General features: G+C 36.6%; 4 protein-coding genes and 1 pseudogene across 11 annotated transcripts in view; 3 read left to right on the top strand and 2 right to left on the bottom strand.

Annotated features, from left to right (window-relative positions):
• Nucleotides 1-931, bottom strand: part of LOC143576495 (zinc finger BED domain-containing protein RICESLEEPER 1-like) — a 2,909-nt pseudogene extending 1,978 nt beyond the window's left edge. Inside the window, exon 1 of the transcript XR_013142964.1 lies at nt 1-931. This exon is cut by the window's left edge and continues 405 nt beyond it. The product of XR_013142964.1 is annotated as a zinc finger BED domain-containing protein RICESLEEPER 1-like (transcript).
• A 1,057-nt stretch (nt 932-1,988) lies between these two features.
• On the top strand, nt 1,989-7,329 carry LOC143576486 (replication protein A 70 kDa DNA-binding subunit A-like). Of its 2 annotated transcripts, XM_077060564.1 has the most exons (3): nt 1,989-2,315; nt 4,957-7,027; nt 7,106-7,329. In XM_077060564.1, exons 1-2 carry the CDS (start codon nt 2,041-2,043, stop codon nt 7,016-7,018), a joined length of 2,337 nt encoding a protein of 778 aa, XP_076916679.1. In that variant the 5' UTR covers nt 1,989-2,040; the 3' UTR covers nt 7,019-7,027; nt 7,106-7,329. The 2 variants fall into 2 exon arrangements, with proteins under 2 accessions (XP_076916679.1, XP_076916678.1); XM_077060563.1 differs by having other exon boundaries at nt 4,957-7,329.
• A 2,440-nt stretch (nt 7,330-9,769) lies between these two features.
• Nucleotides 9,770-14,198, top strand: LOC143576484 (single myb histone 4-like). 6 transcript variants are annotated; one of them, XM_077060560.1, is made up of 6 exons: nt 9,770-9,801; nt 10,804-10,920; nt 12,092-12,156; nt 12,298-12,382; nt 12,629-12,712; nt 13,425-14,197. In XM_077060560.1, exons 4-6 carry the CDS (start codon nt 12,308-12,310, stop codon nt 13,947-13,949), a joined length of 684 nt encoding a protein of 227 aa, XP_076916675.1. In that variant the 5' UTR covers nt 9,770-9,801; nt 10,804-10,920; nt 12,092-12,156; nt 12,298-12,307; the 3' UTR covers nt 13,950-14,197. The 6 variants fall into 6 exon arrangements, with proteins under 6 accessions (XP_076916675.1, XP_076916676.1, XP_076916674.1 ...); XM_077060558.1 differs by lacking the exons at nt 9,770-9,801; nt 10,804-10,920 and adding an exon at nt 11,219-11,578 and having other exon boundaries at nt 13,425-13,764; nt 13,848-14,196; XM_077060561.1 differs by lacking the exon at nt 9,770-9,801 and having other exon boundaries at nt 10,578-10,920; nt 12,298-12,392; nt 12,693-12,712; nt 13,425-14,198.
• A 21,921-nt stretch (nt 14,199-36,119) lies between these two features.
• Nucleotides 36,120-51,516, top strand: LOC143576483 (putative methyltransferase PMT21). Its single transcript, XM_077060555.1, has 8 exons — nt 36,120-36,190; nt 36,767-37,064; nt 37,157-37,305; nt 49,351-49,546; nt 49,624-49,834; nt 50,182-50,857; nt 50,929-51,006; nt 51,095-51,516. The coding sequence occupies exons 2-8, from the start codon at nt 36,795-36,797 to the stop codon at nt 51,309-51,311; spliced, it is 1,797 nt and encodes a 598-aa protein (XP_076916670.1). The 5' UTR covers nt 36,120-36,190; nt 36,767-36,794; the 3' UTR covers nt 51,312-51,516.
• Nucleotides 51,517-51,805: 289 nt separating this feature from the next.
• LOC143576490 (receptor-like cytosolic serine/threonine-protein kinase RBK2) lies at nt 51,806-55,066 on the bottom strand. Its single transcript, XM_077060568.1, has 8 exons — nt 54,958-55,066; nt 54,019-54,417; nt 53,692-53,943; nt 53,464-53,618; nt 53,316-53,395; nt 53,104-53,239; nt 52,877-53,026; nt 51,806-52,106 (listed from the first exon to the last, which is right to left on the bottom strand). Exons 1-8 carry the CDS (start codon nt 55,064-55,066, stop codon nt 51,933-51,935), a joined length of 1,455 nt encoding a protein of 484 aa, XP_076916683.1. The 3' UTR covers nt 51,806-51,932.
• Between the last annotated feature and the right edge of the window lie 17,023 nt (nt 55,067-72,089).

The raw sequence follows: 72,089 nt of genomic DNA, 5'->3' as shown, positions 1-72,089 counted from the left end.
TTTAAATTTTCTAACAACATTCGAGCTACCACATCATTAGTCTTAGCATTGTCAACAGTCAACGTAGTCACCTTCATCTCAATATTCCAATCTTTTAAACACTTATATAAGCAATCATAGATATTTACTCCGGTATATGGCGGAGGCACATCTACAAAACTCAATATGTGTTTGTGAAGATCAAAATCCGAGTCTACAAATTGGCATGTAACTACCATGTAATGTATATTTTGAAGAGATGTCCACATGTCAGTTGTGATACTCACACGCTTGACATTTTTCAACATTTTTTGAATTCTTTTCTTTCCAAGATCGTAACTAGAAATACAATCTTGTCGAGCTGCTGCACGTGAGATCTTTTCAAATTATGGATTAGCTTCCTTCATCAACACGTTAAACAACTCATACTCGACAAAATTAAACGGTAGTTCATGCACCATAATTCATATGAGATGCTATCTCCCGTATCTTAGCATTGCTAAACTTCCAGTTTTGGACCATTGATGAAGAACCCGATGCATTTCCAGAAGATACATTTAACTTTAGTTGTCTTTAGCAGCAGCAGCTTTAAATTTCGGGCAATAATTATCCATGTGCCTAATTAATGGTGTGGTGGAACTATCCTTAGGCTCCTTTATTTTCTCATTACAATGCAAACATATAACGAGTTTAGTTCCATCAGCATCTGTTATTTTACGAAAATGATCCCAAGCACGTGATGTCAACTTTCTTTTCCGTTTAGTGTGATGCACTTCATCTTTATCATTATTTTCTTCCTCTTCTACCACATTATTTTCTTCAGTTTCATTCACATTCACTTCTTCATCATTAACTATTATAACATCATCGCTACTAGGCTCCTTTTCCGACATTGGAGTATCCGCACTTGCTTGAAATTCTGTATCATTCGAACCAGGTTTAGACATCACTCAAGTCTCGATTGATATCCTAAAACAAAAAAGAAAACTTACAAATTCAGATAGTTTTTTATATACAAAACTATATTGTATTCAATGGCTAATTACAACTAATATAAACACTCATGTACTAAACAAACAGAATTGGTAAATAAACAGAGATGAAAGGATATTCTTAATAATATTAGCTACAGCTATAGCTATTATTAAGAAACATATTAAGTTAATATGTTTCTTAATATGAATCCTTAATATGATTTTCTTAATATGAATCCTTAAAATATATTTACTATGAAAGAGTATTCTTAATATGTTTCTTAATATGCTTTTCTTAATATGTTTCTTAATATGAATCCTACATATTATAAAGGCTACATATCCAAATCTTTAAAAAAAATTGTGAGATACATGTAGAAAACTTACTTTACAGTGAAAGGGTTGCGAGAGCAGAGCCGGATATGGAGATCAGAGCCGGAGATGGTGGCGATGGTGGCGATCTGGAGAATCAGAGATGAGTGCCGATGGTGGAGATCTGGAGAATAAGAGATGACATGAGCGGCGCTAGGTTTACTTGTGCGAGAAAATGAGATTAACCTATTATTTAGGGTTATTTAATGGTTATTATTCTTTTTTTTTCTTTAAGGGTTGTGTAGAGTTTGAAGTTTGGAACGTCAGTGAATTCCAAGTTTAATATAACTTATAAAATTCAAATATTAATAATAAACGAATATAAACGAACACTTAAACGAACGTTCACGAACATAAATGAACGAACGAAACATGTGTTCATGTTCGTTCGTTTAATTAAACGAACACAATTCTTTGTTCATGTTCATTCGTTTATTAAATAAACGAACATAAACGAACTTCCCGCCGAACGGTTCACGAACAGTTCACCGAACGTTCAGTTCGTTTACAGGCCTAGACTTCGGTAACACGCTCTCTCCTACTACACGTGTCACTTTCACAAGGGTCATTTTTTACAAACTTTAATATCACAAGTACGGTAAGTGTAACATCCTTCCGAATAATAATAATAATAATAAGTTGGCGCTCACAAAAAGAAAACAAAACTAGTCTTTCCCTCTGTTTCTCTTTCTAGGGTTTCAGAAACCGCAAAATCATGACGGTGAAATTAACGGAAGGTGCAATAGCGTTGATATCTAACGATAAATGGGTAGAAGCGTACGGTAAACCGGTGGTTCAGGTGTTGAATGTACGGAATGCACAAAAGCAGCAGCAAAGTGAGAGGTACCGTGTTAGTTTATCCGACGGCTTGTTCTTTCAGAATGCGATGCTTGGTACTCATCTCAATCATTTGGTCACATCTCAACACTTACAGAACGGTTCTGTTGTTCAATTGAATGACTTTAGCGTCAATTTCATCTCAGGTCGCGTGTAAGTTTTCTTTTATTATTATTATTATTATGCTAGTTTTATATTAGGGCAAATTGGTAAATGAATTTTTTTTTAAGAAGAAATCAGTGTTTATAGACCACTAAAAAGGATTTCATTTATTAATTACGAAACAAGAAGCCAATGCTGCAAAAATCTCCGACTAGTTGCGAATCGGAGCTCTGGCGATCAGTAATTGGGGTGTGGTGTGCAAGAAAAGGAAAAAAACCTATCCGAAATAAAAACCGATGATTTGGTTTTATCTTTTCATGAAAACCAAACTTACCGTTCGATTTTGGTTTTGAATGAAATAAAAACTGAAAAAACCGAACCACACCGATTTATAATTTTTTATGTATTTATTTTTTTATTTTAAATAATTAATTAGAATTTAATAAATATGTAACTCGAATTTTTGACCAAATGTATAATTATCAGTTACTTAACATAACAATTAACAAAATTATTTATACTTATATTCATTATTTTTCCCCAACTTTTTCTTTTCGGCCTAAAATTTTCAAGGTCAAATAGAAAAAACCGAAACCAAAACGAAAACCAAAACCCAAAAAACCGAAACCGAACGCTCTTGAAAATCAAAAACCGAAGTTTTGGTTTTTGGTTTGGTTTTAGCTTAAAACCGCACTGCACCACGCACACCCCTAGTTTTATAATAGGGCACATTGGTAAATGCATCTTTTATTTATTTTTAGAAGAAATCAGTATTTATAGGCCACTAAAAGGGATCTAAGCAGTTAATGCGGAAAAATATCGGATATCACCGATACTGAGATATCGGTTATCGCAGTGAGATATCGGTAATTTTAATATCATGAAAAATTCATATATATATATAGCACTTTAACACTGATAATTGAGTATAGTCTCCTACCAATAACAAATTAACCTTTTGCAAATTGCAAAACACTAACAATCGTAGCAAGTAAGAACTGAGTAAGACTTAAAACACTAACATTGAACACTAAAAGTTGATAATTAAGACTTAAAACACTAATATCAGGAATATCGGTGATATATCGGTCAAATATTAGTCCAATATCGGCAGAATATCGGTCAATATCATTGATATTATCGGTACTGATATTTTGAACCAATATTTTGATTTATATATCGCCAGAGGACCGCTAACCGATATAGCACTGATATATCGGTGATATCGACTGCATAGAAAGGGATTTCATTTATTAATTACGAAACAAGAAGCCAATGCTGCAAAAATCGCCGACTAGTTGCAAATCGGAGTCCCGGCAACCTGGGCCGGCCCTAATGATTTAAATGTCAATTAAAAGGAGGGCTAGCGTTGTTCATGAACCGAGCCGAATCGAACACATGCTTGCTCATACTTGGTTTGGTTTGAAAGCAAGCCGAACCGAGCGGATTGAATTTGAATAAACCAGTGATATTTTTATGTGTGAACTTGGTTTGGTTTGAAACCGAGCGGCTTGGTTTTGCTTGATTTCGTACAAGTTTTCGATTTTTAATTTCTTAAACTCCAAAATATCATTAATTCAAGACTTTCAACTCTAAAATGTTTAAACTTCCTACTCTAAAATGTCTAGAACTCAAAGCTAACAAGAAAACATATATAAAACGAGACGCTATGATTTAAATTTGAATTTTGAAGTCAATACAAAAGAGAGAAATTTTAAAAACTTAAAAACATAGTTTTTTTATATATACATACATAAGAATATATATAAAAATAATTCGAGCAAAACGAACCGAGCGAGGCTTTGCTCATGCTTGGCTTGCTTTCAAACTGAACCGAACTGAGCGAGGTTTTGCTCGTGCTTGGCTTGCTTTCAAACCGAACCGAATAGCTCATTTTTAAACCGAGCCAAAATTGAACGAGCATTTTTTGAGCGAGTGTTGAGCGGTTTGAACAGCCCTACCTTAGGCTAAAACAAGTTATTTGATTTTTTTTTGAAAATTTAGTTTGGGCTCAATGGATTACAAATTTACGGATAAAATAAGGTTTGGGCTCAATATATTTATGATCAATATATTTAAGATGATTAAGATCTTACTATTTTTGTTAAAAAAAGAAAAGTAAAAATGTATATAAAAAGAAATTTTTGACCCAGAAAATTACTGGCCTCGGCTGGTTACTCTAAGGCCGACCCTGCTGGCAATTCAATTTTGGCTAATTGTTAAGTAAAAATCGCTAATTGGTCAAAGTAGGTCAAAACCGGACGTAATCGGCTCTAATTCCTGTTATTTTTGGTGATTTCTGTCCTGAATGGGTGAGGAGGGGTTAAAAGCTGTATACTCTCAGAATTCTACATATAAAAATGTGTATATATAAAAAAACTGAAAATTACATAAAAATTTCAATCCAATTAGTCACTAGTTGGTACCCCCACCCGCAAACTAGCGCCTAGCGAGTTTTGCAATACTGCAAAAGGGCCAGTTGTATAATTTAATTGAGAGTCAGGACTATGACTTTGAAATGTGAATTAAGTATATGAAATTGCAACAGAATATTGTTGACTTGCTGTAGTAAATAATTTTGACGACATGTCTGTTAATTTTACTGTCAACGTACTTAGAAATCAGAACATATAGCTATTGGTGATGCACACATGTCTGTTCAACTTGACACCTCTTTAATTACTTTTTGCAGGATTATTATAGTTCTTAATGTTGATGTGATCCGGCGATTCTGTGATGTTATTGGTGATGCAAAACCATACTCATCTTCTCCTGGCGGTGAGCCTTCTACATTAAGGCCTGCAGCACCTATGCAGTCCGTCAATCGGCCACCAACATCCATGCATAGTCCCCACAACAACTTCACGGGCTCTGTTCAACGACCTAATTTTGATGTGAATCCCCCAAGTTACCCTCCTAATCGTGGCGTGAATTCCCCAAATTACCCTCCTAATTATGGTGTGAATTCCCCTAATTATGGTGTTTCACGCCCACCTGTAAACGGTTACATGCGTCCAGTTCAACACACATATAATCAACCTCCTCCAATGTATACAAACAGGGGACCCACTGCAAAAAACGAGGCACCACCTAGGATTATCCCGATTGCTGGTTTGAACCCATATCAAGGTATGTGGACCATAAAAGCCCGTGTGACTGCAAAAGGAGAACTTAGACATTATAATAATGTTAAAGGAGATGGTAAAGTTTTTTCTTTTGACCTTCTTGACGCTGATGGTGATGAAATAAGAACAACATGCTTCAACGCTGTAGCTGACCAGTTTTATAACCAAATTGAAGTTGGTAAAGTTTATTTCATTTCAAAAGGTAACATTAAACCTGCTCAAAAAGCTTATAACCATCTGAATAACGAACAAGAAATTACACTGGATTATTCATCAACAATACAGCCTTGTTTAGAAGATGACAGATCAATTCCACAACAACAGTTTCATTTCCGTCCAATTGCTGAAATTGAAAACTTGGGTAACAATACTATTATAGACATCATCGGTGTGGTTTATAGTATTAAACCTTCATCGTCCATAATGAAAAAAAACAATACCGAGACTCTCAAGCAAACCCTATGTTTGAAGGACACGTCTGGAAGAAGTGTTGAGGTAACTTTATGGGGTAACTTTTGTAACAAAGAAGGCCAGACACTTCAAAACATGTGTGATTCTGGAACATTCCCTGTTTTGGCTATAAAGGCTGCTCGTGTTGGTGAGTTCAATGGTAAAAACGTAGGAACAATATCTACAAGCCAGCTGTTCATAGAGCCTGATTTCCCCGAGGGCCGTGAACTCAAAACATGGTATGACAATGTTGGAAAAAACACACCGTCTATTTCTCTATCCAGTGATAATATAGCTCGAACTGATGTAAGGAAAACTATTTCCCAAATCAAAGATGAAAAACTCGGGACCAATGAGAAGCCAGATTGGATCACCGTCAGTGCAACTCTATCTTATATAAAACCTGAACCCTTTTGTTACACAGCGTGCCCAATCATGTTGGGTGACAGAAAATGCAGTAAAAAGGTTACACAAAACAGTGATGACAAGTGGCAGTGTGACAGGTGTGATCTGGCTGTCGACCAATGTGATTACAGATATATTCTTCAAATGCAGTTAGAAGACCACACTGGTATAACATGGGCAACCGCATTTCAAGAAGCTGGTGAGGAGATAATTGGAATCTCTGCTAAAGAGTTGCATTGCATAAGAAATGAAGAGCAAGACGAAGACAGATTTATGGAAATTTTAAGGAATGCTCTTCGTAATAAGTATAATTTCAAGTTAAAGGTGAAAGTAGAGACCTACAATGATGAGCAGTGTGTGAAGTCAACCGTGGTCAACGTTGAAAAGATAAAATTTTCATCAGACACCAGCTTTCTTCTAGATTTGCTTAAAAAGGAGAATCCAAAGATTGAAATCCCTGTTGGTGCAACAGTGCCTTCGAACAGTTTCATGGGGAGTGTTGTTGGTCAACAAGCCCGTTTACCAATAAGTCAAACGGGTCAGTACAGGAATCAATATGGTGGTTATGGACATGGTGTTACTTGCAACAGCTGTGGTGGTGTGGGCCATAGCTCTATGAACTGTCCAAGTGCTGTAGATAGTTCGGGTGGGCGGTTTAACAGTATGGCTTCTGCAGGTGGAAACCGTTCCAATGTTTCTACAGGCTATGGTGGTGGGAATGTGGGACCGGGAAGATACGGGGGCGCGTCTGGCCAATATGTTGGTGGTTATTGACTTTTAGAGGTGTAAACTCAAACCTTTTTATTATACAATACACACACTAATGATGTAAATAGTGAACCTTTTTTCTTCTATTTGCAGGTTGGTTGTTAATTCTTGACTATGCAGAATCTTGTAGTAATAAAATGCCAGCTGCCTCAGTTTTGGGTTCAACTTTAATCTTTTTGTTTGGTTTAGGGTAGAATGGTACAGTTGGTTACTTGAATATGTGTATTTTGAAGTTATGGTTTTTCTTTTCTTTTTATAACTGATGTAAATTATAGTCTCTGTTTAGTATTTAATTTCTTTGTTTTGGTTACAGTAGTTATGTGGTGAGTTTTGACTGTTTGAGATGGTTATTGTGGTTGTGGGAATAGAAGTGGTGCTCATGAAGTATTTGTATTACTTTTATCTGTGAACTGTTTTTCATATCAAGTTTGATATAAAAAATATCAACACTCTTATACTCTTACTTGCTTCCTGTTTTTTTTTTAAACACCTCTTTTTTATTCACGTATAAACAAAAACCAAGCTACATCTAGATAACGGGTAAGTGAGCAACAAGCTGCGCTGTTATCCCCCTTTTGAATCGCAAATCATATTCTACTAAATATCAATCATTGGTTCCTCGAGCTCTGCAAGTCACTGTGGACCGTCTCCTGCACCCGCTCCAAGAAATAGACGAGGAGATGATAGCAAGAAGTGAATGCTTTGTGTTCATTTAGCTCATTAAAGATTAAAGAGTAGTGTTTAGATCGAAACACAATGTCATGCATTCATTTAAGAGTAGCGTTTACATCGAGATAGAAGGCAAACAAACATTAAACTATTAAATAAAATAAAGAAAAAATAATGTTTACAATGAAGTAGAAGAAGACAAACAAATATGAAATTACATAAAAAAGAAGTGTTAATAGTACTAATTTTCCAAGTGAACTTCAATCACATATATAACAAAACTGTTATTTTAAATACGGTAACTTTTGTTTTTTTGTTTTCTAGGTTAAGTGATTAAATGATATGAGCAACCAATGTTTTTAAACCTGGATCAGATCGACCGGTCGGATCAGAAACGAATGCCCATATGACCCGCTGGTTGAACCGTTGCTGGAGATGTTATTCTTTTGTGATTTATGTTTTTCAATTCACGATTTTAGCAAGAGAGAGAGAGAGAGTATAGTCAGAAAGGAAGAGGAAAAAAAGAATAAGTAGAAGAAATGATGAAGATATAATCATCCGTCAGACTATCTTTATTACATTTTTACTTTGTAGGATATCTTTTTTATTATACTAACTATTAGAGCATTCATATCGTCTTCCAAGGTCTGAAAGACACTGGGCAGACAAGTTGGAGGTAGACTCCACCAGTGTGGAGAGACAATTTTTGTGTGATGAGTATGTACCTGCAAACTTGTAGCAAGCAAGCAAGAGTAGTGAGCCCAATCCCACATTCATTCCTTTTTTTTAAAATAGTATCTTACCTTTTCAACCGGTTTTATAAAGTAAACAGATAATAATGAGTTATTTTTTATTTAAAATTACACTAGTCATTTGTATTTTTTTTGTTTAAAATTATTAAATAATATAATAAATTCTATAAATTAACACACCCAACAAGAGTGAGATGCATAGTGTAAAACTAACTGATTGTCGACAATGCAATATTCTTTTAATGAAAAATGCCACATCTTTAGATGAATTTCATTAGTAAATGGATGAAATGTGTTTAATCAAGAAAGTAATATTCTAATGATGGACCGCTCGAACATGGATCCGCTTGTATTCTATTTACTATTTAATTTTAAGTTGATGTATGCTTTATTTCTATGTTTTTTTAATACTTTATTTATAGTTTTCTATTGTATTTATTTTTAAATACATATTCGTATATATAAATGTATACAAAATATAAAAATTAAATTTGTTATAAACGTTATTTGATTAAATATAAAATTAATGTAGGAAAATGTGATGATGTGGTGACTCGTGAAAGTTTGTTGTTGTGAAAAAAAGTTTGTGTTTTTTTTATGAAAGGAAAATTGGTTTTTATTGGTCTCAGCTATCGTCTTTTGGTCATTGTCGGTCCCAACTAACGAATTGGCTGCTGGCGGTCCCAAATTTTAACGTATTTGTTCCTAACAGTCGGCGACTAACAAAATTCTAACGTCGTTAGTTTCAGGTTGCCGGAAAAAACGTTTTTGGCCGGAAAACACACATTTTTTTTCCCAAAAACTCAACATTTTTTCCCCAAACATCATGGTAACTTTGTAACGTACCTTTAGGAATCTTTTTATAGTAAAAACCCCAATTATTGAGGTCGCCAGAACACTAGAATCATCGTCAAAATCAGTTGATGGTGCTTAAGTGATGGTGGTTGGTTGGCGGTGAGTCAATTAGTGGTGGTGGTGTTCAGGTGATGTTTTCCGGCAAAAAGTCGACTTTCCCGGCCAAAAACGTTTTTCCGGTGACCTGAAACGAACGACATTAGGATTCTGTTAGTCGCGGACCGTTAGAAACAAATACATTAAAAGTTGGGACTATCAGTAACCAATTCGTTAGTTGGAATCGTCAATGACCAAAAGACAATAGTTGGAACCAATAAAAGCCAATTTCATAGCGTAAAAGTAAAAAATATGACGTGGCTATTTGTTGATAACGGAGTAAAGTAAGTGTTTGATGTCGGGTCCGGTTTGGTGAAGATTGTGAAGGAGTCCGACGAGAGAAGAGAGCCAAAATGATTCACCACCATCAAATAATAATCAAACTCGGCGGCAAAGGAACAAGTGATCTTCAAGCAGGTGTGTATATATATTTATTCTATTTGTACTAGTAACCGTTTCCTTTAATATTGACGGAGAATCAACCAACGATGATATCTCAAACTCAAAACCCTAGCCAATCAAACCATAAGAAGAAGATAATTATTACAATTGCTATCATTCTATATGAGAACTGCCTGCAATAATATATAATTATGATTGATATTATTCTGATGCACTGCTGTTGTTTTTGGATCTTTTATTCAAGATATTATTATTATTATTATTTCACCTGATTCTATATGATCTTTGTGATTCGTAAGCGTTTTGAATTAAAGCGAGGTGAAGAGTGTTGGCCAAATTCTAAATCTAAGCTCGCAAATTACTCTTTTAGCCACCGCCAAAACTTGACGTATAGCTACTTGTCTTATGTCTTTATCTTACAGTTACAGGTAGACTTGTGATTTTTACTTGTACAAGTTTCGTTCAACAGAGAATATTTTTATTTCACTGCTATTTGAAATTCTGCTCTAAGAGCTGTCGGACATAAATCACTTGATGCCACTTTGAATGAATTCTGTACTAGATGATGATATCGTATAACTCATTTGTATTTAAGTGGTTAACAATCAAGATATTTAAGCGACGCTACCATATGCGTTCACCAAGTAGTTAAGTATGTTAATAATGAAACATGGGGAAATTATAACATATACTGTCTGGTTTGTTGATTGGGATGGATTTGGATAGATAGGCCTGTGAAAGCTTAAAATTTTATTCTTGTTATTGTTGTAATTGATAATATAATACAAAATAAGTAAAGAGTTTGGTGAAATAGGAAATATAATTGCACACTAAACAATGTGATAGGGTAGCTTTCTAAATTGAATTTATTGTGCAAAAAAGGGATGTAGTATCTGTATTTAATTAAAATATATCTTATACATTCGGAAGCACTAATCAGTAATAGTTGAGTACCTATAATTCACTCAGATGAATTGTTTCTAAAGCTGGCACACATTTCTTTTGTATGTTCGACAGAAACAACTAAAATTGTCAGAACAAGAGCAATTTGAGACGGTTGTTGGGTGGAAAAAAGGGAAAAGATGGTTAATGGATTTGAGGATATGATGGTGATTCGTAGCTGCCTTGGAAGAGGTGATTTTTTCATTTGATCAATTTCTATTGTAGTGATTTAGCGATCTGGATTGAGTCCGGATTTTAGGATCCAAAAATGATCAATGTCGACCCTTGAATGTGGTTGTTTTGATCCATTACATGTCAAGCCCTTGGATTGTTATTGATCCATTACATTTATTATGTATGTTAGACTAATACAGTTAAAATTGTTATAAGAAAAGAAATTCATCACGGTTGATCCGTAGCTGCCTTGGAAGCAGTTGTTTTTTTGTTTGATCTGTTTCATACTATTGGAGTGTTGATCTGACGGTTCATACTATTGGAGTGTTGATCTAACGGTTGGAATGAATTGGATTTTATGGTCCAATTGGTACACGTCAAGCCCTTGGATTATAACTGATCAGACGGCTGGAATGAGTTATAGCTCTCTGGTGAGGGCATATATAAAGGATGGAAAAACATCAGTCGAAAGAAGAAACCCTAATCCTAAACACCAGACGAAAGAACAAAGCCGAATCCTAGTGAAATGGCAAAACCAAAGCAGCTATGGACATCCAATGAAGTAAAAGCCTTAACCGATGGCGTTAAGCGTCACGGGGAAGGCAAATGGAAAGTGATTCTTAATGATCCACTTTTTCGGACTTCACTCAGTAATCGATCCAATGTCGATCTCAAGGTTTTTTTATCCTTTCGCCAAGCTTTTTGTGACTTCTTCAAATTTTGTTTTGAATCCGTTACTCGCAACCATTGTATACCTTTAATCGTGAATCAGATCGGATCGCTTTCAGTGTTTTTATCAAATGTGTTTACACATTAATGTCGATAACGATTTTGCAGGCAAACGTTTCAATTTGTGATTATTCCTTTTCTGAAACCTATATTGATTTCATGATACAGAGTATACAAATCCGGATCTACATACAAACCTTCACAATTAATGTTTTAGTTATTGCTTACTTGAGCTTTGTCTAAAGAGGGCTTAAAATTTAATAGTAATGACTCAATTGCAAGTTACGCCTTCTATGAGCTTCTCAATCTATAGATTTTGTATGGTTTATTGGAAGTTAATCCTAATTAGTTCATATGTGAAAGTTGAACTGTTTAAGGACTAAATCGTAAGAAGTATAAAAAACAGGTTTAGTTTACTAGTCATGTCTATCGGTTAAATTTTTTATCATTCTATGTGCAGGACAAATGGAGAAACTTGAGTGGAAGTAAGCATGTAGGGTCATCTGAGAAGAGAAAAGCCCCAGCGTATGTTCCTTTTAACTCCTTTACTTGTATGTTTGTGTCAGCTGCTCTCATGATACTGTTCTGAGGTTATCAATTTCTGTGGCATTATATTGTTTTACTTAATTGGTAATACCTTTTTCTGTATTAATGCTCTTTGACCAGGTACGAAAAGATGATTTATGAGGCTCTTTTAGCTTTTAGAGATCCCAATGGAACTGATCTTTACAGCATAGATAGATATCTTCAGGTCAGAATATGTGTTTTTAGTTTCTATATGTTTCAATTGATAGTTTGTCAAATGCATCAAACTGTTATACTGCAGTAAGATCTATTGCATAATTCGCAAATCTTTTATATGTTAAGTGGCTAGCTATCTTGTTTGTGTTACTACATGCCACAGTTTAAGCAGTTGATTGCCATCTGGATTACAGTATAAGATATTTCATAGATCAAAGAAATTAATGGATTTTGTTGATTTTTACACATGTTGCAGTGGAAGTACAATGTATCTGAGAAATTTAGAAGATCTTTAACTGAAAATCTCAAAAGACTTACAGTGACGGGAGAGCTTGAGAAGGTTGGTAACTCTTATTATAAGTTTGGTTATATCACCATTACTTTTACCATCTATTTTAGCATGTGCAGCTTCTAGTATTTAATTACTTTTATCATAGTGCTATGACTTATAGAAACTACTTTTTTGCAACTTTTTTTTGTTATTTGACCTTCTTAAATTGGTTTCTTGGTTAGATATTTTGTGCAGTGGGTCAATTAGAATTATAGTTTGTTCATAAACGGGTCAATATTTATAATATGAAGTTTAATTGAAAAGGAAATGGGTCATGTGGTTTATCATTCACCTAAAGCATACTCTTAAGTATTTACAACCTCCCAAATCGCTTTATTAAAAACTCTTTGTTTTAGCAAATAGCTTCTGAAAGTCTCTGTTTTGGTCCCTAAAACTTATAATTTATATTATAAACCAAATTTCTGAAAGAGGAGCCTTATAGTTATTTTACATCAGTTAATCACGACATTCGGACTTGCTGTTAAAGATTGATGACTTAAAGTGTACAAAAGGTTCTAGCGACGTAAATCATTTTGTTCTTTTGGAGTTGTAGTGAAAGATGAATGCTACTTATATCGTTTTGTTATTTTTGAAATCATGTTTTATATGTAACTACGTACGAAACTTAAAAAGAAAGGAACCTTGTTTGCACAACCTCAAGGTTCTATCTCACTCGTTGCCAACCTGGCTGACCCATTGTTTACATCCGTTTAACGTGCAGGTTAATGAACGTTACAGGGTTAAACGTCGTGAAACATCCCAGAAAGGGGATCATGCGGGACCCCAAAACCGCATAGAACTCCAACAACCGCTGGAAGCCCAAAACATCAACCAAAGACGGGTCCTGGACTTCGATCTGAATGAATTCCCAGAAGAACCGGTGGAACCAGTTCCAATAGAAAGAGTAGAAGATGCACCAAGTGCTGCTGCCGCTCAGATACCCACAGCTGAACCCTTAGAATCCCGAGCGATTAAAGGTTATGAAGATAAGAACATGCTTGCTGGCCTTGTTGATGAAAGCGTGTCGATGTTGAGGCGGGCTGAAGACCTCTATGACCAATGTAAGCCACCTTACATTACCTTTAATTATAAGTTTCTAAAATTTTCTTGTTTGAAATATGACCGTATCTGTTTGATGTCACAGGCAGAAGAAATGGGAAGGCTATGCTGCCTCCTTAAAAGTGCTACTGTCTGCATGGTCGCTTCAAGCGGTGACCGTGACCATGACCTGGTAGGTTTAGGATAGATGTCAAATGTTAGTGGTTATGTTGTTTACTGTCTTTACTCTTTATCCTCCAAGTAGATGCATGTATTGTTGTTATTTTTAACTCCTTTGGATTGATTATGCCAATCCGGAACTTTAGTTTATGTTGAACCTATCTGGTGAATTTAAAGTGAGAATGTTGTTTCTAAATTGTATTGTTTCTTTACTTAAAACACTATAACTTAGTGGTGTTAACAGTCCGTTTCGGCCGGGTTTTAGCGAAAATTATGGTTTGAACCATTAACTACGGTTTTGAAGAATGACAAACTAAACCAGCCGTTTCGAAAGTATGGTTTAGTGGTAAGTTTCTTTTTCGAAATTTGTAGTTTTTATTCAAATGATTAAAATGATAGTTGTGGTTCATGGGTATATATATAATACATATGCATAACTATATATTTCAAAAAATAAAAGAAAATATAAATAGTGGAAGCCAAACGGCTGGTTCAAAGTCCCCCCCTCCCCCCTAAAACTAAACCGTAAACAAACTATTTGGATCTTAAACCTGTTGACTTGCTACGGCTTGGATGATTCAATCGGTTTCATGGTTTATGAACATCCCTACTGCAACAAAGTGAAAACCGGATCGGATTTGGTTAACAAAGTCAAAACCAGGTTGAGCCCGAAATGCTTCGCATCCAAACCAGTTTGAAATGGAAATAATCAGAAGGTTAGGAACCTGATCGGATTGGAACCAGATCACATGAAACCGGTTTCTTTTTTTCTTTGTGTTGTCCTAGCGATGACCAAAAACGCCCCAAGATTCACTAGACGGTCAAATCAGTTGACCTGTTTCAAACAAAATTATTTTTGAGGATGCAAATTAATTGATTCCAGTTTATCAGTATTGCCTAGGGGTGTAAGCCTACCAAAGTCAAGTATGAGCACAACCTTGCTTGTTCAAAGTACTACTTCGATAGCTCTAGCTTGGCTTTTTTTAACCGCAACAACTCTTATGTTGGTTGATGAGAATTTAACACCAATAAAAGATTGTGTTTGACCACATTTGGATATCATTACTAGAGAGCGTTTTTTGAGTTTTGAGAGATTGGAGAGTCTTGAGTTCTGAGATTAAATTAACACGAACAATACCTTATACACAAACAAATGAGGGCAAGAGGGTTGCTTAAGCAAATAAACTAATGTTTAGAGATAAGAAAACGTCTAGTTTTTCAAACTGGATCGTAAAAGGTTTTAATGGATCCCAAACCGGTATATACAGGCAAATAATATCCTAAACCATAATTGTTAGAAAATTGTGTTTTATGTGTTGTCCCCTTATGACAATAAACACGTCTAAGAATCACCGACGGTCAAACCAGTTGACGCGTTTCAAACAAAAACAAATTGACGATCTAAGTTCATTGATATATGTTTATCAATAGCGTCTAGAGGTATAAGCGAACCAATGTCAAGTATGAGCTTAAGGTTGGCTTATTCTTAGTAATATTTCTATTGCTTGAGCCTGACTTGTTTGAGCGGTATTTCTAAAACTAGAGCTCGAGCTTGGTTTTAGAGCTCTATTATTAAAGATCGAGTATGATAGTGAATATATTTCCAATCTCGCTTTAAGATCAACTTATTTAGCGAACTGATTTCGTTTTGTTGCCATCTTTAATCGATGTTTTATTCATAAATGAAATTTTTTTTAAATAAACATACCGGTTAGAAAAGGCTAACCCACATCATAAAAGTTGAATCGAAAGAAGAGGGTGTTTAATCCACTATGTCCAGGTTAAGTTTATTATACTACTTCAACTAATTATCCATAGGAAAGAATAATGAGCAATCGCATTAAAAAGTTAGTTTCGTCTTCAAATCATTAGTATTGAAAATAGTTTCATTTCGAGTCTTTCAAGTTATCCATCACTATGTGAATATTAAGCCTTCTGTGCTTTTTGATTTTGGGAAAATTAAATGTATTTTATCAAAGAAAGAAATATCGTATTAAGATAATAATAAACATTAAATGTTTTTATCTAGGATAGAAAAAATGCATTTAAGAAGTAGAAAAGAAGATAATGGTGGTTAAGTAACACCTCTATCCATGACCATCGCATTCACATGGTATGTCAGCATGTGTTCATGCATAACATTAAACCCATGTTGCTAGTGTAAGTGCAACTTTTGTGATTGATGGATGCATTGACCCACTCAACATGTATATCACTCTAATTGATACTCCATATCTTCAAAATAAATGAAAAAGCGTCCCATCCAAACAAATAATCTATTATTATAATAAACAAAATACATGTCTATATTATTATAATAAACAAAAACATGCCCATGGCTTTATAGCCTAGTGGTATCTTGGTGGTGAAATAAGGTTTATGGACTATAAGGTCTTGGGTTCGAATCCCACGAGAAGGTTTTCTCAATATTTATTGGGTTTCCTCCTGAATTGATGGTTAGGCTTTATTGCCTAGTGGAGATGGATATGATCGTGTGGTTCTGCTGGTGACACGATGATACTCCAGTGGAGATGGATATGATCGTGTGGTTCTGCTGGTGACACGATAATACTCCAGTGGTCCGTGAGTGATCATAATTTGCCGTTCAAAAAATAATAATAAACAAAAACATTATTATGTCACATGTCATCTAATTGTCCCACTATTTTATGAAGTGACATTAATATTGTTCAATTTTAAAAGTAATAACTATCTAATTAAAACAATTAATATATTATAAACATTCCATATTTTGATTTATCTATAACTTTATAGTATTAAAAAAAGTCATAACGATCTAATTAAAACAATTAATAACTATTTTAAACATTCCATATTAATTATTTATTTATAATTTTATAGTAGTAAAAAAATAAAATTAGAAATAAAAGAACGTATGTAGAACTTTTGAAACTCATTTTAGTGTGTGTAAATTTGCGTTGTATACTTGCATGTTTTTAGTTTATTAGTGACAGATTCACAGGGTGTCACGATTCGTCTTTCCTCGATTATATTTTACTACTAATTCTATATATGAACATTCTTATATGTATTGATAACTTTTGCTAAAGTGACATAATTCAGCACTTAAGGAGTTGATGATGGTGTATACCAGTACTATTTCTTTCAGATCTAATAATTATTTGCATTTTTTGTCATATGTTAACTGATAGTGAAATTTATTGTGCTTATTCATTGTCACAAACTTGCATTAACTAGAGTTTCGGACCAAACTGATATAGAAAATGAGTTGTTTTAATCCCTAAAATACACTGTTGTCATGGTGAGTTTTGTTTCCTTGATAATATCAATTTATATTCATGAAGCAAAATTCTTATTTTTCATAAGAGTATCCTGATTGTGATGACATTGTGTTGTTTGTTATAGGCACAACACTCATTTAAAAAAAAATTTACACGTTAAGCTCATAAAGTATACTTGACTAATATAAATGATAGGAAAATGGTTGTAATTATGGATGTTGCAAACCGATTTTATACAAAATCATTATAAGGAGTAATATCATGAGTATGGCGTTTGAAATACTAATATGTTTATTTTAAGTTGGTTGTTTATTATTATAATTTGTTTGTTTTCTATATTCTATACAAGAATATCAAATTTGTTTGATATTAGGAGGAATGATTGTTTGGTTTTCAGTGAGATACTTATTTGTTGTGAATAAAATCTTTGCAGCTATTTTTTTACTCTGATTTACATAATGGTCACAACAAGTTTCGTTTGAAACATGCCCACTTTTAGTATGACTTTGAACATTTCGGGGAAGTTCAACTTGTATTCGACCCTTTAAATAAATGAGTCAAATTTACTACTTGTGTTCTCTTATAACTGGCAAAAAGGAAGGGTCGTATCAGTCGGCGCAACACATAAGAACCGGTTTGGTCAGTACAAGTTAGGGTCAGAACTGTTTATTTTAAAAAAATATTACTTTTGGTTCCGATCGTGTTTTCTTTACATTTCTTTTACATATACACACAAATATAAAACTCACTATAACTGTTTAGTTTTTTGTATGTTATTGGAATTAAGTAAAATGTGTTAATAAGATGGGGTATTGGGGTGTTTGAAACCGAAAAAATGGTGATAAAATGCCTATAACTTTTTTAATGTTACATTTTCTTTGCCGATATTACCAAGTATACAGTTGCTCTTGCTTCCAATTTTATAACTTAAGACATAAATTAGAAAAAAAGACATGAAGTAAGGCACACATGTTAATTTTTTGTTGGTTATGGATGATTAATAATTTAATATCATTAAATCTAAATTTGAATCCTTTAGTAAATTTTTCTTACGTGATAAAAAATCTTGCAACTATTAATTCAGTAGCAATATATGCTGAAACTAATACAGCAATATAACTAAAAGTAGTTTTTTTTTTACATTTTTCAACTTTTATGACTTTTTACGAGTTTTGATGTGTTATTTGTACATGATAATAAGATAATGAATGAGATTTACTTTTTTAAACTCATGTAATACACGAGTTTATAACCTAGTAATGTAATATACTAATATCTTCTAACTTTTTTAAAAAAAAAATTCTGTTAATTTCCACCTCACAGAAATTGTATTTACTTACCAATTCCAACAAAAAGTTGAATTGAACATGATGTTAAACCCATAATTATTATTATACATGATGCTTTAAACGATAGGGCTTTCTTAGTTGTATCTTTGGCTTTGCAAATTGTACCACCTGCTAATTGACGGCTTATGCTTTTGAAATGTTTACACGTGTATAGCTTTTCACTGTTGTTGAAAACCAGTTCTCTTTCAAAAACCACTGCAATTCGTTGTGTCTTTCTAAAACCAGCGTTCACGAATCTCCCACCGTAAACCGTCCTCCCGTCTACGTAATGTTGCCGGGTTCAATTTGGAATCCCTTGGTGGCATGACGGAGAGGGTTCGATTGCCGGGATTTTGGAGTTGTTAGGCGGCGGCGGTATCGAAAGTAAGACGTTGGTGTTGTGATTTCTTCTTCAACCACTATGTGTGGTGTTTGTGATATATCTTTGTATTTCTGACCGTCTCCGGTGACCCATAGTATGGAGGCCGAGCGATGGCTACGGTGGCCGGTCCCTCTTTGGTGACTTAGGGTTTTGATTATACCCTTTTTCACCTTTGGTTGCTTTGATTTTAGGTGGTTATGTTTGCTACTGTGATGGTTTTACGCCAGAGTTCTTTCAACCTTTGTTTTTTAGATGCATGTAAGGTGTTTGATGGGGATGCTTTTAATGAATCCATAAAATTAACTCAGATTTAAGTTTTTTATTCTTCAATTACTTAATAATAGAAAAAAAATATATAATAAATATGACGACCGGGCCAACTTATGCAAATCTCGAATTAAAATTGTGTTTTTGATAATCACTTGGGCGGTTTGATTTTGCATCAGTGTGCTTCGCTTTTGCATTACTTTTTCGGTTGTGTGTTTTTTGTCATCGGCGATTACTTGGTTGTTCTGTCCCATTAGCGTTATTTTCAATCAGTTAATCTAGATTTTAAGGTAATTTCGCATTACGGGTAACTTTGTAATTTTATTGACTGTTGGGCTAAATGCTATTTTCGATCATTCCAGGTTTGTGCAGCCAACAATATTGCTTAAAATGTGCTCTTATGAAAAGGTACTCTTCATGCATTCAATTTCTTTGTACGGTGATGTTTGACTACTTATCCCCTCACCTTCATTTTGATTATGCTTTACATGATTATACATCTTGCTTAATTTTTTTTACCATAACTCTGGCTATTCCACCTATTGATTATGCTTTACATGTGGTCGTGGGGAGGTAAGACGGTGATGTTTTGACTGTCGTCGGGTTCTGTTTGGGAGCCCTAAGCCATGCCGTTGTTGGCGGACTTTACTTTGTGGTGGTGGTGGTGGTGGTGGTTGTCTGATCAATGTGTAGACTAAGTAAATATTCATATGTATCATAGGGCATGTTTTCATGGATGTTAATTTGAAGGCATATCAATCTGTTGGTTTGGAACTATACAAAAAATCTGATCTGATTGGGTTTGAGACTGCTATTGTGGATAGGAGTTCAATGCGTTAGTAGTTACTGTTTGTGGTGTTTGCTTTGGTTTTGTTTGTGGCTGATAACGTGGCAAGATTTGGTTACTTTCTCTCTTTTATCTGGTGATGTTGGTGGTCACCTACTTGGCGTGGCAACCTCGGTTGCAGCCATGGCTGCACTGAGCCATGAAGTTCGAAAAAAAACGATATGCGATTACATAAATGTTTAACACATTATATTAGGTATCATAATTGTATTTATACAATTTTAGTATTTACCTTTATAGCCAATTTTAGTATTGCTTTGATTTCCAAGTTTGGCATTAGGTTGGTTGACGGTGACTGTTTACGAGGACCCTGTTCGGTTCATACAATACAAAATTCGGTTGTGGTTCCAAAACATTAGGGGATATGATGTTGTGATGAGCTCTTTGTTGGAATGCTCTTTTGTATTTATGCCTAATTCATGTTCATTTTGATAGAGGCTGTGATGATATGGATATCTGAATACGTCGTATTATATGCAGCCATGACACGAACACTTAGTGTTGTAACTTGGTGGGGGCATTGATTATGATAATCAATGTAGATCCTACCCTTATGAGTCATGTCTGAGCCTCACGGACTTACGAATGTGTGACAATACCTCTTCATTAACCTACTTTTATTCATGGCTAGCAGACTCCATAAAATCGGATGCAACCGTTAACTTTGTTAATTTTCACTCATATTTCTCATGGTTTCCCCTTGGCCACAACTATTGTTTGATTAGCATGTTGTGTACAGGCTTCGGCAGTGATGATATTCCAGTTTATGGCGTGGCAACCTGGTTTGCAGCCTATATTGGACCTGAGCCACAACCAACATAAACAAATTTTCAATTTAAAGTGTGTTCAACTTCTTGGTTATTGCTTATGTTATTTATTTTTTGGTGCCTCTAATCCAATTTTCAATAATTGTTTCTTTCTCATATTTTTAACCTCTAATTATGCTAATTTCAATCATGAATTTTGCAGTATGTATGAAACTATATCTGTTCAGGTGGTGGTGCATGCGGTCCAAAATCGCACGATGGATACAATATGGTTGCTAAGGTTAGTGAAACCTCTTCTTATTTAGGAGTCTATTTTGATACACGATTTATATATTTCTGAATTTGATATATTCTAATTCGTTTATTTGATAGATTATGATCAAGTTAAAAGTATAGTTTGAAAGATGAGACTGAACCTGTATGTATGGTTTTGATTTGTTTTATTTGATCTTATTATATTCTATTTATGATTCGTTAAAAGTATAGTTTGAAAAACGAGATAGAACCTGTATGTATGGTTGTATTTGGATTTGTTTAATTGATTTAATTCTATTTTGTTGCATTAGATTTTTTTTTGGTGTGTGCCATGTGTTCGTTGAAATGGCTTTTGTTTTTGTGTTTTGTATTCGGCTATGCGGGGGTCGAAATACTAGTTATATATATTAAAAGACAACTTTTTTATGCTTTATCTAGGCCATGGTTATTCATACACCCTTTTTGGTTATTCACACACCTTTTTAACACATCTAAACTCTATATACACCCTATAAAGGGTGTATGAATAACACACCCATTTATCTATTGTACTCTTAGCTTTATTTGTTGTACAACATTCTTATATTTTACAAGACAATTTTTTTATGCTTCATATATTGTTCCCTTAGCTTAGTTTGTGTGCAACATTAATACTATATGCATAAGAGGTTTTACTATATCATTTCTTTTACAAAATTTTTGTTTAACATTTTGGTCTAATTTTACAAGTTAACAGGTTGTAACGTGCATGTGTGGTTCAACGTTTTTATGTCTATTTTTCCATGCTAACAACCCCGTATCAACACACGGTATCTAAGTCGATTTCGTTCTTTTATATTATTTACGTTTCGTTTTAACATTTGCGTTTTAACAACTCCGCAACCGTCTTGATGTAAAGTGCGGGTCCACCCCGTTCAACACATGGCTTGAATAAACGTTTTAACATTCCTTTTTCATGGTTTTACGGCCCTCCCCCTCGCAACATGGGGGGCTTAATACTAGTTTGTGTAATCAATTTGTAATTATTTGATATAGTATGTAATAGGTGATTAAACAACTTTGTTGATGTGGGATAGTTTCATAAATAAGACTTCAACATTTATACTATTTATCAAAATATTATTAAAATAAAAAAGGTGAAGGAAATTCTTTCTTTTTTCTTTCTTCAATAACAATATGATCGACATATTTAAACCACTTCATCCTCTTTGACTCCAAAAACAAGCGATGCCAACAATAACGCCACACTTCCTCCACCGCTACCTCTACAACTAAATGCTTAAGAGGTTTCATTAAGAGGTAGTCACTGAGTCATTCAACGTGACTCTAAAACTTATCCATTAAAAGGTTTCATTAACTATTAAGACGTGTCTTTTAAGTGAACCAAACACACTCCACATGATCAGTTTAGAGATAGCCTCTTAATGTCTCTTAATGGAACTATTAAGAGGCTATCAAACAAGCTTGTAACTTTGTTCATAATGCGTTAACATAATGTGTTCATATGCAGCTTTTACCTTGAAACACAGGAGCACCCAAAAGGGTATAATTTTACTACAATAACTTTGTTTTGATCGCTATACCAATTATCATCGTATTAGCGAAAATAAAGTTATACATAATAACCCAGTTTTACTAGTCACATAGGAAATCTTATGGACGTCCCTACTCCCTGGTCCTAATAAATTAACAACTATGACTGTCAAACTAGCGTCTGAACCCCCTGAGCTCTAGTTAACTTGAAAAAAGAAATCATGTTTATAATAAGTGATGATAAGGCGATTAAACTTACTAATTTGGTATAAGACAAACCGAAGTTTGATGTGTTTTGTGTGTAAGTGTTTCTACTTTCTCGAATGAAATTTGGTGGTGGTTATCTATAGTCTTCTTCATGATCTTTCAAATGGTCACGACAACTCGGCACCTTTATGAGGAGTCACGCTTTTGGTCCCTTATGTTCTATTAATTATGTTATAGGACACTCATCTTAAAGCATTTTTAAAAATTGCTTTAATTTTGACATTGATTTTAAGTCAACATTAAACAGTTTAATATTAATTTATTTTCAATAATAATACAAACGATTATTTCTATTTATCGGGCAAAGACAAAAATTTTTAAAATACCAAGAAGTTGGGAGGTCTTGATAGTAGAGACCCCGCAAAAATTTATAGATAGTAGGGAGTTTCAGGTTGGGCCAAAAAATTTTCTCATTTAATGCGGAGTTCCTCCTTATACTAAGGGGTATACACCACTTGCCTCATTCAACATCATTAGGGTTGTTCATTAACCGAGCCGAACCGAACGCAGGCTTGCACATACTTGGTTTGATTTGAAAGTGAGCCGAACTGAGCGTATTGAATTTAAAGAAATGAGTGATATATTGATGCTTGAACTTGGTTTGGTTTGAAACCGAGCGGCTTGGTTTGGCCTAATTTTGCTTGATTTGTACAAAGTTTTCAATTTTAAACTTCAAAATATAATTAATTTAAGACTTTCAACTCAAAAACTTCGAACTTCAAAATATCTAAAACTAAAAGTTAACAACAAAACATATATAAAACGAGCAGCCATGTGTAAGGCCCCGTTACCGGTACCTCACATTTGGACGTTGGATTTACTCATAAACACAGTTCTACAAATCAGAGTTAATTGAAACTTTACGCGGAACATAAAACTTTCATTAAAAGTCTATAACAATAAACTTGTCTTAACCAAACATCCTTGTCTTTCAATTATAAAGCATTAATCATAAAACATCTTGAGTCTTCAGATGCCAGCCTCTTATTTTTCCGCCATGTGTCTCGCTCAAGCTAGCTGCCTCATTCTACTCACCTGCGTGCATACTAAAAGTCAGCTACGCCGAGTGAGTTCTAGTTAATCAGGCAACATACAATACATTCACGTACTTACTTATATACGTATCCGAAGATACATATTACATACTTAGCCTATTCATCGTTCTTCCATACACATACTTGCATTCTTTCGTACTTTCTTTCTTTAACATACACAATACACACGTAACTAACCTTACATTATAAAGATCATTTCGCCCTACATACCTCGGATATTGTTAGGGTCCGGTACCCTCCATCCTCGGATATTATTAGGGTACGGTCACCCTCCATCCTCGGATATTATTAGGGTCTGGTCACCCTCCATCCTCGAATATTATTAGGGTCTGGTCTCCCTTTCTACCATACAAACATACCATACTAGTCTATATATTCATAATTATAACTTTCATACATACACACATCATTTACATATCATATATAACAATCATATCTTCAAACTATCACCTGGCGATACATGCAATATCCGAAGATCGTTCATGCACCGTCAAGCATTCATTCATACATAAATCATATAAGGCATACACTTATCAGTTAAGGTAAGTTTATTAACTAATCACATCAAGTATGCACACAGCCCCGAAAACATAACAAGGAAAGGGGGGCTAGAAACTCACCTGATCTCGGTTGCGTCTGTCGTTTAAGGTTATTCCCTTCCTTTGCTGTGCGCGACTAACTGTTTAATAGTTGAGATGTTAAACACTACTCTAGCCATTTTCATTGCTACTTAATTAATCCTACACGTCTAAGCCGGTTTTACTTCATTGAATCATTACCCGGTTAGTTAACCTTTACTCGTTAACCTTTAAAGGCATCTTTCATAATTAATCAAAGTCCAAGGGCTATTATGTAATTCTCTCATTCTTTCTAAGTCCAGGGACTGTTCTGTCATTCTGCCAATCTTCTAGTTCGTTACCTGACTTTTAACGAATTGGATTGTCAAACGAGCTGGTTCATGTAACGAATTGAACCTTTAACGAATTGGCTATTTAACGAACCAGTTCAGGTAGCGAATTGGACCATGTAACGAATTGGACATTCCAATTTGTTACCTCTCTTAACGAATCAAGAGTAATTCGTCATCTTGTTCCCTTAACGAATTGAACACGAAATAAGTCTGGTTCGTTAGACTTTCTATAGCGAACCTCTTGGCGAATCACCTCTAGTTCGCTAACTTCCCGTTAGCAAACTAGGGTTAGGTCAGAGAATGTCAGAAACATTCTCTAACATTCCCCTTACCTCGTACACACTTTCCGGCGCCGCCTTTCCGGCGCCGCCATTGCCGGAAAATCGTGCGGTGGCCGGAAAAACGTATTCCAGCTCCGTTTTCACCGTTTTATATTCGTTATCAACCCATCATCAAGACTCAACCCTTTTCTAGCATAAAGCTTGAACCTTTATGGCTAAAACGTTCAAAACTAGATCTAAGGTTTATTTAAACGAGTCGTTCATAACTATGAGTTCGTTAAGTCCATTTTAATCTTCAAGTTTGCAACTTTATGGTTTATCTAGACTCGATCTATCATCCTACCGATTTTCATGTAAATCCGTTCATGAAAAGTAAACCTTTTTAACAAAAACGTACATTTGAGGTTTTTTTGTTTGAAATCATTCGAGATGCTCAAAACCATATCAAACGAATTCCAATTTGAGTGATTCAAGAGGCCACGGAACCGTCTCGTCCCGATCTACAAACCCATCAGCTCACCTTCGCCGGAAACCGCCGCTACAGTCGCCGGAACAGCTGAACAGTCGCCGGAATCTTCACTTTTGAGCTGCTGTGATTTTACTGATGAAAATCGGACTTCCCGACCTTTGATCGAAGATCTTTTCGATGGAAAACTTCATTTTTATGTCAGGAATACTCGGTAAAAATTTGAGACCGATCTGACGGCTAGATCTCCGGAAATCTTTGTGTCTTTGTGGGTGTTTTTCTCAAAAACGGGAATTGGGTTAAGTGTATGTTTTGATGGTGTAGGCTATGATGTGAAGATGTATGGAAATGGAAAGGATTAGGGTTTTAAGGGGTATTTATACTCCTTTAAGCCCATGGACCTTAGGCCCATCTTTCCTTTTTGGTCCGTAATTAATTCCATCTAATTAGCATACTTATCCTTCCATCTTTATTATTTTATTTCTCTACTAACTTAAGTAAAGTTTTCCATCTTAAATAAATAATGTATTAATTATTTATTTTTAGAAATTTCGGGATGTTACACCATGATTTAAATTTGAACTTATAAACTTATAAAAAATAATATAATTTTATATATATGCATAATATCTATATATAAACTAATAGATACTCGAGCAAAACGAACCGAACCAAAACCCAGCGAGGCTTTACTCGTGCTTGGCTTGTTTTTAAACAGAACTGAGCCGAACGAATCAATTCCAAACCGAGCGGAAACCGAACAAGCATTTTTCAAACAATTTTTGAGCGAGCGACGAACGAGTGGCGAGTAGTTTGAACAGCCTTAAACATCACCCCTTAAGAGCCTTCACCATAAGAGTATACACCATTTCTTCATTCTACATTTGCTATTTTTTTTATTTAGTACAAAAAGGAGAGAGATAGAGAGTGACGGGAGTGGCCATAGTCACCATCCTCACGTCACACGTGACTAGGGCTTTTCACGAAGCGAGCCGAACCGAACGCATGCTTGCTCATACTTGGTTTGGTTTGAAAGCGAGCCAAACCAAACCAATTGAATTTAAAGAAACGGGTGGTATTTTTATGCTTGAACTTGGTTTGGTGAAATTGAGCGGCTTGGTTTTGCTTGGCTTCGTATAACGTTTTAAATTTCTAAAACTAAAAAATATCATTAATTCATGACGTTTAACTCTCAAATGTCTAGACTTTCAACTCTAAAATGTCTAAAACTCAAAGTTAACAAGAAAACATATATAAAGCGTGCGGCTATGGATTAAAATTTAACTTTGAAGTCAACACCAAAGAGAAAATTTTCAAAAACTTTAAAAAATACTTTATTTTTATTTAAAAATATACATAATGTAACATTCGTTACTTTTCAAACCCGAAAACCCGGCCCATTTTAAATTTTCGGTTTTGTTTCTATTTAAATTTATATATTTTTATAATATTATTAATTAATCTCAAATTTTCATTAATATATTTTATGTGATCATTTCTATACAATTATACATTTCACCACCATTTTACATACTCATTTAAAACATTCATAATCAAGATCAAATATTTATGTACATGTCACATGCAATTTACTAGAATTATTATTAACTACAACTACTACTTTTATTATTTATAATTATTATTATTAATTTTATTATTATCATCATCTTTTTATATGTTACTTAACTAATAAAAATTAATAAATGTTTTAATTCAATAAAATTTATTAAAATAGTTTAACCTTTGAATACCCTATTAAACAATTTTTAATTTGTGTTTTAATTATATTAAATATGATTAATTTTCATAATTTCCTTAAGACATAACAACTCTATATTTTCAATATAAAAGGAGGACAAATCCTCCATTATTTTCACACCTCAATCCATTATTTTCTTAAGTTTAAGAGCACTAACAAGTAAGTTGTTACCATTTCAAGCATTTTATAGCTTTCGTTTTGATTTTATCTTGAATGTTCATAAGTTGTTCTTCATGATCATGTTACTTTTATCATAAAAATATTATATCTTGGTTTTAAGAATCATCATGATCATGGATATCCAAGATGAACCCTTTGATTTTTCTAAATCTTGGATCAAGCCTAGTTATTTTGTAAGAACAAACATGAATATATATTTATCTAAATCTTATGATTCGTTGATCATCATAACTTATAAACTTTCTTTTAAATAAGATTATTTATAAAAATTTCTTTTATTTAAAATATTTTACAATAGATATAACATACTTCATATCTTTGAATTAATAATTGAATAAATTAATTATTGTTTATTTTATTTTAACATAACTACTATTTATAATTTTCTTTAAGAGAATTCATGCAAAACATTTAAGTTAATTAATTAATTATGTTACATGGAAACAAATGTTATCATAAATTGTTATTAATATTATTATTTAATCTTATATTAATAAGTTATAATTATTTGTCTACAAATCATTCTTCAACTAATAAACATCAAATGATTTATATAAACTTTATTCATTTTTGTTAAACTCATTAAAAATTCCCAAGTCCTCATTTACCATAAGTTAATTAACTTTATAATTCCGATAGCTAGTTCTTGATTTTTGTATCTTCGTTATTATTTATAGTTTCGTGATATTCAATTGCTTCGTTTGTTAACTCCCTTTCGGTTATTATTTCAAGTTGTCTCCAATATCAAAGGTGAGTATCTCACACCCCCTTTTTACTCTTTTACTACTTTTAGGGGTAGCATATATATCCTATCCAAATTACAATTTCGTTTATTCATTATTTACAAACTACAATTCGCTACATGGACTTGTGTGTTTACTTGTTACTTGCTCAAATATTACGTGCATCAATTTCTTCGATAAGTATGATCATATGCCCACCTTTGCACTAAGGACCATTGTTTCTAGTGGAAAATGGACTCCGATCTGAGTACATTGGTGCACAATCCCAACTGGAAAAGACCTTCATTTATTCTTACACTCATGGACCATTGTTTCTAATGTAAAGAACCCTTATGTGTTTTTCACAAGTTTTCATGGAATTATTTGGTTTTTATGTAGTATTTAAACCGTGTGAACTCACCAAATTAGTTGACTTTATTTTATATATATGCTACAAGTACTTTCATTAGAGGATGAAATGAAGAGGATACTAGAAGTTAGGTTATCTAGATAATAAACAAGAAGATGTTTGTTTTGTTCCCTTTCCCTTGTGTATGTTCTTTTGAAATAACTTGTGTACTTGATGCTTTGGAATGACTTAATGATAATATTGTCACTTAATAGTGTCACATGTGTTTTGGGCAATATGTACGTCACACTCAAGCGTTTCCGCTTTAGCCGAGGTGTTACACATAATTTCTATAATATATATAAACGAAAACATAAAAATCTTATGTGTCGCGATGTGGTCGCTCCCCTTTTTTTGGAGTCATCAGATTTGCTTGATTATTAAATGGAGGCTTCTCATGCATTTGACCCGAATTCACCGGTATAGGTCTTACCAAACCCAGATATTCCTTAAACGGGTTATAACATCTCATTAAATTAAAAATAATTCTCACCAAATTATTGATGTGAAAAATCCTATAAAATAGGATATACTAAAAATTAATATATGATTTTTTTTAAATATTATTTATAATTAGGAAACAATTTTATAGTAAAAAAAATAAGCGGGTCTTGGGTCTTACTAAACCTAGATAACTTTTAAACCGGGTTATAACATATTAGTTATTGGTGAAACATTTTTATCATCAAACTCTAAGTATATTACAAATTTCATTACAATAAATAAAATTAAACCTAAAAAGTATATAAATATTGAAAACGAGGAATGTAAAACAGCCCCCGTAATACGGGGGATAAAAACTAGTATATATATATAACTATCTATATAATTGCCTACCATAAAATCCTACGTGTCGCTCTCAGGTTGTTCTTCCATTCTCTAGAGCCACCAGATTGCTTGATTTTCTAAATTGAGGTTTCTCATGCATTTGACCCGAATTCACGGTATGGGTCTAACCAAACCCGGATAGTTTTTAAATGGGTTATAACATCTCATTTATTTGTGAAACTCTTTCATAATCAAACATTAATTTTTGCGGGTCATGGGTCTCACCAAACCCAGATAACTCTTAAAGAGGTTATAAAATCTCATTTATTTGTGAAATAACCTCTTAATCATCAATAATTTCCACAGGTTATGGGTTTTACCAAACCCTAATAGCCCTCAAATGGGTTATAAAATCTCATTTATTGTTAAATACTTTCATTATCACACCCTAATTTAATTTATCTCTTTTACATGTTCTCTGTTGCTGGTCTATCATCTCCATCGCCGGTTAACTTCCGATACAACCTACCATCGTCAACTACATCAACGTCCCATTTTTCATTAGACAAATATTTGTGTTCAAGTTTGTTCATTTAAAAAAATTAACATGCCCGTGTTCGTTTATGTTTGTTCGTTAAAAAATCTAAAAAAAACCTACATATCTCAATTGAAAAAACTCATACGCTAAAAAATATAATAACAAACTAATATATATATATGTGTATTAAATTAAAACAAAACTGCGTTAAAAAATAAAATAAATCATCATAAAATAGGAAAATGATTAAAAATAAAAACTTAAATAAACCCCTGTAACACGGGTTGGATCAAACTAGTATATATATATATATATAGGGGTTGGATCGAATATAAATAGAAATCTTGTGCTAATCGTGCGAACTAAAAATAAAAAAACCCATAACCAATTCATACAAAAACAAAAATGTAGATTGAGAACTGCACTCCGATCGACATGATTAAATCTACCTCCATATTATACCGAATAAACCTGCCTCCATAGCTAAGAGTAGCCGGATCCAACGAAGATTGCGGCGAGGAGGAGGTGCGGCGGGGTTTCAATTTCAATAATGATTGCTCAATTACCTTTGCTCAATTGCAGAGATTAAAGAGCAATTGAGGACTGCAATCAATTTCAAATATAAAACTAAGTTTGAAATTACATTTTCAGTTGAAACAACAAAGCTTATGATCTGCCAATCAATTTGCTATTAAATGGGTGACTTTTAAGCATGTTATTTGAGGAAGAAGCAGATTCAACAATTACTCCGCTACAATTACTCTAATTGAATCAAGTAGTGTAATTGAAAGTACTTTCAATTGATCAATCAATTGATCAGTTGTAGTTACATAGATGAGAAATCAATCAATTGAAACAACAAAGCATGCGATTTGCTAATCAATTTGTAGTTACAGTGGTGAATTTGAGACAGACTAATTAAGGAAGAAGAATAATCGGATTCAACAATTACTCTACTTATAAAATAATTACTCTAGTTGAATCAAGTAATGTAATTTAATTACACCACATAATTTATAAATAAAATAATTAAATTACTCTATTTGCAAATTGTGTAGAATTACTCTATTTATAAATTATGTACTCTAACTAAATTACACTACTTGTAAAATATATAGTGTAATTAAATTACACTACGTTTTTTTCTTTGAGTTTTTATGTAATTACATTACAAACATGATTTCCACTTATTTATAAAATTGCCACCGCCTCCAGTTTTATTTTAGTTCGCACGCTTCGCACCATTTTTCTATTTGTATTTTAACATTCCCACACACACACACACACACACATATATATACACTAGGTTAGTTACCCGTGTAGCAAACGGGTTAAAATAAGTAATTTTTTTTAAATAATAACATAATGTAAAATACAAAAAAGATGTATCACATATATAAAGATAATATTATATGGTAAAAAAGTTACACATTACGCAATTTGGAAATAAAAAGTTGTTAGAAATTCATAAATCATAAATTATTTCTTTGTCATTTTCTATATTAAAATTTAGTTGAAAATTGCTACTTTTTTAAACCAACTCGTGGACCAAAAGTCATTCTAATCTTAAATTGTTTTGGCATGAACAATGTTTGATACTTTAATCGATTAAAGAAACCCACCCGTTTCGTATTAATTACTTATAAAAATCTAACATTAATAACTAACGTAATATATTTTATATTAAACAAATTAACATATTTATGATGGTATTAATTCTTATAAATTAAGATGGAATTATTATTATTTTTTTTGAACGGCCAACTAAGTAACGCCGGGTACCCCGTACGCGGCCCCCATTGGCTAAAGGTAGCCCGAGCCGGCCACTAGTCCGGACGGACGGAGCCCCTAGCGGTCCACCTGTTGAGGGATTCACCGGATAAAACCCGACCCCCACGCCCGCCAAACGGCACGACATCGAGGAGCCGGTAAAACCGGGTGAGATCAGGACTCGAATCTGGCAAACCAGGGTCATCCCTCATATCTCCCATATAAGTTGGTGGTAGTGAGGTTTGATCCACCTACCTCTCACTTGTAAAGTGAGTGCTCTACCATTGAGCCACAACCAACTTATTAAGAATTGAAAAGTGAGTGCTCTACCATTGAGCCACAGCCAACTTAAGATGGAATTATTAAAAATTGAAAATGAAATATTAAAAGAGAAATGTATTTAATATGAGAGAGGAGGGAAAATTTTATAAAGATTAACATGGTGATGACATGTGACATAAGTAAACCTTTATTTATTAATTAGTTTAGTAATAAAAAATAATTCAAGCAATAACGAACCGAGCAAGGCTTTGCTCGTCCTTGGTTTGTTTTCAAACCGAACCAAAAGATTCATTTCCGAACAGAGCGGAAATCGAACGAGCATTTTTCGAGCAATTTTTGAGCGGACGTCGAGCAGTTTGGAAAGCCCTATGCGTGACCAACAAAGGGGAGAGGCGGTGTTCCAGGCATGTCACACATGTGACCCTTGCCACATCGGATGTCATGTGGGACGACTCCTTTGCCAACTCACCTCACACTAGGGCTGTCCAAAATGTTCGCCGCTCGTTCGACATTCGCTCGAAAAATTCTCGTTCAGTTTCGGCTCAGTTTGGAAGTGAGTCGTTCAGCTCAGTTCGGTTTAAAAACAATCCAAGCACGAGCATAGCTTCGCTCGGTTTGTTTCGGCTCGTTTTGCTCGAATTATCTTTTATTTATTAGTTTTATATATAAACTTTATGAATATACTATTTTTTTTAAAATTGCAATCTTTTGTGTTGAATTCAAAGTTTAAATTTAAACCATATCCGCTCGTTTTATATATGTTTTTTGTTAACTTTGAGTTTTAACATTTTAATGGTGGAACTTTAGACAATTTAGAGTTGAAAGTCTTGAATTAATGATATTTTGAAGTTTTAGAAATTTAAAATTAGAAACTTTGTACGAAATCAAGCAAAACCAAGCCGAACTAAGCTGCTCAGTTTCAAACCGAACCAAGTTCAAGCATAAAGATATTGCCCGTTTCTTTAAATTCAATCCGCTCGGTTCGGCTCGCTTTCAAATCAAACCAAGTATGAGCATGCCACCGTCCCATACCTCCGCAAACACTCATGCTTCCACTCTTCGACCGTGAAATTGTAAACCGCCAAATCATCACTGCCACTTGGTCTCATACGACCGCTGTTCCTGTTGAAAAGATTAGTAAACAAGCCGAATAAAACATCGGTTGGTGCGGTGACAACCGTAAATCGTCGTCAATATAATCTGAATCTAGGTTTGGGTACCAATTTCCAGCCATTTTTTTAAAAAAAAGTTGGGAAGATGGGTTGATTTTGGGTTTTATTTTGAAGTTGTGGTGATTGTTTTATGTGAAATGGGTTTTATATAGGAAAAAAAACTTTTTTTTTTATTAAATAAGAGCCCAACGGCTAGCAGCACACTCCCCTACGTCACTTTACGCTCTCCTCTGCCGCTAATGCCATCACGCCTGCTTTGCTTTTCGTGCTCGCGCTGCGCTAGCGCCCCTCTCGCGCCCCGGTGGTGTGGTGCTAGCGCCTGGGGGCGCGAGCGAAGAGGCTCTAGCGCCCCCGTTGAAGCCCCACACCCCTCAGCCTTATTAGGGGCGAATGGTTGTGATCAAAAGCAATAATAATTCAAGTTAGAAAAAGATTGCATTGCCATTTGATCCTACATGTGTATTCTTTTTATGTTAAACTTTTGCGTTTTGTTCTAGAAAAAAAATGTTTTATAAATATGAATGTATTTTCAACAAAATTGTTAATACGTTCAAGGGAAAAGAATTCTACAAAGTATATGATCCTTGTTTTTATATTTGAGGGATGGTGACCAATTCACCGAGTATGATTTAAAGTAACACCTACCTGTAATAAACATCTCGGGTAATCTTCTGATGTACACTTATGAAAGATCAATCTTAAGCTATATAAAAAGGTAGCTAAATAAACTTATTTTTTATATGGCTTTAGTGAACAAAAGTGATTGTCCAATTCTAATCTTGATATAAAGTTCGATCATAAACAGAAAGCATGTGATGAATTTAAATCCCATGATATGACGTGTTTGTTTTAGATGCGAAATGAATTGAAATTTGAAACTAATTCCAATCAAATCTTATGTTCACTGGAATTCAAGAATTCATTAACTTTAAAATAAAAATTCGAAAAAACGTTGGAAGTTTTAATTTGGATGGGTCGAAATGGGTTTTGGGTTGGACAGGTTTTCAGGTCGGATCAGAACAGGTTTCGAGTCGGATCAGGTTTCAACTCGTGGCAGGTTTCGGCTCAGAACGGGAATCGAGCCGAATCGGGTTTCGGATCAGAACGGATTTTAGCTTGACATGGGATTTGGTGGGAGCGGGTTTTGGGTTGGAAGTTTTAATTTGGATGGGTCGAAATGGGTTTTAGGTTGGACAGGTTTTCAGGTCGGATCAGAACAGGTTTCGACTTGGCACGGTTTCGAGTCGGATCAGGTTTCAACTCGTGGCAGGTTTCGGCTCAGAACGGGAATCGAGCCGAATCGGGTTTCGGATCAGAACGGATTTTAGCTTGACATGGGATTTGGTGGGAGCGGGTTTTGGGTTGGAAGTTTTAATTTGGATGGGTCGAAATGGGTTTTAGGTTGGACAGGTTTTCAGGTCGGATCAGAACAGGTTTCGACTTGGCACGGTTTCGAGTCGGATCAGGTTTCAACTCGTGGCAGGTTTCGGCTCAGAACGGGAATCGAGCCGAATCGGGTTTCGGATTAGAACGGATTTTAGCTTGACATGGGATTTGGTGGGAACGGGTTTTGGGTCTATACGGGTTTCAGCTCAGCACAAATTTGGGTCGAGACAAGTGATGGGTCAGAGCAGGTTATGTATCATATTGGGTTTCAGGTAGGATCGGGTCTCGGATCGGAACGAGTTTCGGCTTCGGTCGAATTTTCGGTCGGAGTGGGTTTCGGGTCAGATGAGGATTCGGCTCAGCAGGAGTTCAGGGCATGACATGTTTTGTGCCAGAAAAGTTTTCAAATCGTTTGGGTCCAGAGTTGGTTCAAGTCGAAACAAGTTTCAGTTCGGATTGGGTTTCAAGTCGGGACAAGTTTTGGCTCAGCACGGGTTCGAATTGAAACGAGTTTCGGGTTGGATCCGACCTTAAATCTGTGCCGATCGAAAACCAATTTCTACTCGGAAGTCGTGCAGAATTGAAACCCGCACCGACCCAAAATCCTCTCGACCTGACTTAATATTGCACTTGCAATGATTTAAGCCCACTGTATAATTTTTGAAGAGATAAACACAAACATTATATCACTAGACCAGTATCTCAATATGCCATGGATGAGTTCACCTTCTATTAAATAGATTATTCAAAAAGTCATTCCTAAAATAAGGATTGCTTTAAACATCTATTTAGTCAGACTATAAACTCTATAAATAAATAATTTCTAAAAACAGAAGGCAATAACATTCAAAAGAAAACTCCAAAACTTTTACCATTTCTGTTTCTTAATATTTATTTTTATAGCCAACAAATCTTTCAAAATATACGACAGTGTAATTAGATAAAACTCGTTTAATTCAAGAATCTAACTAGTTAACGTCACATACTTGCTAAGTCTCCCATCATCATCCTGGTATCGTCAAAACTAACTGATAAATGCATGAATCAAACATGATCAGATGGAACATCAAGTCTTTCCATTTTCACTCTATAATTTTCTAATATGATAAATACGAAACAAAAACAAGAAAATATCAAAATTTAACTAATTAAGTATACTCACAGTCACACGCTATAATGTTATTATTATATTAAATGTGTCCACAAACATCCATTAGACCAAACTAACATAACCTATTTTTGAATCAAAATAAAAAGTTAATTTATTACAAGCAACTCTCGTGAGTTTGAAACTTTTGTTCTTTAAAAACATAAAATTCGGTATCAAAATTGATCGATTTTATCAATATGAACAGACTCCTAAAATAGTAAAATATTCAAAAATTGATAATAAACACCAAAATAATAATTTAAAGCCTCCCACCAACAGTTACCCTACAAAGTTAAATAACATTGATCTCAGACACAAGTCAGAAAAGTGTTCCATCTCACACACATACCGACATCCGTGTATACACACACACACATATATTATTATAATATAATATAATATTATATTGCATGAGTCCATAGATATCTCTTTACCGGTTACTAGTTCATATCCTGTTTGTTTTCTTGTTGGGTTTCATTTATTCTCTCAGCTCAATACATACATCTTACCAGGTAATATAACATTTTCTCATAGATCCATTATGTTCAAGTTCATCTTACAGATCTGAACCCAAACTATGAGTTAATAATAGTGTTAATTTCCAGTTAACTTGGAGACAAATTTATTTGTTTTTTAGTAGTATTTTTGTGTTGTTTCATCTTTATTGATAAGTGTTAAGAAACACAGAGCCATTGATTGGGTGATTGAAGAACATTTGCTACTTTTTTTCTTTATTTTATCATCAAAAAAGTAATAAAAAGGAAAATGTGTGTTACTGTGTACTCTTTCTCTCTCTTTTGCTCACTGGCCATAATAATAATAATTGGACCAAAAGTTTACATTGTCGGCAGCAGTAGCCAATATTTGCCATCAGTTTTTGACAAACTTTCTTGTTATTTATTTATTTATTTTGTTCATTTTTGTATATTTTGATTTTTTATTTATGCTCTTTAAATCATCTAGATCTGTGTCTTCAGTTTGCTGTCTTTGAACTTAGTTTGTGGTAAAAAAAAGTTACATTTTTATTTTTTTTTACTTTAGTCTTGAAGAAGTTATGCAAATTGAATTGCTGTTAATTTGCTGAATAGATTGTGGAATAATTTGTGAGGTGAAAAGATGAAATTTAAAGATGATAAACCCGGGAGACAGCCCGAAAAAAGTTCAAGAGTGGTGCCAATAGGAGTAATGTTTGTGGTGCTATGTGGCCTTTCGTTTTATCTCGGCGGCATATTTTGTTCTGAAAAGAACAAAATACCGACCGAGCAGGTTTCCAAAGCAGTTGGTTCTGTTGAACCAACTGCTTCTGGGGTGATTCGGGTGGAATCGGTTACTTTTCCCGAATGTAGTCCTGATTTACAGGACTACACGCCCTGCACGGACCCTAAGGTATATGTTTGATTAGTTGTTTATGATTGTTTTGTGAGTTTCGAGTTTGTTGACTTTGCGGTTGATTTGATTGTTGTTGTTGTTGTTAATAGAGATGGATGAAATACGGGCGGTACAGGCTTACGTTTATGGAGCGGCATTGCCCGTCTGTGTTTGATAGGAAGGAGTGTTTGATACCTCCACCTGATGGATACAAGGAGCCTATTAGATGGCCAAAGAGCAAAGATCAATGTTGGTACAGGTAATTTTTTGTATCTTTTTCTGTCAATCTTGGATCTAAATTACAAGTGGCAGGATGGCGGTTTTAACGGGTTATGTAACGGGTTAAATGGTTGTTTTTACGTGTTAAACGGGTGAAGAAACACTAAGTGACCCCGGCAAATTACGGATAATCTGGGGGTTAAGTAGATGTTTCCCACGAGGGTTAGGTCTGGCAAAGATGGTTGTTCTTCTGATGACCTGCAAAACAGACACCGTGAGCTCGTCACTGAGAAGGGGGGGAGTTCCTCTTGTGACCACCCTCCGGCGTGAGAATCAGACTAGATTGCTCTGAATATAAGTGTATATTAAGAGAAATAGCTAGAGCAGATATGTGAGTATGAGATGATCATACCGTTCCAAGGTGTTGGAGTATTTATAGCCGAAGGTAGGTTTCCAAGCAGGTACAGCCAGCTGTATACTATTCCTTTTAAACCAACTGTGGGCTACGCACGTGCCATGCTGGTGGTTGGTGGGTAGGCAGCGGCTGATAGTGACATGGCCGGCTGTGTACTATTCCTTTTCCACCAACTGCAGGCTATGTACGTGCCACAACAAGGGTTGGTGAGTAGGCAGCGGCTGATAGTGACATTTTGTACTAGAGCGTGCTCCTCCTCGTACTGTTGTCGGTGAGCTGTCACCCTGTGATTGGTTCATGGACTGCTTTGGTCAGATCTTGTCTATTTTGTTCATACCTTGGCAGGTATAGTACAAAAGATCTTCCAGAAGCGTACGGACTGGCTCATTTGGGCGGGAGTATTCCCGCCTTGCTCATTCCTTCTTCAGGTGACTACTGAATTATTGAGAGTTAGTGCCTTGTACGTGTAGCCTTGCTATTAGTGCGGGTAGCCTTCCCTGATGGCTTGTATCCGCAGCTGCGGGAACAGGCGGGGTACTTCACCATTGGGAGGCTTTTCCTGCGGGAACAGATGGCGTACTGCGTGTAAGGTCTTCATCTCTCTGAGCCTGGTGGGTCCTGCGGAACCAGTTGGTCTTTGCGCAGACGTCCCTCTTCAAGGTGAGTCTTGCGGGTCCAACTGGGCTCTGCTGGGACCTACCTCTTCAAGTCCCCCCAGTCCAATGTTCTCATGAATTGTTAATGAGGTGAACTTTTGGACTTAAGCAAAGGGTTTTGAAAAGGGTTTTTAGTTTTAAGGTTTTCCGTGGGGATTCTTCCCGCGGTTTTCCTAATGTCACTCGCAGAAATTCCCGACTTTTCTGCCTGATCTTTGGTTATGATGCGGGTAGGTGTTTAACCCCTTCGCACGTCGGGAGCGTTGCGTTTCACTTGCATAGATTCTTCACGAGGTTTTGGTAGTTTTGGACATAGTGATCAGTTATGTTAAACTACCAATTCCGCCTTGAAGTTTCAAGCAAGCTAGTTCTCAACGTTCCCGCTATCCGCAAGCATGGTCCATAAGATCCTTCTTGGCTTCAATTCCCTGCAAGTGCTAAGTATGTGAAGGGTTTCGCCTTGACACTGTACCCGCACTTGTCTTACAGTTTCTTGTTTCCCAAGGTATCTTGTTAGCTTTGATTCCCTGCAAGTGCTAAGTATGTGAAGGGTTTCGCCTTAACACTGTACCCGCACTCGTCTTATGGTTTCTCGCTTTCCAAGGTAAGGGTATATTCCCTCTTATTTTTGAATCTTTAAATCTTTTTGAATGTTTTTGAAATTCGAAGAGTTGGTGAAAGGATAAGAACAGTCCAAACTGTTGAAGGGACGTTAGCGTCGTCCGACGGTTTCTTCTGACAGTTTCAGGACGTGCAGGAAGTTATGGTGACGTGAAGGTATATGGTCATTCCAGACGCTTTTTCAGGCGCGTGGGCGCGAGTTTTCGGGCGCGTGGGCGCGAATTTTACGGCACGCGTCCTTTCAACAGCTGTTGCCAGCTTGCTCTTTCCACGTGTCATAGTTTCATTGCACCTGCGATTTCTCTCTCCTCCGCATTAAATTCATCGCATTCATTGCGATGAGTATATAAAGGGGGAGATGGTGCATCTTAATCCACACCTTCACATCTGGGGCAGAGGCGCCACAGATTCCCATCGTCCTCGAATACGGTTTAAACTCTATCCCTTACGGTATGCTTCATATTATTTGCTAATTTAGGGTTTTTGCTCTAACCATTTCTTTCTTTTTATTTTCAGAGGGAAACAACTTGCAGTCTCTTCTGCAGCCGCGGGAGAGCGGTGGTCCCTCTCGGTTGGGTACTCGTGATCTTGACGAGAATGAGTTGACCATCCTGGAGCAAACGGCGGATCGGTTTGTGGAGGTTTACCCGCCGGGCCACGAGATTCTGAGCGCCACGCGGCCAGGTAAGGGACTCTTTTAACCCTCGCCCTCTCAATGCTCAAACCTCTGCTGGAATTCCTCTAATTTTGTCATCTTCTGATGAGGAATCCGCAGATGGTCCTTTCTTCGTGAGGAAGAAGAAGGCTACTGGCGCGAAGGGCAAGGCGAAGGTTACCTCCGCCGTCGACCTAGGAAATCTGTCTGACTCCGAGACTGAAAGCGAGGAGGCGGCGGGGGACCCTGGGGGTGGTGAGACCACTGTTCCGGAGGTTGAGACAGCTGTCACCTCCGGGCAGCCCAGTACGACGACGATGACCGGCATGAAGAGGCCGGCTCCATCGGGTTCGTCCCCGCCTGTCAGAACCTTCAAGCTTAAGAAAACTCGTAAGTATAAATTATATTCAGCTTAACTGCATATCTTTCCGCCATCATACTTATATACCGTCTTCGTGCAGGCGTGGATGCAACCGCATTCCCGAGTGGAGCGGGAAGGAGCGTCTCTGGACCCATGACGGTAGGTTTGGTCAACCTACCCGAGGCGATGACCCAGGCGGCTGCGCCTGTTTGCAGCATTGATTCAGTTGCTCATCCCGTTGAGGCAACTGTTCCAACTGTAACATCATTCCCGCCGGCTGTCAGTGCCATCTTCACGGAATCCTTCACTGAGCCGGCGGTGGTTTATCATGCGGGTTCTTCCGCAGCTACGACCACGGGTGATGGGTTTGGCGGCTACCGGCCTGTTGTCGACCTTCCAGGTGCGTAGGGTTATTTTGGCTTATTATTATTATTATTTTTTTTATCATCTTTTCCTAACTGTTTTTTGTTTTTACAGTTTCGGATTCCAATGAGGTGTATGTTCCACGGTGGAACATCCGCCGGGGAACAACCCTTCGAACAGCTGTGGACTGCGTCGAGTGGGCGCGTCACGCAGCCCCAAGTGGTGCGTTGGGGGAAGCCATGTCTAGCTACCAGGAGGGTAGGCTGACGAATGAGCTTCGGATTCTCCTTGCCCGGATGCAGCCGCGCGTCGAGTTGCTTTGTCGTGAAAACGACAAGTTAAAGACGGCACATAGCCAGGAAGTGGCTCAGGCGCGGGCTATCCGAGAGGAGAACAGGAGACTTGCCGCCATTGCTGCGGATAAGGAAAAGGTCTTCAAGGCCCTCGAGGTTGAAGTTGAGGCCCGGCTCGAGGCCCGTTCCAAGGCTACCCAAGCTGTTAACGAACAGCTTAGGTTGGCTAAGGAAACTGCGCGGAACGCGACCGAGAGGGCCACCAAAGCTGAAGCCATTGCTGAGCCTCTGCGCGCCGAGAATGAGGAGCTTAAAGCCAAACTAGAGAGGCTCCAGCAGGCTCATGATGCCTTGGCCATGGAAGACGCCAAGAATCTCCAAGAGATCTTGGACCAGAGGGGTATGCTTGACCACACTGAGCGTAAGCTGAAGGGCGTTGAAGAGGCTGCAGCTAAAGAAGTGTTGCTTGCCAACCTTAACCAAAATGAAGCCGAACGCGCCCGTGACCAAGCTCAAGCTGCCCTCCAGGAATCTCAAGCTGCCCTCCAGGAAGCTCTGATCACCAAGGAATGGCTTCTACGAGAAGCGTTGTCGCAGGTATGCGTAGCTTCGTAATATCTTTACGCTTTTCTTTATACTTAGAAGAAAAGTTTTTGATACATACATATTTTTTGTAGGTTGTGCATCGGGTCTTCACAAACACATCCTATGACGATGCCATGAGCGCAGCCCTCAACGCTTCCCATGATGATGGAGAAAAGGCTGGTTTCCTGCTTGGTCTGGGGTTTGTTGAGAAGGGCATCCCGCCTTCCAACTTCCCTCTTTATGACGTGGACACTGAAGCTGCTTACGACCAAGCAGTGAACCAGTATGCTGCCTTCCCGCATCCGGTGATGGAGAAGGTGAACGAAATTGCTGCTGCTGATGATGGGTTAACTATTCTCAAGACTTTCCTTGAACCGCCACAGCCAACTGATGGTGCGGGTTCAAGTGGGTTTGGAGGGAGTGGTCCTGAAGTTTGAACCTTTAGATCCCTTCCCACTGTTAGAGTAGATTTATATTTTTGCATTCGGGTATGTGCCCAACAATTCTTGTAATATTTGAATTTTGATGGAATATATATTATTTGTTAATGCCTTGCCTTGTAAACTTTATATGTTTTGTTTCACGCATATTTTGGTTTAACTTAGCAATTTCTTGATTACTTTGGATAAGTTAACTTCTTAACGTGGCAGATAATAGGTTAAAGTTTTGCTTCCTCTTTCGTGATTGTGCGGGTAAGACCGTCACTTTCACTTAGTAGGGTGGCTAAATTTTACCTATATCTGACCTGCGCGAAGGTTTTCCTCATCTTTTCCTTAGAAATTTTCTAAGTGTTTTAAATATGTTAACCTTTCGACGCGCGGTTGTTAATAGGTCTATCATGATTGTGCGGGTAGGACCGTCAATTTCATTTAGTGGGATGACCAAACTTCACCTATAACTGACTTGCGTGAAGGTTTTCCTCATCTTTTTCTTATAAATTTTTGCCGTTTTTTGTGTTTATGCGGGTTTTGCCGCCTTCCACACGCAACGACTTACTTCTTTTCACACTTATTTATGCGGTGAATACCGGCATATCAGTGTGGAAAGTTCATAAGTATAAAGGTAAGGCTATCAACACAATGTGATAGAGGAGAATCATTTCCATTAGAAGTGGCTCTAGGCCTTTTCTTTACAAGTTTGGAATTGATCTACATGTAACATTTGCGTAATTGAGCTCCATTCCATGTTCTTGGGATGGGGGTGCCATCGAGCCTTTCGAGCCGGTATGCGCCCTTTCCCAAAACTTCTTTGATAATGTATGGCCCTTCCCAGACTGGGGCCAGCTTTCCTGGGCGTTCTTGGTTCGAAGCCTCGTTACGCAGTATGTAGTCTCCGACATTGAAGTTGCAGAGTTTTACCCGCGTGTTGTAGTATTTTTGCATTTGACGCTTGTAGTTCTCTTCACGCGCTGCGGCTAAATCTCTGCGTTCTTCGGTTAGCATAAGGTCTAACCGTCTTTCCGCATCATTGTCTTCTGGCTGAATCAAGACCCTTGGTGAGGGTAAACCAATTTCGACCGGGACCATGGCTTCAGTGCCATAAGTGAGGCTGAACGGGGTTTCTCCCGTACTGGCCTTTTTCAGCATTCTGTTTGCCCAAAGGACGTGTGGAACTTCGTCCACCCAGCCGGATCTGTGTTCCAAGAGTCTTTTCTTTATGCCGTCGACGATGCTCTTATTTGCTCTTTCAACCTCACCATTACCCTGCGGGTGCGCCACTGAGGTAAAGGTGTGGGTGATTTGAAGTTCTTCCAGCCACTTTTGTAGCTTCTTGTCAGCAAAGTTGGTGCCGTTATCGCTCATTAAATTCTGTGGAAGTCCAAAACGACAAATAATAAATTCCCAAATAAATTTTTTGATATGTTTTGCGGTTGTTTGGGCTAAGGGTTTTGCTTCTATCCACTTGGTGAAGTAGTCGATGGCTACCACTAGAAACTGAACGTTCCCTGCTGCTGTGGGAAATGGACCTGTCACATCGATGGCCCACTTCTGAAATGGCAATGAAGAGGTGACTGGAACAAGTTCATTCTTCGGGCGATGCGTGTTGGGTGCGTAGAGTTGGCAAGACCTACACTTTCTGATGTATGCCAGCGCATCCGTATGCATCCCCGGCCAAAAGTATCTCGCGTTGTTTAGCTTAGCTACAACAGCGCGTGGACCTGCGTGTACTCCACAGATGCCCTCGTGCACTTCCCTTAGGAGGTAGCCAGCATCTTGGTTGTCCACGCATCTTAGGAGTGAGCCAAGAAAGTTACGTCTGTAAAGGATGTCATCGATGAGTTGATAGTTCAGTGCTTTACAGCGTATTTTTCTTGCCTGTGTTTTTGACTCTGGCAGTATACCCGCCGCAAGGTAATTTATTATTGGTGTCATCCACGTTTCTGTGCCGGTTTGGATGACACAGATTTCCTTGTGCGGGACTGATGGTGCTCCAAGGAGTTCAATGCGGATGTCCTTTCCCAAGTGGGTGAAGGCTAATGATGCAAGCTTGCTTAACGCATCCGCAGATTTGTTTTCGCTACGCTTGACGTGTATGACTTTACAATCGTTAAAATCACGCATAAGGGTTTTTGCTTGTGCGAGGTATAGGGCCATTGTGTCGTTCACGGCCGTGTACGTCCCGTTTATTTGGTTGGCTACTAACATGGAATCCATGTGGGCTTCCAAGTTTTTCACTCCCATCTTACGCAATTCTCAGCCCGGCCAAGAATGCTTCATACTCCGCTTCGTTGTTCGTACTTGGAAAATCCAGTCGAATAGCGTAAGTGTATTCTTGGCCTGCTGAGTTGGTTAGTTTCAACCCTGCGCCTGAACCTTCGTTGTTGGTTGCTCCATCAGTGTAGAGTCACCAGACATCATCGATGTCTTGTGCTGGAGAGGGTTGAGCCTCCTCCTGGCACTCTTTCTCCCGCGAAGCGGGGACTTCTGCAATAAAGTCGGCCAAGACCTGGCCTTTTATGGCTGGTTTTTTGGTTGTACTTTATCGCGTATTCCCCCAACTCAATTGCCCATTTGGCTAGGCGTCCCGACAACTCGGGTTTGCCTAGAACGTTTGCAAGTTTGAAGTTGGTGAGAATGGTGATTGGGTGACCTTGGAAATATCGTCTTAGCCTGCGTGAAGCCTGTACAAGTGCTAAGACTAATTTTTCCAGGGTAGAGTACCGGGTTTCCACGTCTGTTAGGACACGGCTAACATAGTAGATTGGCATCTGGATGCCTTTCCGCTCTACTAGCAGGACTGCCCCGGTTGCTCTATCTGTGGCGGAAAGGTATAGAATTAATTCCTCCCCCGCTTCTGGTGCTGTGAGCGTTGGGAGTTCGATCAAGCGTGACCGAATTTCCTGAAAAGCTGCTTCCGCTTCTGGTGTCCAGCGGAAGTGCGTTTTCTTTAAACAGTTTCTCAATGTTGACACGAATGGGAACGACCTATCCGCATGGTTTGCCAAAAAGCGGTTAAGTGCGACTAGTCGTCCATTCAGTGTCTGAGCTTGCTTGATGGTAGTAGGTGATTCCATTTTGATAATGGCTTCGACCTTTTCAGGGTTCGCTCTGAAGCCATCTTTAGTAACAATGACTCCTAAGAACTTCCCTTCTTCTATCCCAAAGGAACACTTGCTCGGATTGAGCTTCATGTTTATCTTACTGAGCGTGTTGAAAGTTTCTTCGATGTCTTTCAACATCGCTTCTGGCTCGGGGCTTTTGATGACCAAGTCATCCATGTAGACTTCCAAGTTCCTCCCAATTTGGGCATGAAACTCTTTGTCCATCAGGCGTTGGTATGTGGACCCGGTATTCTTAAGTCCGAATGGCATCATTTGATAACAAAATGTGCCATCGGGCGTCCGAAATGCGGTTTTGTCCTGATCGTCAACGGCCATGTGGATTTGATGGTACCCCTTATACGCATCAAGGAAGCATTTAAGGCGAAACGGTGCTAACGAATCTACCTTAAGGTCAATTTCGGGTAACGGATAACAATCTTTGGGGCATGCTTTGTTTAAGTCTTTGAAATCTATGCACATGCGCCATTGTTTGTTAGATTTCGGTACCATGACGGGATTTGCAACCCATGTTTGATATCTGCTAACGCGTACGATGCCCGCGTCAAGGAGTTCCTTGACTTGGGTTCTACACGCGTTAGCTTGTTCCGCCCCCATTACTCTGCGCTTTTGTACGACTGGCGTAAAAGCCGGGTCACACTTGAGCTTATGCTCTGCCTTACTTCGAGGTACACCAGTCATGTCAGCTGGTGTCCACGCGAAGATGTCAGCGTTTTTCTGTAATAAGCGTTTGAGTAAGGTGTGCGTAGGATCAGTGATTGTTGGGCCAATGGTAACAGCCTGGTCAGGGTATTTGCCATTGAAGGCCCATTCTTCTGGTTCGGTGATGGTTGGTTTAGCCATCTTTGGTTTGGGTTCAGATGAGACAGATGCGATGCATACCTGGGGAATACCGGTGATCATCGCTACACCCTCAGCTGTTGGCCATCCCATCATGCCATGGACTGAAGATACCACGGCATTGAATCTTGCCATCCCGTCTCTCCCGAAGAGAATGTCGTACGTGTGGTGTGGCTTCCTCATTACGACAAAGTCCACGTCTTCTGTGCGGGAGTGTTTCCCGTCTGTGAGAATGACGGGGAAAGATAGGATACCCAGGGGGGTGTTTGTGCTGCCGTCGAACCATTACATTGAGGCGTAGACCGTTTCCAGGCGTTCCTTGTCTTCGTCGTCTAGCTTGTCGAAGAACTGCCTGTACATAACCGTTGACGAGGCGCCGTTGTCAGCAAGAGTGCGGGAAGTGATGTAGTGCCCCAGCTGGCTTTTGATGACGATAGGGCCTTCTTTGCTGGGTCCTCCTGGCACTCTCGGGAAAGCGCACCTCAGCTTCCTTCCACGCGCATGGTTCTGTCGTTCGTCTTTTTCTTCCTCGGACGTTACTATGAACCATGTGGATGCTGATGTCAACGGGCTTTCGTTCGTTGCCTTTGTATCGGTTATCATTTCTCCCTCCATTCTTGATTGATGCCACAAGGTGTGTAAGTCTTCCATCCTTGACGAATGTTTTAACAATATCCTTCAAGGATGTACACTCCTCAGTGGTGTGACCCTTTGTCCCGTGGAAGTCACAGGATTTGCTCTGATCCGCGTTATGTCGCTGCCGGATCATTGGAGCTTTTGGCCATGGGAGTTTTTCGGTGGCAAATATCTCCGTGACGCTTTTGGTGAGTGGCGTCCACCGGGGTTTTCGGCTTGATGGGTGCGTGTTATCCCTTCCGCCTACTAGAGGCGAGAGCTGGATGAGGTGTCAAAGTTTACCCTTGACTGCCAAATACCTAGCTTCCTCATTTTGTTGTGCCGGAAGGTCCGGACATTGTTTTCTCTAGTCCTCTGCGTGTAGAGGTTTGTGTTCTGGGGAAGATCTCTACCCAGTTGCTTTTCCGTTTCCGCAAAACGTTTAGCTGCTGTCATGATGGCATCCTATGTGGATGGCATGCCGTCTTTACCCGTCAACGTGCGGATAAGCTCTGGGTATTCGGCGCCCTGGATGAAAGCGGCGCGAACAAGATCTTCGCTTATGGTGCCCAGACTCAGCTTTTTCGAGTTGAAGCGAGTGATGAAGTCTAGTAAAGATTCATCCTCCTCTCTAACGCAGTTGAGGATCGTCCACTGCTCTTCAGTATATTTCCTCTGTTGACTGAAGTGCTGGCTGAACTTGTGTTGGAAATCCGCCCAATCATAGATGTGGTGGACCGGTAAACGATCAAACCACGCCCTGGCCGCTCCAACCAGCGTCATCTGGAACATATAACACTACGTGGGTTCCGTCCAGCTGCTGACGGTTGCCCCCGCTATGAATCTGTTCAAGTGATCGTCTGGGTCGGATATACCATCATAAGTGCCGATGTTGGACATCTGTTTGGCACTCTTCGGGGCGATTGCTTCCGCAATGTCCCTTGCAAACTTGGACGTTCCCGCATTTGCAACAGTTGGTCTAAAGATTTTGGAGAAGTCACGTGGGTTTCCCCCCGCGTTCCTTGGTTTGAAGGTTTCTCCAAAATTCCTTCTTGGTTGGAAGTCCGTTTCCTTACGCTTCCCTTTCGCCCTATGACGAGGGTTTGCGTCACTGTCGGACTCCTCCCAATCATCGTCCAAGTATTCGCACTCATTGCTCATGTTGAGCTGTTGTCGAGTGCTTCCGAATTCGTCAGCCTGTTGGAGTGAACGTAAGCGTTCATCCAACTCAGCTTGGAATTCCTTCTGACGTGCTTCCGCCCACGCTTTAACTTGATCAAGTGTTTGGCGGGGGAGCCTCGTCTGTTGTCTCTCCAACTGGGTATCGGTGAATCCAGTGAAGGATTGTTTACTGCACTTGCCCCGACTTGGGTAACCGGGGTAGTGTTCGTAAAAATTGTGTATTCGCCGGTGTTCCCCCCAGTAGCTGGGGTTGTGGTTACCGGAGTTTCTTGGTCACTCGCTGGCCTTGGCACCGGAGTAACCTTAACCATCTTTCCAGAGGTTTTGAAAAAACTGAAAATTAGTTCTAGCTTTTATGCACGGATGGCGCCAATGAAGAAACACTAAGTGACCCCGGCAGATTACGGATAATCTGGGGGTTAAGTAGATGTTTCCCACGAGGGTTAGGTCTGGCAAAGATGGTTGTTCTTCTGATGACCTGCAAAACAGACACCGTGAGCTCGTCACTGAGAAGGGGGGGGGGTTCCTCCTTGTGACCACCCTCCGGCGTGAGAATCAGACTAGATTGCTCTGAATATAAGTGTATATTAAGAGAAATAGCTAGAGCAGATATGTGAGTATGAGATGATCATACCGTTCCAAGGTGTTGGAGTATTTATAGCCGAAGGTAGGTTTCCAAGCAGGTACAGCCAGCTGTATACTATTCCTTTTCTACCAACTGTGGGCTACGCACGTGCCATGCTGGTGGTTGGTGGGTAGGCAGCGGCTGATAGTGACATGGCCGGCTATGTACGTGCCACAACAAGGGTTGGTGAGTAGGCAGCGGCTGATAGTGACATTTTGTACTAGAGCGTGCTCCTCCTCGTACTGTTGTCGGTGAGCTGTCACCCTGTGATTGGTTCATGGGCTGCTTTGGTCAGATCTTGTCTATTTTGTCCATACCTTGGCAGGTATAGTACAAAAGATCTTCCAGAAGCGTACGGACTGGCTCATTTGGGCGGGAGTATTCCCGCCTTGCTCATTCCTTCTTCAGGTGACTACTGAATTATTGAGAGTTAGTGCCTTGTGCGTGTAGCCTTGCTATTAGTGCGGGTAGCCTTCCCTGATGGCTTGTATCCGCAACTGCGGGAACAGGCGGGGTACTTCACCATTGGGAGGCTTTTCCTGCGGGAACAGCTGGCGTACTGCGCGTAAGGTCTTCATCTCTCTGAGCCTGGTGGGTCCTGCGGAACCAGTTGGTCTTTGCGCAGACGTCCCTCTTCAAGTTGAGTCTTGCGGGTCCAACTGGGCTTTGCTGGGACCTACCTCTTCAACGGGCCAAGTCGGGTGGACAGCAACACGTTATAACTTTGCATAAATACTTAATGCGTTACTTAGGGGTGTACACAAATCTGAAATAATCGAACCCAGTAAAAAACCGACGGTTTGGTGTTATGTTTTTCTAAAAAGCTGATTTTTTGGTTCAGTTTCGGCTTTACTATTAACAAAAAACTGAAAAAATAGAATCAAAAGAAAAAAAACTGAAACCCAAAAATTTTAGGCCCAAATGTGTAAAATCGATTAAAAATCAGCTAACAGAAAAAAATTAGGCCCGAAGTTTTAAGCCTAATTTCTTTTTTGGGACTTTTTTTCCGCCCATTATTATCGCCCAAATGGTAAAATCGTAAACGAACTAAACTCATTGTGAAAACTGAAAATCCGAAGCTGAACCGTTTTCAAAAATCCAACAACCAAGTTTTTGTTCTGAGCCCCAAACCGGACCTTACACACTCCTAGCATACTTATTATTGAATTAACAATCCTTTTACAATAATAATCCAAATCTTTGAATGCACAACAATGTAAGAAAGTTATATGCACTAAAAACAGACGTCGGGCGACTTTCATCCCATTAGACTCATTTAAGGTAATAATCAATATTTTTAAATCTAACTGTCTAGGAATGTCCCATATGACTGGATCAACAAACAGAAGTCAAACCAGCATTGGCTAAGAAAAGAAGGCGACAAATTCTACTTCCCCGGTGGCGGTACAATGTTCCCTAATGGTGTTAGTGCTTATGTGGACTTAATGCAGAATCTAATCCCGGGTATGAAAGATGGAACCGTTCGCACCGCCATTGATACTGGATGCGGGGTTAGTTAGTTTCTCAATTTACATCTTATGGATCTTAACCAAAGTGGTTAAGTTATTTAAATCTTGAAATGTTATAGGTTGCTAGCTGGGGAGGTGACTTGCTTGACCGTGGCATCCTAACCGTTTCTCTCGCCCCTAGAGATAACCATGAGGCTCAAGTACAGTTTGCGTTAGAACGGGGGATTCCCGCCATTCTTGGAATCATATCTACACAACGGCTTCCGTTCCCGTCAAATTCATTCGATATGGCCCATTGCTCAAGATGCCTTATCCCATGGACCGAATTCGGTATTTTTCTTAAGTCTCTGAAACTAGTTATGCCATCATAGAGGTGGCAATATGGGCAGGTTGGGTTACCATCAAACGGGTCAGGGTCAAAATGTGTCATTTTTAGTGGGTTAAACGGGTCGGGTCAGATTGGCCCGGAGACAGTTTTTAATCTTTATAAGTAGGTAGTACTTTAAATACGACAACAAAAACTACATTGTAACAATAATAATCTATTTTTTCGAATAAAAAGATTTGTATGCTTATTAAGTACACTTGAAACGACTTCCGACCCATTTGACCCGAACCTGACTTTAGCATGAATTATTGATGACAATCTAGATTGATTTATTTGATGTATCTTTCAGGTGGAATTTACCTTCTAGAAGTACACCGAATCCTACGGCCCGGAGGCTTTTGGGTTTTGTCGGGCCCACCCGTAAACTACAAGAGACGATGGAAGGGTTGGAACACGACAATGGAGGATCAAAAATCAGATTATGAGAAGTTAAAAAAACTTTTAACTTCAATGTGCTTTAAATTATATGACCAGAAAGATGACATAGCAGTTTGGCAGAAAACATCAGATAACAACTGTTACAAACAGCTTGATGTACCGGATACCTACCCACCAAAATGTGATGACGGGACCGAGCCAGATTCTGCGTGGTACACCCCGTTGCGACCGTGTGTGGTCGTGCCTAACTCAAAACACAAGAAACTCAGCTTGCAGTCGGTTGCAAAATGGCCTGAGAGGTTACGCGATGCCCCGGACCGGATTGGCGATATTAAAGGTAGCAGTGCGGGTGACTTTAATCGAGATGATCACAAGTGGAAAAATAGAGTGGCACATTACAGGACGTTGCTTTCGATTCTTGGAACCGATAAGATACGAAACGTGATGGATATGAATACCCGTTATGGCGGTTTTGCTGCTAATTTGATCAATGATCCACTTTGGGTTATGAATGTTGTCTCGTCTTACGCACCAAATACGCTTCCTGTGGTGTATGATAGAGGCTTAATTGGAACTTACCATGATTGGTAAGACGTATAGAATATCTGGATATTGTGTTGTTTCTTGACAAACATTAACTTGTTTTATTTCTTGTTAGGTGTGAGGCGTTTTCGACTTATCCCAGAACATATGATCTGCTTCATGTTGACAGCCTTTTTACATTGGAAGGTCATAGGTAAAGTTGACTTTCATTTAAGTCAAACATGTTGGTCAAATATCTTGAAAGTGACCATTTTTGTTATTTGGATTTGATTTATGTATAGATGTGAGATGAAATATGTGTTGTTGGAGATGGACCGGATCTTGAGACCAAACGGGTATGCACTGATACGGGAATCACGCTATTTTGCGGATGCGGTTGCTACAATTGCTAAAGGGTTGAGATGGGATTGTCGTGTAGAAGATGCTGAAGACGGTAATATTAAGGAAAATATTTTGGTTTGCCAGAAAAGGCTTTGGTATTCACAGCAGAGCTCATAGCAAGAACGAAGAATTGAAAACGCTGTCATTTTTTACAAGAAGCCGGCAGATACTTGAAGAATCATTAAGTTGGTATTTCATAAATCTATGTATCATCAAGTTTTCAGAAAAAAGAAAAGGAATTATTAGTTACTCATAATCTAAGTTATTGTAGTATAGTGATGGACTAATGTCTGTGTTGTAGAAGAAATATCTGTTCTTTTTATTTTCATTTGTGACAAGAGCCAGATATCCTCCGTTTTTTTGTGTTCTTGATTTTTGAATCTGGTTATTGTGAGGATTGCGAGTATCGTTGTGTGAAACATCCGACTTATAATAATGAAATCTTACATGGTTTCGACGACAAACATTTACATGTTATAAAAGAAACAGAATCATAACAATGATGTTAAAGATCACCTAAGCACCAATGATCTATAAATACATCATATTTTGTCATTTTCTTCATTTATAGAGAAATTAATCACTATAAACAATAGAACAAAAGCATATAGTGCCCTGTTTCTCCTAACCCTGAGAGCCAATACGTGCTGTTCGTTCTATGGTTAGAATCGCGTTTGATTTTTCTGAAAAGAACTAATAGAAAACCCAAGTCAACGGTATCCCAAGGCTAGTCAAATTCTAGAGCTCCAATGCAATTTGGTTTTGCTGACTTAAATCATCTTGCAGTAAGTCCTCCGGATCATCATCTGAATCATACAACTCAACTGATTTCCCCTTTCTAAACGCGAGCCTCTTTTGAAACTTTTTACTGATATCAGCCATGGCTTCTTCGCCTTTTAACATTCTGTAAACCTGCAGCATAAATATAAAAAAAATCACTTATCTTGAATTAGGCCTGTAAACGAACTGAACGTTCGGTGAACTGCTCGTGAACCGTTCGGCGGGAAGTTCGTTTTTGTTCGTTTATTAATAAACGAACGAACACGAACAAAAGATTTGTGTTCATTTAATTAAACGAACGAACATGAACACATGTTCCGTTCGTTCATATATGTTCATGAACGTTCGTTTATGCTTGTTTATTTATGTTCGTTTATGTGTTAATAGAATATAAATAAATATTTTTTTGGATAAGTTACTTTAAAGTTTTGTATTTGTTAATTTGTGTTCATTTATGTTTACATTTGTTCATTTATGTCCGTTTATCTTTGTTCAAATTATGTTAAACGAACAAAAACTTAAATATGCATTTGATTAAGCATTCATGTGTGCTTAAAGTTAAATGAACGAACACAAACATACCTTTGTTCATGTTCGTTCGATTTGTTTACATGCTTTCATTATTCACGTTGATGAATATATTGGTCTCAATTTCTAGGCTTTGCCGATTTTATATGTGTTCGTGAACCGTTCGTGAACACATTCATTTCCTTAATAAACGAACACGAACATAAAATCTTGTTCGGTAAGTGTTCGTGAACAAATTATTTCCTTAACGAACGAACATGAACAAGGTATTGTTCGTGTTCGTTCGGTTCGTTTACAGCCATATCTTGAATGACTGCACCAATATATATTTTTTTTCTTTTTCTGTTTATTTTCCAAAAAGAAACGGAAATAACCTGGCTCATTTTAGGGCGTTCGGTTGGAATGTGATTTATACATAAAGAAGCAGCTGACACGATGCAATTCAGTTGTTCCAAGTCACAAGAACCAGAAAGTTGCGGGTCCAGAATTTCTTCATAGCTTTTTGAAGTGATTAAAGGTTTAGCCTGCAAGTATTAAATCATAAACTTCATTTTCGGTCACCAAAGTTTTATATACTTTAGCCAAAATCGAAAAAACTTACCCACATTACCAAACTTTTTTGTGATTCATCTAAAGCAGGACGCCCGGTAATAATTTCCAACAATAGCACCCCATAAGCATACACATCAGTTTTCTCATCAATCAAACCATTCATAAAAATCTCCGGGGCAAGGTAGCTATAATTTGAGAAACAAAAAATAACAGTCAGTTGAATAAAAGTATAAACATGATTAAATTTATTCACATATATACCCAAATGTCCCTTCAAACTGCGATACAGTGAGGTTCAACCATTGATCTGGAAGCCATTTTGCCAACCCAAAATCAGAAATCTACAGTTTAATAAAACAAAACGGTTATTATAAACAAGACCTGCTTAATTATATAATGATATGATTACCTTAGGTTCAAAATCTTCTGAAAGCAAAATATTAGCCGCCTTTATATCTCTATGAATAATTCTCCTTTGACAAGCTTCATGAAGATAAGAAAGACCCGAAGCAGTACCAATGGCAATATTATATCTTGTTCCCCAATCTAGCTTTCCTTTCTTACCTTAAACAAATAAACAATATGAACAAACAAGGTTTATAAAAAAATGTAGTATTATCATTCTTCAATGACTAACCACTAAGAAGCGATGCTAAGCTTCCATGTTGAGACAAAGGAAGAACAAGATGCATGCCGCCTTCAACGCCATAGCCGATAACATGAGAGATATTTGGATGTTTGACATGAACAAGAATTCCCAACTCAGATAAAAAATCTGAAGTCATTTCTTCAGGTGTACCCCTGATTAATCGTTTAACCGCTATAAGTTGTCCATCATGCAAATGGCCCTTGTAAACTTCGGAATAACCTCCTTCTCCAATTAAGTTTTCTTCATACCATCATAAAAGTTATATATGATTATTATTCAGCCATAAAAGTTTAACATATTTTAGAATATACAAACCACGGCTAAAGTTGTCGGTTGCATGTTTGAGATCCGCAAGTGAGAAATTTGTCCATGATGCTTCAAAACAATACAACTCGGCGTCTAGATCATGAGGTAGTGTCGGTATGGTTTCAGTTATTTTCCTGCTTCTTCGCCTCGTAAGCCTTTTGATGGAATGAAGGGTAGGATGGAATCCATGTAAGGTTGAGGTGGACCCCCTTTTAATTTTTCTTAAAAACCCGTTCCATTGATGCGGACTTTCTGAAGCGGGATCAGAATCTATCTCTCTTGATTTGCAAGATGGTGAACATGTGTTTTCGGGCGAATCTGATCTAGCGGTGGCTTTATGTGAAGATGGTTCAGGATTGGTTTCATCCTCATCATTATGGTCTTCTTCTTTATCTAATGACCCAAGTTCTACCATAATGATCAAAAGTATGCATATGTGAGTACCAAACTACCAACGAATAACTAGAACAACATATCAGGAGACAAAATAATGGGAAAATGACCGAAATGCCCATTTGACCGGACAATGTTGACAAAATGTCATTTGACCAACCAATTCCCGTATGTCCACGCTAAAACTCGTCAACCCGAACAGGTTTTAATCATTACTCGACGGGATTTTAACCAACTAGATTTTGCCATTTGTTCAAAACATCTTGTTGGAAGCCAAAATAATCACGTTAGATGCCTAAATCGGCTCCAATGATTTTTTAAAAATAAACTAGCGATCCAAAGGTTTTATGACACGTGGTAGTATATGGTTGGTTAAAAATCCTGTCGAGTAATTAATGATTAAAAAGTGATTGGGTCGACTAGTTTTAGGGTGGACATTTTAGGAATTAGTTGGTGAAATGGACATTTTGTCGAGATTGACAGGTCAAATGGACATTTTAGTCACATTATCCCCAAAATAATCATAGAGAAGAATGTGAAAGGGAGGGTTTTAACCTTGAGCAGAAATGGGAACGGATGAATCAGAGAAGATAATTCTCTGATTCCCGACGGCAAACACAACACTTTTCTTTGTTTCTTCTTCCTCTTCGTCTTCTTCAGACATTTTTTTGCCACAGGTTTCTAAAGATTAACATGAACGATAATCATCATCATAATAATAATTAGGAATTTAGGATATTAACATGAAACTGGAAATGATTTAAAAATGCAAACAAAAACAATCCAAGCCTTAATTAATCTAAATGTGGCTTCAGTTTTGAAGATATTAACATCCAAATCAAAATCATATCATACTATATATATATATATATAGGTTTCAAAATGTGCATCAAGACACTCACAAACATAAACATGCATATAGAAAGGCCTAATGAATACTGCATTGCAACGAAACCCTGGCGAATATTGTGAGGGAATTAATTACAGATAGATCGAGTAACAAAGATATAATATAATATAGTATAATATTACCTTAAGGAATTAATATGAAGGTTTCAAGACGATGATGATGGAGATTCAAAAATGTGTTTGTGATGATGATCAAGAATCAAGATAGAAAAGAAAAGAAAAAACAAAAGAGTAACGAGAAAAGAGCGGTTAACATGGATTTGTATTGTCTACCTTTTTTTTTTTTTTTTTTTAATATCCCCGATTTCCATGCAATATATAAAATGCAATATACAATTTTCTAAAATTATAAACTTCTAAACCAAAACCCCAGCCTGCCCAGTGGCCCCAGTCGGATTTAAAACCGGTTCATATCCAAACATGTTCGGATCTAAACTGGTTCTAAATGAATAATCCGGTTTTTTATTTCAATTTTCGAAATAAAAAAAATCAATGCATTACAAAGATTTAAAAAAGAAGCCAAAGCATTTTAAACAATAAGAAAAAAACAAATGTCCTCGTTCACCGTCATTTTGGCAATTTCTTAATCGTTGTCATTGACGTTGTTTGGAGTATAGTTGTCGTCAATATTGTTGTGTAGTTTTTCTTTGTAAACGAGTACTTATTTGCATGGTTAGTGGGACCGACAATCTTCTTGTTATTTCGTTGTGGTTGCTTGGGGTTTGGATTTTATTTTTTATTTATTTTTCTTGAGTTGTCTGAGCTAAAAATTTTCTTTGTTAAATTCAAATGAATCAGGGGCATTGAGATGCAAGTACCTGTGGCATAATTGTTGGGCACCAGTAGTCACATTGTGTAAGTTAGGCATTTCTTTGTAACGTACATGATGATTTTACCAAGCATAATGCTATAGCTAGATAATGATTTCTGGCATTCCGGGGAACTCTATAAGACCAAACCCATTGCGATACATTTAGGTTGCATTTATACATATTTAACATTGTAGATGGTCTTAATTGAATGTCTTCCTTACAACCATTAAATATGTTTCACCGTAAGAAACATTGAAATGAATAGGATGAGATTTGAATGAATCTATCAGAAGAACCGAAAGAGAAAGGTTGAGAAGAATTATAGGTGATATAAATACAAAAGGTGATAGTTGTATTTTATGGTAACTTTTTTTTTACAAGGGGTCTATTCGCAATCTACCTATACTATTAAAACAATAGAGTTTAAGTTTACATGACATCTTTTTATTGGTCTATTATTAATCTTTTCATTTATATCAACTACTTCTCTATATTTCTTGTGAATAAATTTATTCTAAAATAAATTAAAATACTAGACAACTCATTTCTATTAAATAATTACTAATTTCTATTATTCTGCATTTAAGAAAAATATTTTACCCTAATAACCCAAATCAATTATCCCATCTTTCACGCCTCCATCCTTTTCCACGGATCTCTCCCTTGATTTCATCGATTCGGTAAATCGACTGTCCACCATCGATGAAGTTGTTCACCATCCGGACGTTTAATCTACATCATGTCGCCCTACCCATGATTGTGTTCACCAACAATGAACCTTACTACCGGTCACTTAAAGCATAATGTATTATTTTTTGTATGTTCATTCACATGAAAGTATATTTTATTTTTGGGATTTCATATACTTTTTTGGCCGTCCACCATTTGTTCAATCAAATGTCAGTTTGTTTTTTTATTCGTATTGTTTAATTGATTAATTGATATTTGATCCCTCGGATTTTAATATTAAATAACCTAACAAGTGATTACGGATTTAAATCTATCATAATTGGGTCTAATTTTAGATTTATGAAAATTGACTGATTGACTAATTAAAAAATAAACTAACCAGTGATTAAAGATTTAAATGTATCATAATTAGTTATAATTTTAGATGTATGGAAAATGATAATTAATTACTGTTACCACAATTCATATCAGTTACAGAATTATTGAATTGATATGATTAATTATATTCAATGTAATAAATAAATTACTAATTTTAAGTTGTAATAAGTTTTTTAATATAATATATTATTAGACAAATCACATGTATTCTAAAAATAAAATCTCAACTGTTGACCACACATTCACTCCAAATTATTTAAATTGATCATACAATTAAAAACATTTAAATGGACTTCTATATTTAAAAAACTTAACAAAAATATAGTGGTCTTTACCTCTATATAAAGTATTCCACAAACACAACACTATTTTCACTACGATTTTTTTTAAATCAACCTCAGAATTTATTGCCGGTGTAATTTTCTGTTTTAAGTAGTGTAAATTCTAATTTTATCTAGCATACATTTTAATCTTAATTATTGATATTGCATTTTATTCAAATATATCAATAGTTTGCTAATTATTTGTAAATTTTTTTATTATTTCACCAACAAGCCAATGGAGCAACAAAAGATAACCATCTTGAATGCCCGTATTTTGAAGTTATAGCGTTTAAAGAACAACAACAACAACAACAATAGTGATGTTTTTACAAGATGAGATGATAATTTAATACTTATTTAATATATTTTAATTTTGATTTAATATTATTTTATTGAGTCAAATTTAACCTATTTTACAAGTAAATGGTATAATTTTAAAGTTTGATTAACAATAGAATTTAACCTGGTTAGTGGGTCATTTTTTTTGTTTCATTAACAGGCCAAAAAATAAGTTTATTTATTATCGACTCAAAATTTTTGAGAAGTATTTCATGGTTTCCCTTATGTTCTTAATGATCATATTATGTAAGTTTGGGTGATCTAATGTTGTTTTGTTGCTAATAACATAGAGTTATTATTCTTGTGGTGATTATTGTTGGTGCTTTTGTGGCTGATGGTTCAACTGGTCACCAGTTGCTCCAAATGGTTTAAAATCCATGTTAATAAGAGCAATCGTAGTCTTTTTCGCTTATGTTGGAAATGATGGAGTTGCTAATTTAGCTTAAGAATTTAAACGACCGCATGTTGTATCTCACGGGCTCTGTGTCTGTCACCGATGATAACACAACTTGTATTTCCATATCTCAAGACGTTGTCGGAGAGGTTCATGTTAGTGATGAAAATGTTTATTCAACACCTCTTAATAACACAAACCTCAAACGCAAGTTGGTTGGGGCCTATGATCTGGATTGCGACACGAGTGTGTCATCTACGAAAAACAAATCGGAATTGGGGATGGACAAAGTTGATGGCGATTCTCGAATGGTTCTTTTAACCCTAAAGGTTGAGAACTATGTTTTTAAGTCTCTTTTGATGTTTTTCTTTATTAATTTAGCATGTTTTGTTACTGCTGGTTTCTTTTGGTTTAGTATTTGGTTGTTTAAGACATTGTTATGTTTTATCATAATTTGGTTTTATATGGATTGATGTTATGAAATAAAGTGGTTTACTGCTGGTTTCTTTTGGTTTAGTATTTGGTTGTTTAAGACATTGTTATGTTTTATCATAATTTGGTTTTATATGGATTGATGTTATGAAATAAAGTGGTTTTCTTTTGTAAGTTGATTTCAAATCCAATTTTTTATGCCGATACTTATTTTTGAGAGTATTTTACTTTATAACAAATTTGATCACTAATAAGAAAATTGGAATGTTTTTTATAATAATATTAACATTTATTTATTTATGTAACAAAACCGAAATTGACGACTTTTGCAACAATATTTTGAAGTTTTTTTAATAGTTTTCAATGCCATCAAACTTTCCATCTTTTATATTTGACCAGTTTTCAATTAATGACAAATTTAATGTATACTGGAAATTTAAATAATTTACTTTTTGATTATATTATAAAGTTAATATGTTTTGTATTAAATACACATTAATTTATTTGACCAATTTAAATTTTTTTGAAGGACCAATAAATTCATTCCAAGACTCTAGCAAGAAGCTAGAAAAGTTTACAAACATACAACATTTAATCAATTTAATATGTTGTTTATTATTTATATTAAATTTATATTTAAAAAAATCTTAGATATTCACTATAATTGCTTATTTATGGTAAATCATCATCATCTTTAATTTTAATAATGCATTCCAATCATTTATACATTTTTTAATTCTGTTTTTAAGAACCGAATTTGACCACACTTTTGTAGTTTTTAATAGTCTATAATCTCAACAAAGGTTTCATATTTTTATATTTGAACAATTTTTAATTACGCATAAATGTCAAGATTAATGTATACAATTGAAAAAAGAGTTATACAATGAAACTGATTTTAAATAAAGTAATGATTTTAAAGAGTTCGAAACATAATTTACTACAAATTGCAGTCATTTAAAAAACACTTAATTAGCGAATGACTTATATGTAATAAAATTAAAATTAACTGGATTAATTTTAATTATCTCTATATTATTTTAATTATATATAATTAGTGAAATTAGTAGAATAAAACTTTATTACTTCGATTTAACTTAATACATTTAACTAAAAGGTCATTGAATCGAAATAAAACAAGTTTAATTAAAAAATAATTTATAATAAAATATACATTTATTTATTTATTAATGTTGAAATGAAACTCATAATACCTTAAGACTTTAGTTGTATATTTAATCAGGCTGCTATGGTTTATTTTGTTTTTTATATTGTGAAGCAAAATGACTTTTTTTTTGTGAAATGTCGAAGAAGTTGATGATAAGCTTATATGACTATAACATGTTTATGTCTTTGTTTGGTTTTTTTCAATTTAGGTGTATAGTAAGTTTTTTCAAGTATTAACTTTTATGTACACAATCTAAATATTTAATATTTTGATTACAATCTCATGTTAAATATTTTTGTTGGTTTAATATGTTAGTTAAGATATTTTATGGTTGTCTATATTTATATGGTTGTTTATATGTTTTCAACTCATGTGAAACATGTGCTACTATTCTAGAAATATATTGGTGGGTTATATACTTTTACATAAATAAATTTCTGATAATCTATGTCGATTCAAGTTAACCAATAGTCTTCATACCAGTAGAGTAAGTTGTGTAATTGTTGTTTCATGTGTAATATTTCTAATTTCCATGTCTTTAGTTTCTTTATGAACACCAAATATAAATAACCTACAATTGTTACTAAGTTAATAGCATTTGGTTTACCGGTTTTCTAATTTTTTTGTTTTGTGTATTAATCATTCATTAAGTCAGTAAAATTGAAACATCATGCTCTATAAAATTCTGTTATTATATTTATGTTGCTCATCTTTTTCATATGCTAACCACATTATATTCTATTATAGAAGTCTTCAAAATTAAAGGAAACATAATTTTTGGTCAATCAACATATTTCAATAAGAGGAGTAATTCAAACTGGTTAGTCATTTTAATATTTTTTTAGTTACTCTTTAAATGTTTTTTAAGAATGATTTTTTTTTGTAAACGTGCAGCTTCAACGCTAAGAGAACTACTTACTAGCATTTTGAACGGTAACATTTTAATTTAAATGCGTTAATACACTATATTGTATTAAAATATAATTTTTTTATTAACTAAAAATAGTAAAGAAAAATTAGGTATGGATCAAATACAAATGAAATTAACGTGCTAAATATAAGAATCAAGTAGAGTAATTATATTTACAAGTAGAGTAATTGTGTAATTACATCATAGATTAATTATGTAATTACTCTATGATGTAATTACATCATTATTGTACTTATAAATATAATTACTATACTTGATTCTCACATTTAGCACGTTAATTTCATTTGTACGTTAACCTTCCCCGTAAAAACTAATATGTTATTAACTAAAAATTAGGCACTTGTAACAGAAAATTATAAACGATTTTTAATATATTTATTATGAACTTCATTATACCTTTTTGATAAACAAATTTTTAATAACATTAAATGTATGTTTACACATTTCTTTTTCAGAATCAATGTATGTTAATTAGAGACACAAAAATATTTCTCCATTATTTTTTTTACTTATATTTGGTTTACTCAATTTATATTGTTTCCATATTTAGCAACAAAATTCACAAATTTAGTTGTGGTCCATATAAAAAATCAGTTTTTTGGTTTTTAACTAAGATCATACCAATTATTTTTTTATATTTTAATTTGAACTAAAATTTTCATAAACACATTATGCTAAATAAAATCAAAAAGACCAAAATTTTTTTGACTCATAGATTGGTTCTAAAAGTCGGTGTGCCAATAATGTTACTAAGGAATATGTATAAGAAGAAAGGTTTGTGTAATGAAACTAGATTGCGAGTAATTAATTTGGGTTTGCGTTTTGTTGAAGTTAAAGTTATTTCAGGTACTAATACTGGTTATCACACTTATATAATTCGTTGTGGTCTAACACCTTCAGATAAGAAACTTTCGTTTAAATTGAAAAGAATGTAGTTTTCATAAGTTGTAATCTATTTTTCAATAACCATTAACAAAACTCAAGGTTAATCTGTAGCAAGAGTTGACATATATCACAGAGACCCGGTGTATACATATAGACAACTATATGTAACTTTATTAAGAGCGGAGAGTGGTGTTAAATTTCTTATATTAAACAAGGAAGACAACGTTACAAATAAAGAATAAATATAGTTTATAAGGAAGTCTTTTTAGTAGCTTATGAATTTTACATTTTTAACTTTTGATTATGTTTTTAAAGATTGTAATTTGAATGTTATTTGGGTTTATCTTTGTATTTCACAAACATTTGTTTTCGTTTCAATATTATATACAACTTAAAGTATGTTGTCGTCCCGAATAGCATATAATAACTTATGTTGTCCTTTTAAATAACATGTGTTTGTTCGAAAATTTCAATATTTCCACCCGTGTCATACACGGGTTAATAACCTAGTAAGTTTATATACAACTATAGTAATTATACAATTAGTATAATTTAGATTGTTGGTGCCATAGTTCCGTTTAAGAAGGAAATGCTAACATGAGACGCACCAATCTTGATAGTTCACATGCTCTTTCCCCTGCATGCCACCGCTACACATGCAGTTTTCCCTGTCGACATCTGATCCAGCCACGAACCCACCTTCACTTGAAGCCACCTACTCACCTCATCGATAGACACCACCAGTTACACGTCTTACCAGCTTCTTCTTTCTCATCATCTTTATAAACCTGCTTTCTCTTCCACCTCTCTCTCTCTCTCACTCTCTTATCGTGGTCATTGACTACTGTCGCCGGGTTCGATTTTGGAACCCTTGGTGGAAGTAACGGTGGTGTGCTACGAGGGATGGATTTTCAATTTCTGGCTCTTTGTTTTCTCGCTGGTGTGTCGGCGTTGATTAGGGTTTCTGGTATAAAACCCCAAATCTTATGTGACGGCGGGTGGGATGTCGCAGTTGTATCATGACGGTAGTGGTCTGATGGTGGGTTTGTTTGCTGTTCGGTTGAGCCCCCATGGTTGCTTTTGTACTTCATGCTTGAAACTTTGTCTGATTTCTTGCCACACCCCTATCTTAGGCCTAGGAGTATGGCCATTAGTTGGTACCATAAATGTTAATATATCAGAGTTGCATTAGTTTGCGGAAGACTTATAAAACTTTAAGGATCGAAATATAATATTTACATATATTCAACAAGACAGGATTATAAAATACTCGTTTGAGTTAACAAAGCATTTACTTGTTTAGAATTAAAAACCACCATAATATGTTAAGTTTACAAAATAAATCCGAGCCATCGGATATATATAAGTAGCACTTCGATACTCCAAGCGCTAAAATTGTTCACCTGAAAAATGTAAGAAAATACGTCAGCAACGAATGCTGGTGAACATGCTGATGCAAAATAATTTCTTTTACTTTATTACCCCTCGAGACTACGCCTACCTCGGCCCATCGTGGCTTAGGAATAACAAAGTCAAATAACACATTATAAATTCGAGCCTCTACTCTAGGTCACCTCAGCAAACACCGCAACATTTGACTTAGTTAAGTACCCGTAAATATACACAACGGTCGTACTCCCTGCAGAAGAGCGTACTACGACCAAGGGTGGTGCGATGTGCCCATTCATCTCGTAGTACCACCTATGTAAGGATCCAAATATACGTATACCACAGCTTGAGGGCTAGGTTTATACTCTTATCTATAACGGTTCTAGGAACACATAGTTCCTTGTAAACAAATTTCATATAATATGTTTGACTCATTTAAAAACAAATTTATAAAAGTTTGGGGGCGTATTCACCTTATCGCTTTGGGATCGGCTTCAACACCGTCCGAGGGTCTTTCCCTTACTATCTCGCACCTATAGTACGAGTATAACCATTTGTTAGTCGGATACACGATCCGGCTTAAGACCTTTAGTTTATTTTATTATTTAAGAATACTCATTATTCATTAAATAATATTTTCATAACAAAGAACATACATATATACTTACACACATATATACGTATCGATATTCAATATCTTATCTTTCATTCATTTCTTTGTTATGTTTATTTCTCTTTTATCGAGGTTTCGAGTATAACCTCGACTTAAGGCTTAAGCCTTTAATATAATATTGAATTATATTAATTTGTCGTTACGCCTAACATTATTGACGTATTAGAAACCCTATGAAATCGAGCAGCACTTCGACGCCGCTTTACTTCTTAATCAACTTTGGTAAGCCAACTTCAACACTCGTCGGCACGTCTTTCGAGACTTCTTGCCATTACAACAACACCTTTTTGATCGTATGTGGGTGGAGGGTGGCACGAACTTCGAGGAAACGTCGACACGAAAATCGAGGATCGGGACATGTTTTACGAGAAAATGTGGCACGCTTATCGAGACAAATCGTTTATATGATTATTGGGTTTTAGAGAGAAGCTAGAGAGAGAGAGAGAGAGAGTTGAGAGATGTGTTTGGGATGTGCAAATGAGCTACCCTTGGCTGCTATGTATAGACGAAAAATTGGATCCCATCGCGGTACGCGATGGGTCCTTAGACTGACCTATCGCGTAGCTCGATATAGGTCAAATGAGTCACAGACTAGGTCTGCCACGTGGCGACACGTGGCACACTTGTCATACTCCCCATCGCGTATCGCGATGGGTTTCCTTTCTGATCCATCGCGTAGCGCGATGGGTCGAGAAAACATATTTTTCATTTTTAACCCTCAAGTTTGGAATTTGGCAGTTTTAGTCCCTTAACTTTGGAAAGTTGACATTTTGAACTCGAAATTTTTACGTTGTTACATCCTCCCCACCTTGAAATAAATCTCGTCCTCGAGATTGCTTTACAAGAACAAGTGGGGGTATTTCTTTCTCATTTCCGATTCGAGTCCCCGTGTATATTCGGGCCCTCTACGCGAGTCCCATTTTACTTTCACAAATTTTAATGTTCGTCTTTTTAATTTCTTTGTTTTCGAATCTTCAATTTGAATTGGACGTTCTACGAATTTTAAGTTCTCGTTTATTTCTACGTCTTTTAATGGCATAGCCAAAGATTCATCGGTTACACACTTACGTAGATTCGAAATATGGAATACATCGTGTATCCCTTGCATTTCCTCAGGCAGTCGCAATCAGTATGCAACAGTGCCGATTCGTTCGAGCACCTAGAAGGGTCCAACGAATCGAGGAATTAGTTTTCCTTTCTTACCAAAGCGAACAACGCCTTTCCAAGGTGAGACTTTCAATAATACTTTGTCACCAACATTAAATTCTAATGGCTTACGACGGACATCGGCGTAACTCTTTTGGCGATCACGTGCCGTCTTAAGTCGTTCTCGGATTTGGAGAATTTTGTCGGTGGTTTCTTGGACTATCTCAGGTCCAGATAATTGATTATCTCAGGTTTCAGACCAACACACGGGCTTCCTACACTTACGACCATATAACGCCTCGAATGGTGCGGTTTGAATGCTTGCGTGATAGCTATTGTTGTAAGAAAATTCCATTAGGGGTAAGTGGTCATCCCAACTTCCACCTAGATCGATCACACAAGCTCGGAGCATGTCTTCCAACGTTTGAATCGTCCTTTCACTTTGCCCATCGGTTTGCGGATGATAGGCAGTGCTAAGGTTTAACTTTGTACCAAGAGCTTGTTGGAAGCTTTTCCAGAAATGAGACGTAAATCGGCTGTCTCGATCAGAAATTATAGACAGCGGTACTCCATGCAAAGCAACTATGTTGTTCACATAAATACGCGCTAATCTATCCATTGAATATGACTCATTTATGGGTATAAAATGTGCGGACTTCGTTAAACGATCCACAATTACCCAAATAGCATTGTGTTGTCGAGTTATTTTCGGGAGTATGGTATTGAAATCCATAGTTATTAACTCCCACTTCCATACGGGAAGTTCGGGTTGCTGAAGCAATCCCGAAGGCTTTTGATGTTCAGCCTTGACTTTTAAACATGTCAAACATTTCGCAACATGCGAAGCGACATCCCTTTTCATTCCATTCCACCAATAGTTGGCTTTGAGATTGTGGTACATTTTATCACTTCCGGGATGCATCATGTATTTTGCCTTATGTGCTTCGTTCAAAATTTTCTCACGCAAGCCTCCAACGATTGGTACCCAAATCCTTTTACCGAGTCTAAGGATACCATAATCACCCTTGACTAACGAGTCAATGGTGCCATTACGTTTTTCGTCAGAGATTTGGTTTTCATAGATTGCTTGAGTTTGAGCGGATTTGATTTGTTCAATGAGATCAATTTGGAGTTCTAGACGTAACGCTCGGACTCTTTTTGGCTTCTTATGTTCCTTACGACTTAAGGCGTCAGCCACAATGTTAGCTTTACCTTCGTGATAAACGATCTCACAGTCGTAGTCATTGAGCGTTTCCATCCATCGCCGTTGGCGCATGTTAAGCTCTTTTTGATCGAAAATGTGTTTCAAGCTTTTATGATCAGTGTACACGGTAAATCTTACTCCATAGAGATAGTGCCTCCATATCTTAAGTGCAAAGATTATGGCGCCTAACTCTAAATCGTGAGTCGTATAATTCTTTTCATGTAATTTGAGTTGACGAGAGGCGTAGGCGATTACTTTCTTGCGTTGCATTAGTACGCATCCCAAACCGGAATGAGACGCGTCACTAAATACTACAAAATCCTCAGTACCTTCTTGCAAAGCCAGTATAGGTGCTTGGGTGAGTTTTTGTTTAAGTATATCGAACGCCTCTTGTTGCTTTGTTCCCCATTCATACTTGATGTTCTTACGAGTTAATGAAGTTAGGGGAACAGCGATTCGAGAAAAGTTATCGATAAACCTACGGTAATATCCGGCCAAACCTAAGAAACTTGGATCTCGGTTGGCGAATTTGGGACCTCCCACTTAGAGATAGCTTCAATCTTAGCGGGATCCACTTGAATACCGTTGACGTTGATGATGTGACCAAGAAATTGCACCTCGTGCAACCAGAACTTGCATTTCGAGAACTTAGCGTATAACTTCTTGGTTCTAAGAATTTCGAGCAGAGTTCGGAGATGGACTTCATGATCGGCCTTTGACTTAGAATAAATAAGTATGTCGTCGATGAATACGATAACAAATTTATCGAAGTAAGGCTTGCAAATGCGATTCATCATGTCCATGAACGCAACTGGTGCATTAGTAAGTCCAAACGGCATGACCGTGAACTCATAATGTCCATACCTTGTTCGAAACGCGGTCTTTGGAATATCTTCAGTTTGAACTTAGAGTTGATGATAGCCGGAACGAAGATCGATTTTAGAAAAGAAGCTAGCACCTTGAAGTTGGTCAAAAATATCATCTATTCGAGGGAGTGGATATCGGTTCTTGATTGTGACTTTGTTTAATGCACGATAGTCGATACACATACGCATAGATCCATCCTTCTTCTTGACGAATAGGATTGGTGCCCCCCAAGGTGGCGAACTCGGTCGAATGAAACCTTTCTCCAAAAGCTCATCGAGTTGTTTCTTTATTCCTTCATCTCAGTTGGCGCTAAGCGATATGGAGCTTTGGCGATCGGAGCAGTACCAGGAATGAGATCGATCCTAAAATCTACTTCACGATCGGGAGGAATTCCGGGGAGTTCATCAGGAAAGACATCAGCAAAGTCGGAAACGATAGGAACGTCCTAGATTTCTTTTGGCTTGGACTCTTCAGTGACGTAGGCCATGAATGCAAGGCATCCTTGATTCAAACATTTGTTAGCCCAAATCATGGAGATTATTCTAACTTGGCCAGCGTCTTTATTGTGACATTCGTCAATTTCGGATCCGAATAGTATTCGTTTTGTAAACTTTTATTATGTAAACCGACCCGTTTTGTAAACCGACACTTTGGAAATAATCAAAATGATGAATTTTATGTTACGATATTGTTTTACACTTGTTGGGTCTTGAAAACATTCAATTCTGTCTTTAAAACGCTTAAAAATCACTTAAAACAAACTTCGGGGACCAAAACTGCATTTTTGAAAAATCAGGAAATAACGGTCGCGGGGCGCCAAGGCAGGTTTGCAGCTGCACGTTTTTTTGCGTTATTTTTTTGCATACATGTGACCAAAACACCCCATTTTCATGCAAGACCCTTTATGCTTGACCATTTCAACTTACCCTATATATACACCACCCTTTCTATCCATTAATCTCTACTACAACTCCAAATTCTCTCTCAAATTCAAAGATTTAAAGGTTATTTTCTTTGTGTTCTTGAAGGTTTGACCTCTAAAAGTCAAACTGAGTTTTCTCTTTAATTCTAACTTGTTCATCTAACATTACTAACTCCTGAATATGGTGGTACAACATATATATAATACACCCCTTGTTTCCTTTATTTGTTACTTCACCGACTCCGGTTGGTTAAGTTTCGAATGTCATAAGGCAAGGCTTCATGGAGGACTCCTTGTTCTTGATATATACATACACACACATAAATTATTATACATATCATTTATGCCCAACTTCTGCTCATTTTAGTTTGTTAGTCACACTTACAAGTCTTGGGTATGTGGAATCCGTCTATGAACTCATTGTGAGATGGAAACCGAACCAAACCGAACTTTTGTTAACAAGACTTGTTGTTGACCTTTTTAGTTGTAGAACTTAAACATTTTCATTTGTACATTTTTATACAAGATCTATGATATATGGGTATGTAGAATCCATCTATGAACTTGTTGTGAGATGGAAACCGAACCGATCCGATTTTACTCGCTTAAGACACACAAGTGTGTTTTTAACTATCAAGATTTGTATATTTCTTTAAAAATAGTTTACAAACTGATTTTAATCATTTTCTTAAGTACTTGGAAATGTTGGATCCAACTTGGTCTCATAACATAGTTGGACCGACAAAACCGAATACTCGCTTAACGTACGTTGTTAGTTCTAAAACAATAGATCTACATTCTTGGTTAAGTGTTATTATGTTTTAATGAGTTCTCATAATAATTAATATTTTGGAAAGATGACTTTGTGTTTTACCATTTGTCAAGACCCGAACCGACAACCCGAACACTCGTTAAAAAACCCGTTTTAGTATATTTGTCCCAAAGGAACTTGCATTTTAGCAATTTTCCCACCTTATTACTTAACATTGGTTAAGTAAATATTAAGGTTAGAAACTTTAACCCGGTTTCGAGCAAACTTACATTTTTAAAGGATTGTTATTATAAATTCTTAAATAGTTATATTTTAAACCTTGAACTTTAATTGTTTACTTTTTGCAACAATTATTTTATTTAAAGATCTTCAAGACAACCATTCTAAATCCAATATTTTATTGTCATTTAGGCCTTGCTTGTTAAACTTCATCCATCCGGTTATTCATCTTTTACCGATCAAGTTTTATACTTGAACGTGAGTAACTTCATACCCCGTTTTCTATCTTTTGTTTTGAGGTGACATTTCATACTTATTCAAATCAAATGCTTTATAGTTGAGTCTTAAACCACAAACATTGTTGTATACTTTACTTGAATAATTGCTCGATTTGGTGTTCTATGCTTATATGCCTATGTGTTTATCGCTTTCGGTTGGTGGAATCTATAAATCCTAGACTACTTGGCATCCCCTTGTAGCAAGGTGTCGTTAACGTAATGCAATTAACGATATTCTATTAAATCCTAGACTACTTGGCAATCCCTTGTAGCTAGGTGGCGCTAACGTAATTCTATTAGCGATTGTCAATTTATCCAAGTTGTTGCTTTTATTTATGGTCTTGTATACTAGATTTGTGGCATTTCATACTATATATCTATTTTTCAAACTTATGAATTGCTCACCAACCTTTGTGTTGATAAAATTTATTTTATGAAATGTTACAGGTTTGCATCTAGGTTGATTTTGAAGTTCGGTGAAGAAAACGTCACAAATACCGTTAGGATATTAGCAAAAATGAACCATATTTGATTTGCTATATTTTGTTGTATTTGACTTATGAATATTTGGTTATGTGACATTTTCGATGTTGTGAAATGAAATGAATTTGTTAAATATTGTCTCTTTAAATAGTGTCATGTGCTTATGAGCAATCGTTGCACCCCGACATGTTCCGCCGCCTTTGGTCGGGGTTTGACATTTATCCCCTTCAATTCAAATCGTTCGTTTATCAGGGGCTTGAAGTTCAACGGTTTTGCTATTGTAGATGATACGGGCATGATTATCGGATAACCAATCCATACCAAGTAGAATATCAAAACCAGCCATACTCATTGGCAACAAACAGATATGCAGAATATAACCAGCTAGAAGTATTTTTCCGTTTTCAAGGGCTTCAGAGATTTTAACGATTTCGCCACTAGCAGTCTCGACGCTTAGAGTTTTATCTAATTTTGTTAATGGTTCGTTTAATAGACTACAAAAACTATAATCTATAAAACTTAAGTTGGCACCCGAATCAAACAAAACTCTAGCATAGGTGTCGTTGACTAGAAACGTACCGGTTATGGTTTCCGGCATGTCAGCGGCCTTCTTTGTGTCGAGTATAAAGACTCGAGCGTTTCCTTTCTTATCCTTGCCACTTCTACCCGCACCACCAGTAGCAGGTTTGATCTTTGGGCACTCGAAATTCAAATGGCCCATCTCCTTGCAATTGTAGCAAGTCATCTTCTTTTTCCAGCAATCAGCAGCCGCATGACCCGTACGGTTGCATGATTCACACACTTTAGGAGGCAGGGCGATGTTTCATCGACCCTTAAGATACCTCCTACAAGTCTTGCATGGCGTTTGAATTGAATCGACTTTGGTTTACGCCTTTGCCCTTGTAGTTGGCGCCTCCTCCAGTTCTCCCTTGAGTTGTTGTCGTTGAAACCTTCTTGTCCTCCTCCTTATTGCGGACCATGCCGCCCATCAAATAACCAGCCAATTCCATCGCGGAGTCGGCGGTTTGAGGTAAATGAGACCTCACTATGTCGTGGATTTCCCGCGGTAGTCCCCAAATGTATCTTGTGACTTTGCTAGACTCACGGTTTACCAGCTGGGGAACAAGGCGACTGTTGGGTCCATATTTGGTGGTTTGTACTTAGTTCTGTGTATGTTGGGTTTACCTTTGGACTATGTATGTAAACCGAGATCATGGATCTCGGTGGGCTTTTGGTTAGCTATTGGGCTAGGTGTTTGGTTTCCTTATATATAGAGAATATGTGTATAGGGTTTAGGGTTGTTCACATTGAGAGAAACTGTAAATCAGTAAGAGCCACCATCTAGAGAGCATAAGATTCTGTGTGAATCGGTTTATGTATTAGACGATTTATTGTTAATAAAATCGTATGCATTGAAACCATATTACATTGTGTTCATCTTGTTCTTCATTAATATTGTTCTTGAATCACCACGTTAACTAGATTCTGCATATTTGACGTGTTTGGTTGATATCATATTGTAGTGATCCAGATTCGTGACTTACAGTGACAGTACTCATGGAACTTGGTATTGTATTCACGAAGGTTTGTCCCCACGACCTTAAGATTTAGAAATTTCGTTTGGATCTGGTCGATTTCATGCATGGGACAAAACTTCCCCATCAACAGAGCTTTAAACTCATCCCATGTCAGTCCATACATCACGTCTCTTCCTTTGCTCATCAACAGAGCATTCCACCACTCGAGCGCTTCTCCTTTAAACGTGAGCGTCGAATATTGAATCTTTTCTTCGTTGGAGCATTTACTTGTGATTACTATTGTCTCCATTTCCTCAAGCCACCTCACGGTTGTGATGGCTCCTTTGTCACCATGGAACTCTTTCGGTCCATAGTATTTGAAATCCTTAAACGAACAACCACTAATCTTGAGTTTCTTGAACTCACGCCTAACTCCACCATCGGCGTTAGACTCATGAACACTTTCCTCGACTCGAGATGGTTTCAGACGGGATTTTTTGGATTTTCTAGAGGGATGAACGGATTGAGAATTTCTAGTTTTTCTAGATTGAGAATGTCTAGATTGAGATCTAAACTCAGATTCTTCCCTAACCGCTTTCTTGATCATCTTTTGAATTTTGTTCATATATTTTTCAGGAATTTCTTCCTCTCGCTCGTTCTCGGGGCCTTTCCCCTTATCTTTTATTTCTTTTTCTTTACGAGCATTCTTATTGTTATTACTTTGTTCAGATATATTTCTTATACTTTTTCAATTAAATATGAAATTTTAATACATTCCTTTTAATAAACACACATTTTATTTTTATTACACATTATATATATATATATATATATCACAAGGATATATATATTTCATAATACACAAACATATATATATATATATATATATATATATATATATATATATATATATATATATATATATATATATATATATATATATATATCGTTCCAAC

Source organism: Bidens hawaiensis, unplaced genomic scaffold, assembly GCF_021521415.1.
Source record: "Bidens hawaiensis isolate Kalapana, Puna unplaced genomic scaffold, B.hawaiensis_p1.1 tig00028227_1, whole genome shotgun sequence".
Classification (NCBI taxonomy): Eukaryota; Viridiplantae; Streptophyta; class Magnoliopsida; order Asterales; family Asteraceae; genus Bidens; species Bidens hawaiensis.
This window is presented reverse-complemented; position numbering and strand designations above follow the sequence as displayed.

Excerpts from the sequence above, each read along its gene's own strand:
- LOC143576490 (XM_077060568.1), bottom strand. The coding sequence starts at position 55,066 with ATGTCTGAAGAAGACGAAGAGGAAGAAGAAACAAAGAAAAGTGTTGTG. Across the intron at positions 54,418-54,957 it reads CGTTCCCATTTCTGCTCAAG|AACTTGGGTCATTAGATAAA; the intron begins GTTAAAACCCTC and ends TCATTATGGTAG. Across the intron at positions 53,027-53,103 it reads AAAAAAGTTTGGTAATGTGG|GCTAAACCTTTAATCACTTC; the intron begins GTAAGTTTTTTC and ends TAATACTTGCAG.
- LOC143576484 (XM_077060556.1), top strand. The coding sequence starts at position 11,429 with ATGGCAAAACCAAAGCAGCTATGGACATCCAATGAAGTAAAAGCCTTA. Across the intron at positions 12,157-12,297 it reads GAGAAGAGAAAAGCCCCAGC|GTACGAAAAGATGATTTATG; the intron begins GTATGTTCCTTT and ends CTCTTTGACCAG. Across the intron at positions 12,383-12,628 it reads GCATAGATAGATATCTTCAG|TGGAAGTACAATGTATCTGA; the intron begins GTCAGAATATGT and ends CACATGTTGCAG.
- LOC143576483 (XM_077060555.1), top strand. The coding sequence starts at position 36,795 with ATGAAATTTAAAGATGATAAACCCGGGAGACAGCCCGAAAAAAGTTCA. Across the intron at positions 37,306-49,350 it reads AAAGATCAATGTTGGTACAG|GAATGTCCCATATGACTGGA; the intron begins GTAATTTTTTGT and ends CTAACTGTCTAG. Across the intron at positions 50,858-50,928 it reads ATTGGAACTTACCATGATTG|GTGTGAGGCGTTTTCGACTT; the intron begins GTAAGACGTATA and ends ATTTCTTGTTAG.
- LOC143576486 (XM_077060564.1), top strand. The coding sequence starts at position 2,041 with ATGACGGTGAAATTAACGGAAGGTGCAATAGCGTTGATATCTAACGAT. Across the intron at positions 2,316-4,956 it reads AATTTCATCTCAGGTCGCGT|GATTATTATAGTTCTTAATG; the intron begins GTAAGTTTTCTT and ends TACTTTTTGCAG.